This window comes from Bidens hawaiensis, unplaced genomic scaffold (assembly GCF_021521415.1).
Source record: "Bidens hawaiensis isolate Kalapana, Puna unplaced genomic scaffold, B.hawaiensis_p1.1 tig00062413_1, whole genome shotgun sequence".
NCBI lineage: Eukaryota > Viridiplantae > Streptophyta > Magnoliopsida > Asterales > Asteraceae > Bidens > Bidens hawaiensis.
This window is the reverse complement of record NW_027506510.1, coordinates 1-72,089: the sequence shown is the minus strand read 5'-3', so window position 1 is coordinate 72,089 and position 72,089 is coordinate 1. Positions and strand designations below refer to the sequence as shown.

The following is a 72,089-nucleotide window of genomic DNA, read 5'->3' as shown; positions in this document are numbered from 1 at the left end:
CGTTGGTGGGGCGACCGGAAGGCAGTTTAGTTTACTATTAGAAAACGAGAGTAGCTGTCTTTAGGGTGCTAGTTCCCTTTCAAACAAGTTGACCGAAATAGAGGCCCTCGCTTCTAGTCCCATTTGTAGCCAATTCGAGACTTCTTTCTCTCTTGCATGAATGCCAACCAACTTTTCTGACTCTGGTTAGTAGCTCTATACTTTCATCTGCATAAATACCTTATCTTGATGTAAGTGAATTAAGGTACTTAACTGGTCTCATTAGAGAAACGCAACGAAGTAGAAAGCGAAGCTGAAGCCTTAGTTTCCTTGTCAAAGGAAAGAAAAGGTTGAGCCAAGCTACTTGTTCACTCTGGGTCCCATCCGTCCTCGAACCACCAACTCAGTTCACTGCCTTCTCTCTAGAACTCCAGTTTGGCTTGGTTACTGGAACTCAAAAGCCCTAGCTTCTCTTACCTTCTAGAACTGTAAGGGAAATACGGTAGTGAGGAACTGTCCCTTATGTTCCCTGCATAAATTGAAAGAGTAGCTCAGGTCAGAACTCATAGCTCAAACTCAACATCCTAGCGTTGCTACATAACTATGATCTACGACCAACCTCTCTCAACCGAAGACATCGTAACATAACATATGTATCAACGATTACGAAAAAGGACAGTAAATTGGATCAATCCCTAGAGGCATAGGCATAGACGAAGAAAGCAGAAACATAGGGGTAGATGAAAGAAGGGATTGAATGAGGGATGAATCTTCTAAATTGCTTGAGAGCTTGAAGAATGGGATATCCCGACTTCCAATTCTTATACCTGCTTTTAAAGGTAAGATATCGATCTTTGATGGGGTCTCTCACAGGTCTACTCGCTAGTGTCTTCCTTCCACACAAGTTCTACCTATGCTTCTCGGTTATAAGATCTCATACGGAAGAAGAGCCTCAAAGATCATTCATCATCCTCAGCAGCTTGAGCAGGCTCCTCAATGGCTTGGATAGCCCTTGAAGTAATACCCTAACGTGTACTCAAGAACACAAGAAAAGAGCTTTTCAATGGCCTTCTGTTTTGATAAAAAAAAGTAGTGTTTTCCCGCCACAAACTAGAGAGTTATGTTAAAGGTAAGCCGGCTTAGAGGACTAGGAGCTTAGCTTGCTGGCAAGAATGGGTGAGTGTTCAGTACGCTCTTTAGCCTTTAAAAAGGGCTAAGCTGCTATGAATAGCATGCTGGCCTGTTGGGAGAGTGGAACGAAGTGATTCTCGTTAGAGAAGCACGAGTGGAAGGACTTTAGTGTCAATAGTTGCCATAATGAAGCGATTAAGCGTCAGGGGCTTTGTTAGCTTGCTGGCTAGCTCGTGCAACCAATAAAAAAGATTCGCGTCAGTAAGCTAGCTTTGTAAGCTAAGAAAGCCTGGTTCTCCGAGCACTACGGTAGGACGTGGATCCACCATGACGAGAATGAACTTCTCTATAATGTAATAGAAGAGTCACAACCCAGTTCCACGGGCTTTCTCCCTTATCAACCAGACGAAGGAGATACGAATTCCATTCAGGCGGGTAAGGGATTGGCTTGATCCTGTGTTCTCGGGTCGGAGGCGAAAACTGGCAAAGTTCAACAATCAGTGGTGGGGTGTTCTTAGAAAAGAGTGCGTCCCAACGAGTGGCAGATTTTGATGGGGAGATCTATAGACCTGGATAGAGTCCCCAGAATCATTCTACTTAGTGACTAGGAGCGGAGATACCTTTGCGCGTTCTTCTTGTTTGATCGGCCTATCTTCCTTCTTTCTATCAGCAAGCTCCCTCCGGCTGTCCAGGGGCTGGGCGGCTCTCGGTTCTTGAGGGGGATTAAGCGGCAGTTGAAAAAGCTGCTTGAAAGTTTGACGAAGATTCGAAAAAGGCCTATATATAATATTATATTTAGTACAAGGGATTTTTACTAGTCAAGTGGTAAGGTGGGGCGCTATTCGATGAAGAAAACAACTTTTAGGAAAGTAGCTCAGGTGGTTAGAGCAAAGGACTGAAAATCCTTGTGTCAGTGGTTTAAATCCACTTATAAGAGGGCCAAGGGTCCAAAGGCCAGATTTTCAAATTCAAGTGCAAGAGTAAGTCAATAAATGTGAGCGCTCCAACACTATACGGCTTTTTGCGTCGACCTATCTTGCGGGAGGCGTTTTCAAAATATTTATATATTTAAAATGAAATTCTAGAAAATATATCAAAAAAGAAAAAGAAAGAAAAATAAACTAAAGAAAATAAAAAATGTTTCTCAGGCTCTCGCGTCCCTGTGCCCAAAAGGAAGGGTGAGTTCGGTTTGAGTGTTCATCGATCGGGTGTAGGGATGAGCTTTTTTTTCCTAAATTACCCGCGACCGTACATATTCAGTGCCCGTACCTGTACCTGTACGTGTCTATTGGGTACGGGTATGGGTATACAAATTTATTGATTATAGGCACGGGTACTTTCGAGTACAGGTACGGGTACAAGTACGGATATTACGGGTATTGGTACCCATTTAGAATACGTAGGGGCTTTTATTAGGTTTCAAACACATATGACTTAACTTTCAAGCGGAATTTTCAAAAATAATATATATATATACATGTATATATATATATTAGTTGAATAAGTTCATTCTCAATTTGTATGTGTATATTCATATATTGTGTATTCTTATATTTTTATTTCATGTATAGTTGTGTATATAATAAATAACATGTGTTACCTTTTTCTCTTGTTTTTATGTAGAAATTGATGAAGCAATAAACTAAGAAAAGGAAAAGGGAATGGATTTTATATTATGACTTATTTGTTTCATTTTTAGTTTTGGTATTATGTTTTGGTTGCGGTATTACGGTTTTGGTATTATAGATAAATGATTGTCGGTATCGTACCGTTACCGATACCTAGTTTAGTGGAGATTTATTTTTTTAACAAAACAAAGAGGTACCAAAGCGAGTACCGTACCCAAAATACATGTACCCATACCATATAGTTCGGGTACGGGTATGAGTACCAAGATTTACTGATTTTAGGTACGGGTACTTTCGGGCACAAGTACAGGTATAGGTACGGGTACGGTTCCGATCTTATCCATAATCGGGTGGATCTATATGCTCCGGGGTGGTGAGACGAGGTTTATCGCAGTCTGGTCAGCGCATCTGTTTTGGGTACAGAGGGACATAGGTTCGAATAGTGTCACCTTGATGTGAGTCATTCTGTCAGCAAATACTCAAATATATACATCCATCGACTTTTACCACTTCCTCTTACTTGTGACTCGTATATGTAGCAAGCACATGAGACCTTTACTCAGCAACTTTGCTTAGTAATCTTTTTCCAGTTTCTTTTTCCCCAGCTCCCTTAGTTTTCTGATCAAATGATCAGTTATCCTTCCTACAATCCGGCGAAATTCGGGTATATAAGTGTATCCTTATGGTTATACAAGCACTAGAACAGGGAAGGACGACGTACTATGATACTTTCTGTTTTGTCGAGCATTGCTTTGGTCTCTGGTTTGATGCTTGTACGTGCTAAAAATTCAGTACATTCCGTTTTTTTCCCATCCTAGTCTTTCTCAACACTTCAAGTTTACTTCTTTTGTTAGGTCTCGAATTTTTTTCTCGATGATCATCCCAGTAGTTCATATAGGAGCATTAGCCGTTTCGTTCATATTCGTTGTTATGATGTTCCATATTCAAATAGCGGAGATTCACAAAGAAGAATTGCGCTATATACCAGTGAGTGGTATTATTGGATTGATCTTTTGGTGGGAAACGTTCTTCATTTTAGCCAATGAAAGCATTCCTTTACTACCAACCCAAAGAAATACGACCTCTATCAGATATATGGTTTTTGCCGGAAAGGTACGAAGTTGGACTAATTTGGAAACATCAAGCAATTTACTTTATACCTACTATTCCGTCTGGTTTTTGGTTCCTAATATAATTTTTTTAGTAGCCATGATTTGGGCTATAGTACTGACTATGCTTAGGACTACTAAGGTGAAAAGACAGGACGTATTCCGACGAAATACTATTGATTCTAGGAGGACTATAATGAGGGGGATGACAGATCTACTAAAGGAAAGTAGCTTGCTATTGGTTCGGATCCACTTCGTGAGATGGCCATCTTGGTCATATAGATGTCTTGACACCCTTCTTTTCTTTTCTTTGCTGATTCCTCTCAATGAAATTTTTCATGTTGCACTAAGTTACTTACGGATGTATGCATGCAGTCCAGGAACACTTTGAGGGTAAACACCCATCCAAACAACTCCAACAATAAAAGGTAAAAAGATGAAAACTTCTCAACCATTTAGATCGGAGAATTTATGGAGGAAATCCGATTTTAAATTCCCAGAAACCACACGATTATATAGCCAGGGAATACGCCGCGCTTAAAATCATCCTAATCGCCGCTAATGTGGCTACTAAGCTATTTCTTTGGAAAGCCCCTACTAAGATGATTAATTCCACGATAAAGCTGCTAGTACCATGTAAACTCATATTGGTCAAAAAGAAAAAGAAAAAAAAATGCTAGAGAAATTAGGCATGGCGCTAACTAATCCTCCATAATATCTAACAAGTCGAGTCTTATGTTGGTCATATAGAACACCAACACAAAGAAAAAGGGCTGACGAAACTAGTCCATGACTAAACATCAATAGAATGCTACCTCCAATTCCCTATATGTTCAGACTAAACATACCAATAGTCACCAGATTCATATGAGCTACTGAGGAGTAAGCAAGGATGTCCTTAAGATCAATCTGTCTTAAAGTCATCAAGGAAGTATATATTATAGAAATCGCGCTTAAAGTATAAATGAAAGGAGTGAAACAAAGTGTCGTTTCAGGAAACACAAGTATTGAAATTCTTAAAAAGCTGCAGGTTCCCCATTTTAAAAGAATTCTCACCAAGATGACGGATCCTACCGTAGGTGCCTCTACAAGAGCTTCGGGTAACCAAATATGAACTGGTTCCATAGGCACTTTGATGGCGAAAAAGGTGAAAAAAGCAATCCATAGAAAGATTTGGCGCGGCTCACTAAATTCTGTGGTTAATAAAATTTGTAAATCGGTGGTTCCTGTTTGGAAAAGAATCAACAGAATAGCTAGTAGCATAAAAACATATCCAAGTAAAGTATAAAAGAAAAGCTGATACGCTGCCTTGATCTTTTTTTGTCTTGAACCCCATACCCCTATAATAATGGTAGAGTAAGGGGTGGCCTCAAAGCGGAAATGACCGCTGGTGATTGGTCGAAGCTCCAGTAGGTCGCCACTCCCTTCTCAGGGAACCGTACGTGAGACTTCCGCATCATACGACTCTGTCCCGAGCTTCCGTCATCGGCCTTATCAACAGACCACTTCTATGCATGTATTTTCAGCCTGAGCTACATAATCTTTTGCTTCTCGGGGGTGGCGAACTATGCTGCTTGCGTTGCGGGGAATGCCCGCCCGTAGGGCCCGAACTGCTTCCCGCCCGAAACAACCACTCATTAGCTAGCTGGACTAGATACTGAAAACCTTGCTTTTCGAACGAAACACAACGCCCGTCTTCCAGATAAAAAGAAAAGGGGGGGGGGAGAAAGATGGAGTGCAGCCTGTAGAGCACATGTAACACACAGTCGGGTTGCTCACGTAGTGGATCTGTCTCTTTATCTATAGATATCTAAAAAAAGAGAGAGGTGTGAAAGTAATAGCTCTATGTTATGGCCGCACCCCGGCTTACGGCCTTTACGCTACTACTACTGTGATTTAAATTTGTTTGATCTTTACCGATCATCCTGACCGGAACTTGTACGCAACACTTGTACGGAGGTGCATATATAAATGGTTTGGAACTTTTTTATTTTCTGAATCTTTAGAATATGACCCTACCCTATTCTCGAACCCTTTTCCAAGCTACACCCTGCCCGCATTTTTTTGCATTTTTATTTTGCAATTTAGAAGGGCCAAAGAAATGTTTCCACCTGCTGCCTGTAGGAATCGATCTGCCCAAGACACATATTTGAGTTGATGTGGCTAGTATGTTATGATCCAAGTCGGGTCATACCCAATAACAAGCTAAACAAACACCATAATATTTATTGTAGATATGATCTAACAAATAAATATTAGCACTTATGTTATTTAGAAAATGAGTTTCTAAATATTTGCACTTGAGGAATCGATAAATTATATGGATAATTTATTTAGAGAGATTATCTTATGATATTAAAGTTGGTTAAATGATATATATATGAAAATGGTTGTGGTATGTTTCATGAAACTTATGGCATGTTAAAAGTGTTAAATGTCACAAAGTTTAAATAGACCTGTGACTAATACATGGAGTATTAGTCTTGTGAACTAATACATGGAGTATTAGTACTACGACTGGTATATGGAATATTAGTCCTGAGACTAGTACATGGGGTATTAGTCTGTTTCCAGGAAGAAAGAGAAATAATTTCTGGTAGGACCAGCCCACTTTTGGGGGGAAACCTCCCACCCATCTGTTTGAAATATTTTTCTCTTATTAATATCTATCTTGGGACAACACATTTGATACAACCAACCACATTACATGCAATATTGTAATCACTCTCTCTTCTCTCCAAAATTGTTTCAAGGAAGAAGAAAACAAGAGGGGTTTTCTTTCAAGTGAAAGAGTCATCAAATTCTAGCAAGCAAGGTGTTTGTTGAAGGCTTGGAGGGTATACAAGCTTGAGGCTCTTCTCCATTGAAGGCTAGCCATTCAAACCGTCATCTCTATCATCTTCTTTCCTCTTGAAAGGTTGTATTTCATAAACCCCCAATGGTTGATAGTTTTGGTATGCATGTAGTTCGTATATGGATCCGGGGCTTGGGTTTTACATATAAAACGGGTTTTATATTAATCGATATAACAAGATTTAAAACAAATTATTCCGCTGCGTTTTTCATATAAATGGGTTTATATGGCTTTGATAATCTTGTTAAAACCCAGCAATGGCATCAAGAGCCGCTTATACGGATACATGCATCAATAGATCTAAAAATATTTCGGGTGTTTCACCATATGGCCGAAATTTTGGGGCTTTTGGTTACCCCTTGGTTCTTCAAGATTATACTTTTCATGCATGTGATAATCTTGAAGAATTAAGTCTCTTGGATGTTTGGTTGTTTTGTTTGGACAAAACCCGAAACTTTCGGCTTTTCTTATCCTTGGCCGAAAGGTTGAGGTTCACAAGGGGAACCATTTAGAGATGTAATACTTGCATATTTGGATGCGCATTTGGATGTTCATAACCTAGCCATGACCTTGTGTGTATGTGTTATGATTTATTCAATATTCAATTTGGTTGTAATATTATTTTATTTGGGTTTGTAATCTATTTATTCATTTCATATTGGTTTGTAATAATAAGTAGATTAGTTGTATTTCTTTTACTAGAGAAAAATGTATTAGGATATATTTTGTAAAAGAAGATGCAACAAGGTTACGGTTTTGGTTTTGGGCCTTAATGGACCTTATAGTCCAAGATGGGATTTTAGCCCAAAGGCCAAAGCCCAAACGTGGAGGCCCAAGGAAGCAAGGAGCTGAAGTCGGAGCCCAATTGGAAGCCCAAATAAAGTAGAAAGGTCAAAACACAAGGTGGACACTTGAAGCATATGGATGCGGGATTAAGTGGGAGTTCACCGGCACATGCCTTGTGTCATTTCTCGTCCTTTAGGAGAGACCTTTTGGCACACTTGTTTCGGTCAACAAGTGTGGCGAAGATTAGGTGGCTAAGGTTATGAACTTGTGGTTGTTTATTTATGCTTGCATGGTTGATTTATATATTTTGTTTTATCTTATTTGGATAAGGATAATTAATAAATTTAATATAAAAAACTTGCATAAAATTGGTTCCTTAGAAATCATTAGGTAATAAAATTGGTTTTATTAAAGGATAATGATTTCACAATAAAATGGGTTTTAATAAAAGGAACTTTGAAAATGGATTTTCAAACAAAGTACCATACATTTGAATGCATGCAAATGCTAGGTACATAGATTTCCAATCTAGAATTTAGAAAACTTAAATCCCTTTTAAAACAAGTTTAACACCATCCTTTTATACAACACTCGAGTCACTTGTAGACTTGATGTAGGGTAAGGGTCACCTAACCACATTTAAGAAAACTTGTGATCTTGAGGTGGGTTTACAATACTTGTGGGATGAGGGTCACCTAACCACTTGTATATGTAAACTCACACGTGTGTGTAAGTAGGACGACTTGATTTGGAAACCATGGTTATAGGGTCACCGAAATATGGCTTACAAAGGTGTTGATGGGATTAAACGTGCCAACTAAACATATGATGTGTAACCGATCCCATAAAACTAGAAGTTGCAAAGGGTTGCAATGGTCAAACGTTGACTACCTTGTTAATTCAATAGTAGAATAAAGGTCACCTAACTACTATGTGAATGTAACGTTGGGTTCTAGATTTTAATCATTAATTGTCATAAAGACATAATGGGTATTAAAGATTAAAATTATTTTAATTGATATCGAAAATACTAAAATTGAGCTTTGTTAAATTGTGTAGATATCCGCAATCTACAATCCACCTAACGCAATTATCCCACCCGTGCATAACCTATCACTAAGAGCTATACTTGATAAGGATCGTCTTAACCATAATAATTTTATGGATTGGTATCTAAATTTGAGAATTGTTCTCAAACAAGAAAAAAGGGTCCTACATATTGGATGATCCTATTCCTGATGAACCAAACATTGACGATTTAGATGCCTATAAGGATTGGTTGAAGTACACCGACGATTCGGTGCAAGTTTCTTGTCTCATGTTGGGAACTATGATTCCCGAGTTCAAAAGGGTTTTGAAATTCATGGGGTATATGACATGATCACCCGACTAAGGAAATGTTCCTTACTCAATTTAGGGTGGAACACTTTGAAAGGGTTTAAGTGTTTCATGCATGTCATATGGAAGAAACACAATCGGTGAAGAGGCATCACCTGGAACCTAAAGCAAAGGTTTCTATAGGTAAGGGATACATCAAGGGTAAGGTCAAAGGGAAAGCTAAAACGGAACCACCCAAACCAAAGGAAAAGAAGCTAAATGTTAGCTTAAACGACCCGTGCTTTGGTTGTGGTGAGATAGGGCATCGGAAAGGGGATTTTACAACCTATCTCAAAGACTTGATAGACAAGAGGGATGCCGGGCAAACCTCGGGTACAACTTTCATGATTCATATTGATCTTAATGTTATTTCTTCTAACACATGGGTATTGGATACCGGATGTGGAACCCATATTTGCAACTTGTTGCAAGAGTTCAAAAGAAATAAACATTTCAAGAAAGAAGATACAAGTCTCTTCATTGGCAACAGAGCAAAGGTTGATGTTGAAGCCCAAGGAGACTATGTTTTGAAGCTTCCAAATGGTTTGGAAGTTGCTTTGAAAAACATTTTGTATGCTTCTAGTTTGACTAGGAACATTATCTCTGTTTCTCTTTTAAGACAATGTGGTTATGATTCAAAGTTTGTAGACAATGGTATTTGTGTTTTCATGAATGATGTCTTTTATTTAAATCAATGCCGTCTAATGGCATTTAAGAATTAGTTCATGATAACACATCCTTTGATAACATGTTGTACCAATCAAACACCAAGAAACTCAAAATGGATTTGAGTAAGACTTATCTTTGGCATTTTCGCCTTGGTCACATATACAAGGGTCGCATAAGTACACTTCAAAAGAATGGTCTTTTAGAATCAAATGATGATTCGTTTGATAAGTGTGAGTCTTGTTTAAAAGGAAAGATGGCCAAGGAACCCTTTAGTGGAACTAACGAAAGGGCAAAAGACTTATTAGGTATCATACATTCGGTTGTATGTGGTCCTTTTAAGACAATGACAAGGAATGGTGAAAGATACTTCATTACCTTTACCGACGATTATAGTCGCTATGGGTATGTGTTCTTGTTAAGACACAAAGATGAACCCCTTGAAATGTTCAAAGTCTTCCAAAATGAAGTAGAAAATCAACTCAACAAAATAATCAAAGTAATACGATCCGATAGAGGAGGTGAGTACCTCAATGATGCGTTTCTAGAACATCTTAGGAGTTGTGGGATTGTCTCACAACTTACTCCACCTGGAACACCACAACATAATGGTGTGTCTGAAAGGAGAAATCGAACTCTATTGGATATGGTTCGATCAATGATGGCTAGAAAGTGGAAAGGACACCTTTTGAAATATGGCATGGAAGGGTTCCATCGTTATCATATTTAAAGGTATGGGGTTGTGAGGCTTATGTTAAGAACCACACCCAAAACAAACTGGAATGCCGATCCAATATGTGTATGTTTGTAGGATATCCCAGAGATTCGATGGGATATTATTTCTAGCTGGTTAGAAGTAAGTGGGTTTTCAATAAGAAGACTGGCATGAATGGAAACTTGGATGCTTATAAAGCTAGACTCGTAGCAAAGGGTTTCACTCAAACTCAAGGGGTTGATTATGATGAAACTTTCTCGCCCGTGGCGATGCTAAAGTCTATTAGGATATTATTTTCCATAGCCGCATATTATGACTATGAGATTTGTCAAATGGATGTCAAAACCGCTTTTCTAAATGGACATCTTGAAGAAGATGTCTATATGGTTTAGCCCAAAGGTTTTGTTGATCCACAACATCCTAATAAAGTATGCAAGTTAAAGAAATCAATCTATGGATTGAAACAAGCATCTAGAAGTTGGAATCACCGTTTTGATGAAGATGTCAAGAAATTTGGATTCATCAAGAACGCTGATGAGGCTTGTGTGTATAAGAAAGCTAGTGGGAGCATCATTACTTTCCTAGTATTGTATGTAGATGACATACTATTGTTTGGGAATGACATTCCAACCATGGAAGGTGTAAAAGCCTAGCTTGGGAGTTGTTTTTCCATCAAAGATCTCGGTGAAGCCGCCTATATTTTGGGAATAAAGATCTATAGGGATAGATCAAGGCGGTTGATAGGTTTAAACCAAAGTGCATACATTGATAAAATCTTGAAGAGGTTCAAGATGGAGAACTCTAAGAAAGGTTTGGTACCTATTCAAAGAGGAATGATATTGAGTGCGTCTCAATGTCCAATCTCAAGGATGAGCAAGAGAATATGAAAGGAATACCATACGCTTCGGCTATAGGATCCATTATGTATGCCTTGATATGCACTAGACCGGATGTGTCATGCGCTTTGAGCATGACAAGTCGATACCAACAAAATCTGGGAAGTAGACATTGGATGGCGGTTAAGAGCATATTGAAATACCTTAAAAGGACTAAGGATATGTTTCTAATATATGGCTCTGGTGAGGAGGAACTCGTTGTAAAGGGTTACACGGACGCGAGTTTTCAAACTGATCGGAATGATTCTCGATCACAATCGGGATATGTTTTCGTTATGAAACGTGGAGCTGTCTCTTGGAAGAGCGCAAAACAAGATGTGGTAGCCTTGTCCACCACTGAATCAGAATACACTGCCGCCTCATTGGCAGCTCAAGAAGCTGCATGGATTAGAAAGTTCATGGCCAATCTAGGGGTAGTCTGTACCATTCAGGACCCTCTAGAATTCTTTTGTGACCACGAGGGTGCGATTGCTCAAATCAAGAAACCCCGTGCACATCAAAAGACTAGGCGCATTGAGCGGAGATTCAACTACATAAGGTATGAAGTTGAAAAGGGAAAGATATGTATTCACAAAGTTCACACTGATCAAAACATTGCGGATCCACTCACGAAGCTCCTTGAAAGGCCGAAGCATGAGGGTCATACTTGCGCCTTAGGACTTCGATATTCTAGTGATTGGATTTGATCTATTTTGTATTTGGTTATCAGAACAATTGTTATTTTGACTCATTCATATGATTATGGTTTATGATTATGACATTTGAGTTATGTTCCATTTTAGCATGTTTAAATCCGTGAATAATTTAATTATTCTAAATGCCCGTAGTTGTTCATATTTGTGGGAACAAGTATGAAGGTAAGACTATTATGAACTTGGATTGGTGGATATTCATAAGGTATGAATATAGATCAAGGGTTTGCTACCAAGGTTCATAGATATTTATGGGACATAAATATTGGACTGACCCGCCCTCAAATGTTACTGCATGGAATCCTTGTGATTTGTGGTCATAAGTAAATTTGAGTAAAGGCGAATATCATAGTATCTTCCGACCTGAGATACATAATGGGTCTTGATATTCACCAAATATTATGCTTTGACTTAGTTCTTCGCTGATCTGAAACATGACGGTACATAAGGCTAAGATTGGGTATGATACTAGGTGATTGTGAGAGACGTATGTAGTCAATAAGGGATTTGTCCCTCTTATTCGTTGAGAGTAGGATGTCTAAGGCCTGCTAAGTTAAATCAATAAAGAATGATCATTCTATGTCTTTGTATTTGACATGACATCCGTGGCAAAAGGATATATGATAGATTCACCTAAATCATTTCAAGTAAGGGACTTGAAGGGTATGATGTTATTAAATGGCACTTCGTCATACGTATTAGGGGTAGTAAACCGTTGTTAGGCGGTATTTGCTATTTGCATCAATCTTCTATGTATCTTGTGCAAGTGGGAGATTGTAGGAATCGGTCTGGCCAAGACACATATTAGAGTTGATGTGGCTAGTATGTTATGATCCAAGTCGGGTCATACCCAATAACAAGCTAGACAAACACCATAATATTTATTGTAGATATGATCTAACAAATATATATTAGCACTTATGTTATTTAGAAAATGGGTTTCTAAATATTTGCACTTGAGGAATCGATAAATTATATGGATAATTTATTTAGAGATTATCTTATGATATTATTTAAGTAGGTTAAATGATATATAAATGATAATGGTTGTGGTATGTTGCATGAAACTTATGGCATGTTAAAAGTGTTAAATGTCACAAAGTTTAAATAGACCTGTGACTAATACATGGAGTATTAGTCCTGTGAACTAATACATGGAGTATTAGTCATACGACTGGTATATGGAATATTAGTCCTGAGACTAGTACATGGGGTATTAGTCTGTTTCTAGGAAGAAAGAGAAAATAATTTTTGGTAGGACCAACCCACTTTTGGGGGGAAACTTCCCACCCATTTGTTTGAAATATTTTTCTCTTATTAATATCTATCTTAGGACAACACATTTGATACAACCAACCACATTACATATAATATTGTAATCACTCTCTCCCCTCTCTCTCTTCTCTCCAAAATCGCTTCAAGGAAGAAGAACACCAGAGGGTTTTTCTTTCAAGTGCAAGAGTCATCAAATCCTAGCAAACAAGGTGTTTGTTGAAGGCTTGGAGGGTATACAAGCTTGAGGCTCTTCTTCATTGAAGGCTAGCCATTCAAACCGTCATCTCCTTAATTTTCTTGCCTCTTGAAAGTTTGTATTATATAAACCCCCTATGGTTGATAGTTTTGGTATTGCATGCAGTTCGTATATGGATCCGGGGCTTGGGTTTTACATATAAAACGGGTTATATATTAATCTGATTTAAAACAAATTAATCCACTGCGTTTTTCATATAAATGGGTTTATATGGCTTTGATAATCTTGTTAAAACCCAACACTGCCAACAGTCTTTATTCAGAATTCTACTGAACGGGTCAATCCTCCTCCCTCGTTTGTTTTAGAAACTTTTCCTAAGGTCTCCTCGCCAAGAGCTCCCCTGAGAAGACAGAGAAAGCAACCTGCCTGCTACAACGGGGTGGCTTTTTTGTTTCACAAAAAGTCCTGGACGATTCTCCCTACCCTCGGTAGCTTACAATTTTACGTTCATCCCTGGTTGGGTACAACTTCCTTTTTCTTTCTTCCTCGTAGCCATTACCCGAATTGTGCAAGTGTGTCCACACACCCCAAACTAACTTGATGAGGAATCCATTCTCGCGAACAAACACAACCCCTACACACACTAGGAGAACCCCTTCCTTTATATCTATACGAGACCCAAGTAGGCGGGTCGGGTTCCTACGAGGTACCCACTACTCAGAGTACCCTCCCCAAAGGAAAAGATGTGTTTGTCAGGTTCGTTCATCTTAGTTGGGTTGGGCGGGTTCGACCAGAAATGCTATGCTTACACACAAGACTACCCCTCTTTTCGAAAGCTTTGCGGGGACTACTTTACACCGACAGACGACCGCCCGTAGGGGGTTTCCTGCACAAGGCCCTTTCAGAGGAAAATCTTTATCCCAGCAAATTTAAGATGCTCAGCTCCGCACAACATAGGGATTAGCACGCTTTCGGGAATAACATAGAATAGTAGAGGATCCAGCATGCGGAACACGATGATCATTAGAAATTCACGAATTAGAGATGCTGTAGTATAATCTCTCCCATAACTTCTCATACCAGACCAACCCACGAAAATGCAAATAGGGATAAGAAATGTGGTCAATATCACGACGAATAAAGAGATACCATCTATACCAAAATAAAAACGGGTTTTTTCATAAGGAAGCGATCGAAGGATTATTATAAGGATCGAATTGTATCTGAAGAACAGGGGAATACAAAAAGTAATAAGAGAGGCTCACAGACCAATCAATCATATCGGTCGTATTATTGAATTTGGAATGAAAAGAGGAGTAATGCTTCCTAGCACGGGACACAAAATAAGACCACTTAGATCAGAATATCATTCATAGAATTGCTCTAACATATAGTAGAATCTAACATTGAAGAGATTAGTTAACAACAGTCAAAAGATTCTTTTTATTTTGAATTACCAAAGGGGAATCTTTCTACAAAAAAAGATATATGGAAAACGCAATTCGTCGAGTTCAATCCAAGGTGAACCTTGCCTTTTTTCAGGTAGCTTTCTTACGTCTATTCAGCTAGGGGGCCTTGGTGTTATCTGCGTCAAGTTTGTCGGTTTAAAGAAAGAAGAGAGACAAATCAAATGTCAGCTCGGAAATAGAAAGAGTGGTGCCGAAAAAGTGGAATTCTTCTAAGATCTATTGCTCGATTTTTCTGCATGCGCTGCTTCCAAAATGCAAAGAGACTTGCGAGGACATCTCCGGGTTGGTTGGTCCGGAAAGTCATGGAAGAGGTAGGCTAAGTGAAATTATATACAGGGTTTACTTTAGAATCTTATGAATCAAGCACGACACACTTTCTTTCTCTCTTTCGTCAACAAGGTGAAGTGCTTAGCTTACAGCACATCGTGTTCGTCACCACACTGGCTGGCTGGTGCATTGCCCCTTTGAGTGAAGAAGAGAAGGGCTTTGGATAGACAGTCCCCTTTCGCCATGTTCATCGCCATATCCTAGATTTAACTTCATTTATTTGATTGGTTCTAGCTCAAAATAACATATACATGGAGCTATATCAACTTACGTACGTCTCATTGACTAAACGATCAGGTTATACCACACCAAGTATCATCCCCTCTTTCTTTCCGTAAAAGAGAGATAAATAAAAAAGAAAAGATATAGTGACCGTGTCGTAAGACCTTGTTCCTTTCTACTTATCTAAGTAATATTCCACTCATGCAGTGGGTGTAGGGGCTAGCCCATGGTGCGGTCAGCTATGATATACAGCATCTAGTGGTGCCCACGTGAGCACGTTCCTCTTAGGGTTGGTCTGGTCTAATTGAAGTCATTTCTTTCTCCGACATCTTACTGACTTCACCCGTCATCTTTTTGAAAAAAGACGCTCCATGGTGGTAAAGTCTCATTTTGTGTGTTGGCCGAAGATAATTGTTACATGGAACCCCCTAATATGTTCGAAGATCTCAAATTGATCTTCCATTTCCGGGGAGATTTCGTAAAACTCCATTTCCATCAAGAATTGAATGGACTTTCCACGTATTTCGACCGGAAAATGTAACAGAGACATTATCACGGAGATGTTTACCCAAAAATGAGACATTCCATGACCTCGGAGAGTGCTTTGCCGTGTTGGGTCACTAACATATCTTTTTTTCTTTATTTGACCCCATGAATGGGTTGGATCGAAACGAGTTTCCTATTGAACCCCTTTGTGTCTGTATTAATTTATGCCCGCATGGAATCTCCATAGCCATATTTCCATTTTTTATTATGAAATCAGAAGGTTCTTCCTTTGGTAGTACTCTTATTTTACACGATCTAGGAACTTCCATAATGTTGGCGTGATTCGGTTTGAGCAATGGATGCTGATGTGATACATCTCCGTAATGAAAATTGAGTGTAAACATTTTTTTGCTTTATGATTTTTTATTTATTTATGATTTTTCCCAGTATTGATAGAATGAGCACTGTGAACTATCTGCTTTAAAAAAGAGAATTGTAAAAAAAATTTAGAGCAATCTATCTAGTGTAGAACAGATTTGTAGTATTACGGACAACGATTTTTAGCGCTTTTCAAAAACATTTGCTTACCTTGAGTGGACTAGGTCAGACAGTACACCGATTAGGTAAAACTGTACGCCCGTTAGAGCCTTCATACTATTGGCAAAGTGAGAACGCTGGTTCCGCAATAACCAAGTCAATTCAATCCTCAAGGGGAGAGGGGCCAGTATCCTCGGACTTAACTTAAGGATTTAGGGATATCTCAAAAGAACGGGTTCAGGCTTAACCAAGTCTTCGTCCACCCTATCTCGAACCAGATCCATGCCTTGGGCTTGTTCCCAGCTTTGGTAGGAGTCCAAACAGCATTATCCATTTCTAATTCCAAATTCTCATCCATAGGTGGAAATTATTCTTTAACGGCATCAATTGGTTGTTTTGCTTATTCAACAACCCTTTCCCATTAGCCAATTTTAGCTTTGGCTAACAACCCTGATAGCTTAAAGTCTGATTAGTATTCTGCTCTCGCTTTTCTCAAAGTAGCGAAGTTACCTGAGGAAGAAGCTCTTCTTCCTCTTGTTGAATCGACTCTTGTAAAGAGTAAGTTATAGGATAAGTAAGGGCGAGAGGAAAGAGACAACAGCTATTTACTAGCAACCATTGAAACCAGATGCTAGAATGACTTTTTGAACTGAACGACGAAATAGATAAAGAAACTAATTGCCATCAAGACTGAACGAGATGAGGATTAAATAAAATCGAACTGTGATAACCTTGGTTTTTACCATAAAAGCCGAAAGCACCCAAAAGAAGCGAGTGACTCATAAAAGGCCATCGCTCTTCTTTCTTGACCTGAAACTTGGGGGAGTTCTGTGAGCGAGGAGAGAAGCCTTTCGGTAGCTGTTTAAAAGAATCAATCAATTCAATCAGCTCCAGAGCTAGGAGTTCTATGTCTTGGTTGAGGAGAGTCTGTTTAGTTAATCTAAGCTACTAATCCACTTATCCCCGCTCTAAAAGTAGCTATTGACTCGTCAAGTTGAGTCGACAGTGATTCTTCTTGTTCCACTGTGAATGTATCGTTATCGTATTCAGTAGTTTTCCCTGCTCGCTAAAACCCTTCTTCTAGTCTTTATCTTGAATATTTATTATTGTCTTTCCCTTTCAATTTGATATCAACTCTGACATTAACAAAGCATTGAGCGGGGAAGCTTTCAATATTATGATGAAAGAGACTATCGAAGAAGGTCCCACTCAGCTTGCGTTCGCTAGCTGACGACATGTGTAACGCATACTCCCGTTCCGCGGTTGGTGTTATATATAGAAGTTTTTGGTTGAGTGTATCAGGTCTTCAATCAGGGCTGATCTCCTCAACGCATCCGCTGTTCAATCATCTTCTGCTGAAGGTCTTGTTGTCGCAGACGGTCTTCTGTTGGCAATTGTATTAAATCTTACTGCTCGAGTAGACGGTCTTCTTGGTGAGTGAATCATCTTCATCCTATAATAAATAAGTAAATTTACACCACCTATTACAAGTCAGATCCTAATGCTATAGTTAATTCCCTTTGACTATTGACAGGAGATCCTTCTCTACTTTCACCGATAATCACATCCAACTTCATCCAGGAATCGCATCTGCTAGATGTGGTTTCGGGACCAAGAGTGTAACCCCGATAGCATGTGCCCTAGCCACCCAAGCCTATTTGTCGCTTCGGTAAAGAAGAAAGAGATTTCCCCTTTAAGACTATGAAAAGTTGGGTGTAAAATGCTAGATTTCCTTTATTAGTCGCTCCTTTGCAGAAGGTGTAAAATGCAAGATTTCCCCTAGCCACCCAACCCAAGCCAATTGTGCCCTCGATAGCATGTGCCCTAGATTCCAATAGTTTAAAGGAACGGGTCAAGTCTTGGGATCCGCTCAAGTTGAGTACGTGAATTCCCATGTAGAGTAATATTCGTAACAGTCTATGGGCTAAGGCGCAATTGCCTTCTTAAAGCCAGTAACGTCGTACTAAAAATTGGAGAAAAAAGATCGACAGAGGCATCTTCCATTCATCTCAATTTTGGTTTTTCTGCACCATATTTTGATCTCCCATTTATTCGATCCGGAATTCCCAACTAATCCTTGACTCCTCAAATACAATGGGATTTCAAACCTAGCGAATCTTTCACTCTACCTCCTCTTATTAAGACAATAGAATTTTCCTGAGAATTATGACCTTCGCCCGGAATGTTAGCAAATATATCATGGCGATTGCTCAACCGTACTTTGGCTATCTTACGTGGAGCTGAATTAGGTTTTTTTTGGTGTTCTCGTTGGTACACGCTTGCATACTATTTGCTTCTGGGGACATTGATCCAAAGCTCCAGTACGGTCCGTGCGCCGTTTTTCTTCTCTACCATGACGAATCAATTGACTTAATGTAGGCATCTCATTCTTGAGTTTGTCCTTCCCTCTGATTTTTTCCCTATCGCTAGTGGTTACTCCCTATCCGAAGCATCCCTCTTCCATTCATAGAGAGATCCAATCATCAAAGTCAATAAAAAGGCCATCATCGACCAAGATCCAAAGGGATCAATCTTGTTGGGAGGTACTGCCCAAGGAAAGGAAAAGGTGACTTCTGGATCTGGGATAATAAATAAAATAGACACAAGATAAAATTGTATATCAAAATAACTTCTGGCATCACCGAAAAGATCGAAACCACATTCGTAGGCCGACAATTTTTCTGGATAGGTCGAACTATTGGAAGAAATTGGAAAAGTGATGTACATATAAATATACATCTTTCGGAATCAAATAATCTCTAAAAACAGCAATTTTTATCCAATAACATAGCATAAAATACTACTTATCATAATAAAACATAATTTCAGGTGAAACCAAGCCTCAAACGAAGAAACAAGCAAAAAGACGAAGAAAAACACAAGAAAACAAAGAAACACGCCCCTATGCCTCAAGAAACATGCCCCCATGCTTCTGACACGAGAAAAGACAAAATCTAGAAGCAAAAGCACGGGGCCGTGCTCATCATGCATGGGGCCGTGGACGAGAACACAGAAAAGACAAAGAAGAATTGAGCACATGTCACTAAAAATCACGGGGCCGTGCCTACCAACCACGGGGCCGTGGCCACGTCACAGAAAAGACAAAACAAATCTGGCACATGTCATAAAAATGCACGGGGGCGTGCTCATCAAGCACGGGGCCGTGCCTCACAATCCAGAATACCTATAAATAGTGGCTCATGTTGCACTCATTTGGTGTGCCTTGAAAAGAATTCTCTCCGGTTTTCACTTATAAAAACACACATTAACAGTCACTTTGAAGATCTAGTGAAGAGTTTGAAGGTTTGGAGGTCATCACCACTAATCATCATCATCAACCATCATTACCATCATTTAGAAGAAGGATTCATCTACATTTGGTTAGATTGTTCCAAGTTTAATCATGTATTTGTTATTATCAATCATCTTAATGTTTATCACTATGCTCATTATGAGCTAAACTCCTTTTACCATCTAAAATCTATGAAGAATCTTTGTTTTACTTGATAATTAACCAAGACATGTGATGTAGTCTACTAAAGTACATGGTTATATTACAATTATCTGTTGATGAGAAATGTTTCACCATCTTAAATCACTAAATCAAAGTTGGTAGTTGTCAATATCATTGGCAATCATTCATGATCGATTCATGTTCTTGAAAGTTAGAAATACTTTGATACATTATCGAAACATGGATCCTTATATTGTACTTAGAAATGATGAGATATAAGTTATGGTGTATTTTTCTAAACCTTGGTAATCCGAAAATGGCTTTGCTTAGGATATCAAATTAGTTAAAGAAACCATATGTTAACGGAATGTGTAATTATAACCTACATAAATCAATCAAGGGGAGGTTGTGTGATGAACTACAACCACCCGAAGTTGTTAGAATTGGTATTTGAGAAATCGAAGTCAATCCTAATCTTTCTACTTTACGAAACTACTTGTCAACTCAAATCGACATCATTGAGATGGTATGACATTAGGAAAGGGTGGACTTTAAAATGCGCATACCATCTCCTTAGTGCCGAAGATGCTCACTTAAGGCTTAAGGAGCTATCTATCATATATTGTTACGAAAAGTTTATCACATGTCTACATATTAATTATCAATGCTAAAATGGGGTGGATTCTTGATCTTAGATGGTAACCTTCGCATAATTGAACAACTCGTTTAGAATCTCTTGTCTCGGTCACCTATATATCATATATATAAGTATTTATATTATATAAAAAGTTTAAAATATCAACCCCAAAAATGATTAAAACATCCGATTGAAGTAAAACAACGATTTATTATTAGAAACCTTTGTGTCCACGGATCGATACTTGGTTCTTACCAATACTATTCTACATATACGATAGGTACATTGCCTATTTTGTGTGTGTTAAGTCTTTGTATAAATCACTTTAATAAATTTAAAACACGATCTTGTGCAAAAAGCTAAATATCCAACCTTTCATATTTTATACCACTAGCACGCACACATCATCAAGTTTTTGGCGCCGTTTCCGGGGACACGGTATGTTTCTAAGAAAGATCCAAGTTTTAATTTAATCATTGTTTATAATTGTACAAATTTTTAACTTTTATTTTATCTTTAATTTTTACTAAATATTAAACTATATAATTTTACGGCTAGCCTAATTTTTAACCTTTATTTACCTTACGTTTGAAATAGTTTAACTAACTTAGACATTAATTTAGTTTAAAATAGCTTAAATTATAGTTCAACTTAGACTGACTTTAACTAACTTTTACTTTAGTGTAATTTTGAATTAACCTCATGTATGTCCTCTACTTTTGAGCGTGAGCTTGTTTTTCCAATTTCTGAACCGGAACGACTCTTTCGTCGACGAACTCGTAAACGGACTACAGAAACCGCAGAAGCAATCAAAGACGAATCAGTAGACGCCACCGCATCAGGAGAAAATCAAACCGAAGAAATGATGGCGGCCCAGAACAATGAGCCGAACATGAGCTAATATGCCAAGCCAACTCTCGAAGGCTACGGCAATGGAGTGGCTCCACCCGAAATTACCGAAAATTTCGAAATCAAATCAAGCACCATTTTTATGGTAGAAAATTCAGTTCAATTTCATGGTCTCCTTGACGAAGATCCTCTTTCTCAAATATCTCGATTTCTACGAATCTGCGGAACTTTTAAAATCCTAAACTGTCAGACGATCAAATCAAACTCAAACTCTTTCCTTTCTCTCTAAGGGGCCAAGCCCTAGAATGGATAGAATCTATTTCCTCTGGTTCCATCACCACTTTGGACCAGATGTTTGAACAGTTTCTCCTCAAATATTTTCCGCCTGACAAAACTGCCAAATACCGAGCCAGCATTACCAGATTCCGGACCGATGATGATGAATCGCTACACGCAACATGGAAAGATACAAAAGTCTTCTTAGAAGGTGCCCACATCATGGACTGAGCGTGTGGTTACAGGTCCAAACTTTCTTTGACGCATAATCCAGTCAAAACAAACAGGCCATCGACCAGATCGCTGGTGGAGACCTAGGATCCAAATCACCTAACGAAGCATTTGAAGTCCTGGAGAAAGCCGCGAAGAAAAGTTTCGCCTACAACCCACCAAGATCTATACCTACCCATAAAGGAATATACCACGTTGACTCCAACACTCTTGTCACAGCACAACTTGAAGCTCTTTCTAAAAAATTCGAACAACTTCAAGCCGAACTATCAAAAACCAGACTCACCTGTGATACTTGTGGAGGAAGTCATAAGACGAGTGACTGTAAACAAGTCATTATGGCCATGGAAGAAGTCGATTTCATCGCTCGACAGAACAACTCTTTTAGCAATAACTACAATCCAGGATGGAGAAACCACTCGAATTTCAGCTGGAAAGACGGAGGTAACACTCAACCTTTATCTGGATTCGAAAAGAGACCTACGAATCAACCCTTCCAACCTAAAGCTCAATTTCAAGATCAAAGTTCTAGTAGCCATCAAAACCCAAGCTACTCGAAGATCGAAGAAATGCTAACCCAATTGATGACCAAAACAAATGAAGTAGAAAAGAAAGCTGACTCAAGAGCTGTTGATATCAGCGGAGTATTATTAAAACATGAAGTCGATCTCAAAAGTCAACAAGCATCGCTTTAGAACCTAGAAACCCAAATCGGACAAATTCCCCGACAATTATCCGAAAGACCACCTGGCACTCTTCCAAGCACTACAATCACCAACCCGAATGCGACCGCTAACGCCGTTACACTCAGGAGTGGTTCAACCACTGTTGTTCCACCAACTTTGGAGAAAAAGTCTCCTGATGAAACGCAGGAAAGACTGACCTCAACAAGCCCAGTATAGCCTAAGGAACCAGTCCGAACCTATGTTCTGCCTATTCCATACCCTGGAAGACTGAAGCAGGAGCGATTGGTATCCCAGTATGGAAAGTTTCTAGAACTTTATAAGCAACTCCATATCAACATCCCTTTTGTCGAAGCTATTGCTCAAATACCAAAATACGCCAAGTTTCTCAAAGAAGTGCTGACACACAAAAGGAAGCTGGAGGAGCTCTCGCATGTCACCCTAAGTGAAGAATGTTCCGCTATCCTCCAAAGCAAGCTACCGACAAAGATGACCGATCTAGGGAGCTTTACTATCTATTGTCTCATAGGAAATTTATCTGTTAGCAATGCCCTGCCTGACCTAGGAGCTAGTATTAATTTGATGCCTTATGCGGTTTTTGCAAAACTAGGGATAGGAGAACCAAAGCCCACCCGCATGAGCATTCAGTTAGCTAACCGATCCGTTAAATATCCTCGGGGCATTGTTGAAAACATGCTTGTCAAAATTGACAAGTTCGTTTTCCCAGTAGATTTTGTGATTCTAGAAATGGAGGAAGACAAAAGTGTACCTCTAATTTTAGGAAGACCCTTTTTAGCCACCGCAAAGGCTATTATTGATGTTTGCACCGACAAAACTCACTCTTAGGGTCAATGACGAGGCAATCACTTTTGACATAGGAAAATCTATGCAATATCCGCAACAACACGATGACACCTTATATTGTGTTGATATCATAGACTCCATCGTAAGTTGCTATATGCGAGATTCCTCCATCAATACTCCCCTAGAAACATAAGTCTTAGACAAAACACTAAACAAACCCATTTTAGAAAATGAAAATTTCAACTACCATGAAGAATCAGAAATGATATACGAAATCATTGAAAACAATGAAAAATCAAAACCATCAATCGAAGAACCACCAGCCTTAGAGTTAAAAGAACTGGCCAAACATCTCGAATACGCTTTTCTAGAGAAAGATTCTCAACTCCCAGTAATTATTTCATCTTACCTTTTTAAAGAAGAGAAACACGAACTTCTTAAGGTTCTCAAAAACAATAAGATGGCTATCGCATTGAAGATCATGGATATCAAGGGCATCAGTCCTTCGTTTTGTACCCACAAGATCCTCATGGAGGAAGAATACAAACCCGTGGTCCAACATCAAAGACGTCTCAACCCCAACATGCAAGATGTGGTGAAGAAGGAAGTAATCAAACTGCTTGACGCCGGATTAATCTACCCGATCACGGATTCACCTTGGGTTAGTCCCGTTCAAGTAGTACCCAAGAAGGGAGGAATGACAGTCGTAATGAACGAGAAGGACGAACTAATACCAATGAGGACCATCACAGGCTGGCGAGTTTGCATCGATTACCGGAAGCTTAATGATGCCACAAGAAAAGATCATTTTCCACTTCCTTTCATATATCAAATGCTCGAACGATTATCTGGAAAAATGTTCTACTGTTTTCTTGATGGATTTTCTGGATACTTTCAGATTCCCATTGCTCCTGAAGATCAGGAGAAAACTACTTTTACATGTCCATATGGAACCTTCGCTTACCGAAGAATGCCATTTGGATTATGTAATGCTCCAGCCACCTTCCAACGATGCATAGTGGCCATCTTTCATTAAATGATCGAAAACTCTATGGAAGTTTTCATGGACGACTTCTCAGTCTTTGGAGATTCCTTCGATCATTGTCTGAAAAACTTAGACAAAATGCTAGCTAGGTGTGAAGAAGTAAATCTAGTGCTCAACTGGGAAAAATGCCACTTTATGGTAAAGGAAGGCATTATTCTAGGTCACAAGATTTCTCAAAACGGACTAGAAGTTGATAGGGCCAAAATAGAAACCATATCCAAACTCCAACCACCAACTTCAGTCAAAACCCGTTAGAAGTTTTCTAGGTCACGCCGGTTTTTACCGCCGCTTCATAAAAGACGCACCATTCGTCTTCTCTGAGGAATGTGTTGAGTCATTTAATACACTGAAAGACAAACTTGTCAACGCACCAATCATGACCACACCCGGCTGGACCCTTCCATTCGAAATCATGTGCGATGCAAGTGACTTTGCAGTTGGAGCCGTACTCGGACAACGCAAAGAAAAACACTTTCACCCAATTTACTATGCCAGTAAAACTCTTAACGATGCACAGGAGAATTATACGACAACTGAAAAAGAGTTACTAGCAGTAGTATTTGCCTTTAAAAAATTTAGATCATACCTAGTTCTTTCCAAAACCATAGTTTACACCGACCATGTCGCAATACGATACCTATTCAACAAACAAGATGCCAAACCTAGACTCATCCGATGGATCCTACTACTCCAAGAATTTGACATCAAAGTTAAAGACAAAAAGGGAGCAGAAAATGTAGCCGCATACCATCTTTCAAAAAGAAATTATTAATGATAATTTCCCACATGAGGTTCTCATGCACATTCAAGGAGTGATAGAAGAAAAGGACGAAAGTCCTTGGTATGCTGACTTCGCCAATTACTTAGCTTATAGGATCCTCAGAAAAGGACTTACTCATCAACAGCGGAAAAAATTCTTCTCCGATCTTAAGTTTTACTTCTGGTAAGATCCTTACGTGTTTAGGATAGGTGCGGATCAAGTCATTCTTAGGTGCGTAGCAGGAAAAGAGGCCTTAGACATTCTCAAACATTGCCATGAAGGACCAACAGGCGGACACCACGGTACCGCCACCACGGTCAGGAAAGTGTTTGATGAAGGATTTTTCTGGCCCACTTTATACAAAGATACACATACTTTGATCCAAGCATGCGATGCTTGTCAAAGAGCCGGGAACATCTCATCAAAAAATGACCTGGCTCAAAAAGGCATTCAAATTTGTGAAATCTTTGATGTATGGGGGATAGATTTCATGGGGCCATTTCCTAACTAATTCGGAAATAAATACATCCTTGTAGCATAAGCTCTTCCCACCAACGATGCTCGAGTAGTTGTACGATTTCTGAAAAAGTTATTCTCAAGATTCGGTACTCCAAAATCCCTCATCAGCGACAGAGGTACTCACTTCTGTAACACCCTAATGAACAAGGTTTTAGCACGATATGGAGTTCACCACCGACTAGGAACACCATATCACCCGCAGACCAGTGGGCAGGTGGAGGTCTCAAACCAAGGAATTAAGAGGATTTTAGAAAGAAGTGTGGGGATGAATCGCAAAAATTGGGCAAAAAAGTTAGATGACGCATTGTGGGCCCTCAGGACGGCCTACAAAACTCCCATAGGAACGACACCCTTCAAGCTCGTTTACGGGAAGGCATGTCATCTACCAGTAGAATTAAAACACAAAGCTTATTGGGCTCTCAGAGCAGTGAATTTTGATTTAACATCCGCCGGAGCAAACCGGGAAGATCAATTTCGTGAGCTCGAGAAACTGAGAACATGGCCTATGAAAATTCCTGATCCTACAAGGAAAAGACTAAACGAATACACGACGCTCATTTAAAAGGAAATAAGAAATTTCAAGCCGGCGATCGTGTACTGTTATACAACGCTCATTTACGTCTTTTCCCAGGAAAACTGAAATGCCGATGGACAGGTCCATACGTAGTTGAAACTGTTTTTGACTATGGAACCATCGAAATTTCAAGTTCAAACGGCCAAAAGTTCAAAGTCAATGGACATCGATAAAAAACATACATCGACGGTCCACTTAAAGAAGTTTTGGAGGTACTAACCCTCCAAACTTTTTAAATAAGACATTAAGGAAACAAGGTCTGGCCAAGACCTTCACAAAAGTAGGCCTTGTAAATATTGTTTTACTTAAAAAAAAATTCAGAAAACCAAGGGGGCGTGCTCCTTAAAGCACGGTCCCGTGCCTAAAAATGTGGGCTGGTATCTATGCTGCAAAAAAATCTCAGTCAGACTGGTTTATAACAGAATTGTCAGAGTAAAAACACGGGGGCGTTCTTCCAAAAGCACGGTACCGTGCTCGGTATCCTGTTTGGTTATAAAAGGCACCTTGTGTCATTGCATTCCTTTCACAAACCAAAACCAAAACCAAAAACCTCTGATAATTCAGCATGCCAACTGAGATGAATGAAGCAATTTCCGTTTCCCGACTTCCGAGAAACGATGCTCGCCATGTTTCCAAAACCGAGCTTCTCTTGAAACTTCAAGAACTCGTGAGAGAACTCACCGAAATGAATGTCCTCGCGGAGATGCGTCTTGTGCAACTCACCGAATCAGTGGAAAACATGAAAATGGAAATCCGAGACATCAACGAGCAACTCCAGTTTCAAGTTCTCGGTTTCACGTATTTTCCACCACCAGGACCGTTCGGAGGAGGAGAGCCTTTAGGAGAGCTCTAGGAAACTTAATTTTATGTTTTTATTTGTTAAAAAGTGCATTAAGCACAATGTATTAGGACTTCGGGCTTAACCCGATTATTTTCTTTTCTTAGGAAACCCGGGTTTATCCCGTAACTGTTCTAGGATCTTTATTTAATGAAAAGTAATCTTTAGATGACCAAACTTCCAAATTATTACAATAAACGTCATTCTAAAAATTCCGGATCGTGAATCATGTTGAAAACTAAAAAAGAAATACACTGTGACAAAAAGCACGGCCCGTGCTTTCCTAAGCACGAGGCCGTGGTCACCCTAGAATCTTCAGCATGATACACGCTGACTCCGTAAAAATCTCTGACTCAGAAACATTTATTCTTCTAGCAGCACGGGGCCGTGCTCCAATAAACACGGTGTCATGTTCAACTTTCCAGTCTCTATATAATGCATGCATAAATTCGCTATTCCATTAACACCAAACAAAAACTACCTAAATGGAAGGAAAATGGGTTGAATTGAAGCCAGTGAAGGAGGGGAAACAACATGAATCTTCCTTCCTTGAGGAACAAATCATGAGACTCCAATGCATTGTAAGAGACCAAGTTGAGAGCAACATGCAAACCGAGGCTCGATTAGTCGAGTTGATTAACAAAGTTGACCTGCTTAGGTTCGAGAACTTCCATGTTGTGGATGGCCACCACAAAGATATGACTTCCAAACTTAACTTTCTCAACCGAGAACTCGTCACGCTCAACAAAAAGCTTGACGAACTTTTGGAAGCCAAACGAGCACCACCACACATCTAGGACTTGTTCGGGGGTGGTGGCCGTTGAAGTTCTGACTTTGTTTCGTGTTGAAGTTGTTCCCGCTAGTACTATGTCTTAGGATCCGAGAGTTTTTGTTGTACTTTTCATTTTATCTATCTTTAAATTATGTCTTTAATTTTATGTTTTAATGAAATTTAGGATTTTTAATTACCATATCAATAACCAGAAAATAAAAACCAGTTAAAAGCAAACCAGCTCGACAAAATAAACAAAACAGTACTAGCTGCATAAAGCAGCACGGTACCGTGCTCCAAAAGCACGGGGCCGTGTTTTTTGTGTCAGGGCAGTTACGAGTTTTAACTTTGATAAAATAACTTTCTAACACATCCAACCCTAATTTCATTACATTTTAAACCGAGAACCGCCGACCTTCAACCATTTTGCAAATTTCTTCATCTAATGTTCAATCCTAAACCTAAGGTATGTTAATTTAACAAGTGCATTACTCAGATTCGTCATTCTAGGTTTAGATTAACCCTAAAGTTGTTCACATCGACCAAATCGGGTCAAAACCCGAAAAGGGTACGAGTTATTATGCCTGATTATGATGAATAGATTGTTGAATGTTTGATGGTTAGGGTTAATTGAAAGAAAAAATTCGGGTTTTGGGTGTTAGAATAAATACCCGACAAACCATTAAACCCAATTGATATAACCGGTTAGAAACGAGTGTTCGAGTCTAAGTAAGTTAGAAATCGGTATTAAAAACACGAGCCGTGCACAAAACAACACGAGCCGTGGTCAACCAAAAGTCAAAAATCAAAGGAATTGAACCAGAAGCAGCAGCATGGTACCGTGCTACTGAAAGCACGCCGCCGTGTTTTTCCTTTTGTTTCAGCAAATTGAAAAATTTTCATAAGTTCTGACTAATTTAGGTTTAAATTGCAGATGGCCGAGTATGGGGAAGAAGTTCATGCATTTTTAGTCTTCACCGGACATGATGCAAGAGATAGGCATGCCAATGCAAGACTAAGCCACTTGAACAAGCGAATCCATGAACCAAATTTCTGTGCTTGCCAAGACACCCTACGCCAAGTTAATCAATGGAACCGATACAACATGTTTGTAACGGGGCCGTGGAAGAGGGTTTTTGAGAAAACAGGAGAAGCCATAACGGAACTAACAAAGGAATTCTTAGCATCCTTTAATATAAAGAAGAATTCAGATATGTGGGATAAAGATGCAATTGAGTTCAAGTGTGGAGGTGTGTGGCGCAGAACGTCTTTCACCCAACTCGGGATTGATATGGGAATTTACACAAAAGAAGAAACAGAACAAGTATTCTGGACCACGCAAGGTTAGCATTTGAAAAGGAAGACAATAACTGATGAAATATATTCACCGGCTGCTAAGCAAGACGCTAACAGCAGGTTGCAAAAATAAAGGATCTGTGGGCACTTTACTGCATAAGAAATGAAATTGATTGCAACATTACTTTTCTCTTTTGTCAACTTTTCAGAACTAATGCAACAGCTGAATGTCCAAGAACTCCACTCTTCGGTGGCGCATGGATCTACAAGCTTTACGAAGCTTATGATGTAGACATGGAAGGGACCGAAAATCCGAAACCTATTGCTCTTAACCTCAACCTCTGTTACAAGTTGCAGATAGCTCGAATCCTTAGTGCAAGACCAGAAATTTGGAGGTTCGTGAACAGCCGCGCGACCACATTTGGGATCCTAAAAGCCAGTTGAAAATGATGATGGAAGACGAACGGAGAAAAAGAATAGAAGCTGAGTACAAACGAACAAGGATCTGTTTGACCTGGACACAGGTAACTGATGACTGACGGCACAGGTAGTGGGCATGGGCACGGGCAAGGGTTGGCGTTATTTTATGAACTTATTATTATGTGTGTTTTTAATAATTTACTTTTCATCGTACTTGTTTATTTGTGTTTATGATGGTTTGGATACTATTATGGCCATGAGTGCCAAAGACATTATGCTAGGTACTAATTTAGCCCGACAGGGCAAAGGGATGGATGATTCCATACCCAATTTTTAGCATTTTATGCTTGGTTGTTTGCGGATGTTTGCAGTTTTATTTTACACAGGTACAAAAACAGGAAAACGGACGAAAAACAGGGGACGCTCTGTCGAAATTTCGTTAACCGGTAGGGAAGTAACTCTCCATTTTTACCCATAAATTAGAATTTTTATATTTTCATGAATCTTGTCACATTAAGGACAATGTGAGATTCAAGTGTGGGGAGGGGAATTACTTGACCAATTGTTTGTCCAACTAACTATAAAAATTCTCTAAAACAAATATTTTTGCAGCAGACAAAGATTATTCTAAACCTAAAAAGAAATCCAAGAAATTTTTTTGCAAATAACTAATCATTTAAAAGTGAAAAAGTAAGAAAAAGTTGTGTAATATTGAGAATAAATTTATGCAAAATATGGCGCTAATACCCAATTCCTTTGTTACTGTGAGATAAACCTCATGCTGTATAAATATTTTTTCGGAAGCTTTGAGTGAATCATATGTTTCTTGTGATTTAGAACTTGTCGCAATTATTCATTTCAAGACCGAACGAAGAGTTGTATAAGGAAGTAGGTAATATTTACACAATTCCATCAAAACCATTACCAAAATTACAAAATCCAAAAAACCGATCACTTTATCCATTTTCACCGGTAAAATACAACACTGGTCTTTTACCGGCAGACCCTAAAGAACTAGAATGCATTCTTTCGATTTCAATTTCCTTTGCTGCATACACTTCACATAACCTAGGTTGCCTCCAGAACTTAGGGAGAGAATCTTTCTCTTTAGCAATGAGGTGAGGAAAAAGTGGCGCCAAAATGAACAAAGGCCACCATTCTGTGGAATTTCCAAAAAAGCAATGAAGAGAAGAGCAAAAAGATATGAACGATGTTTAGGTTGCGGAAACTGGTCCCACGAAGGAAGATGTAGAAAAAGTCAAACTCAGTCTCAGCATTAATATACCGAACTAATGAGGATGGGGGCTATTAGGTTCAAAGCCGAACGATCCATTAGAGTTGGAAGTTATATTCAGAACAGGATTGAGGAAGAATTGATCCACATCCTCGATAAAACTGGTCTTGATGATCTGACCTTAAAAGAGTCATTAGGTATTAAAAAAAAAACTCTCGGAGAAAAAGGAGCTAACCATCAAAGGCATCTCAAAACTCCCAACAAACAGTGGAAGTTGTATTTACCATTAACCCTTGAACCACCACAAAATACCAATTCCGACTCACACTAAACCAAAACCCCTTGAACTTGTTACAAGCTTATTTATCACAGGTTGCATTTTGGCTAAGAGTGTTCACATACTTACATCACAGGTATGATTAGATATAAAACCGAGTGTTAGTGAACATTGTGAGAACGTGACTTGCATAAACGGAAACTCATAAAAATAAAAGTTCTCTCTTTTATCACTAACATAAAGATTGGTTATTTTGTTTCGTCTTCTTGAAGCTCACTTAAGGGATAGCTATGATCTAAATTTGCTGTTTTTTAGAGGATATTTATAAGAGGATTGCTTGAGGACAAGAAATATTCAAGTGTGTGGATGTTTGATGTACATATAAATATACATCTTTTCAGCATCAAATAATCTCTAAAAACTGCAATTTTTTTCCAATAACATAGCATAAAAGACTACTTATCATAATAAAACATAATTTCAGGTAAAACCAAGCCTCAAACGAAGAAACAAGCAAAAAGACGAAGAAAAACAGAAGAAAACACAAGAAAACAAAGAAACACCCCCCATGCCTCAAAAAACACGCCCCATGCTTCTGACACAAGAAAAGACAAAATCTGGAAGCAAAAGCACGGGGCCGTGCTCATCATACACGGGGCCATGGACGAGAACACAGAAAAGACAAATAAGAATTGAGCACATGTCACTAAAAATCACGGGGCCGTGCCTACCAACCACGGGGCCGTGGCCACGTCACAGAAAAGAAAAAACAAATCTGGCACATGTCATAAAAATGCACGGGGGCGTGCTCATCAAGCACGAGGCCGTACCTCACCATCCAGAATACCTATAAATAGTGGCTCATGTTCCACTCATTTGGTGTGCCTTGAAAAGAATTCTCTCTAGTTTTCACTTATAAAACACACAGACTAACACTCACTTTGAAGATCTAGTGAAGAGTTTGAAGGTTTGGAGGTCATCACCACTAATCATCATCATCAACCGTCATTACCATCATTAAGAAGAAGGATTCATCTACATTTGGTTAGATTGTTCCAAGTTTAAGCATGTATTTGTTATTATCAATCATCTTAATGTTTATCACTATGCTCATTATGAGCTAAACTCCTTTAACATCTAAAATCTATGATGAAGCTTTGTTTTACTTGATAATTAACCAAGACATGTGATGTAGTCTAGTAAAGTACATGGTTATATTACAATTATCTTTTGACGAGAAATGTTTCACCATCTTAATCACTAAATCAAAGTTGGTGGTTGTCAACATCATTGGTAATCGTTCATGATCGATTCATACTTTGATACATTATCGAAACATGGATCCTTATATTGTACTTAGAAATGATGAGATATAAGTTATGGTGTATTTTTCTAAACCTTGGTAATCCGAAAATGGCTTTGCTTAGGATATCAAATTAGTTAAAGAAACCATATGTTAACGGAATATGTAATTATAGCCTATATAAATCAACTAAGGGGAGGTTTTGAGATGAACTACAACCACCCGAAGTTGTTAGAATTGGTATTTGAGAAATCGAAGTCAATCCTAATCTTTCTACTTTACGAAACTACTTGTCAACTCAAATCAACATCATTGAGATGGTATGACATTAGGAAATGGTGGACTTTAAAATGCGCATACCATCTCCTTAGTGCCGAAGATGCTCACTTAAGGCTTAAGGAGCTATCTATTATATATTGCTACGGCAAGTTTATCACATGTCTACATATTAATTGTCAATGCTAAAATGGAGTGGATTCTTGATCTTAGATGGTAACCTTCGCATAATTGAACAACTCGTTTAGAATCTCTTGCTCGGTCATCTATATATTATATATATAAGTATTTATATTTTATAAAAAGTTTAAAAAATCAACCCCAAAAATGATTAAAACATCCGATTTAAGTAAAACAACGATTTATTATTAGAAACCTTTGTGTCCACGGATCGATACTTGGTTCTTACCAATACTATTCTACATATACGATAGGTACATTTGCCTATTTTGTGTGTGTTTAGTCTTTGTAGAAATAACTTTTATAAATTTAAAACACGATCTTGTGCAAAAGCTAAATATCCAACCTTTCATATTTTATACCACTAGCACGCACACATCAAAAGGGAACACCGAGTGGGATCAAAGAAAATAGCAGACTGATCACTAAATAGATACAAATAGGCACAAATTCTGACACCACCATAGCCCACTTTGTTTTCTCGCTCCTTGCTCGCTGAGCGGCATACCGAAAAAAAATAGGATTTGAATCCATGACTTAAGCCATTGCGCTATTCCCCCTATCGCATCATAGATAGCACTCAAAGTCAGTACGCTTTATATTCTCTTTATATTTTATATGAAAATAGATAAGAAAGGAGGGTTGCCGATGCCCGGAACTTTTCTGAGAGGTTCCTTTGGATACTCTGCGCAGATAAGCGATATCGAACACCACTTATTGTCATTTCTCAATTGATGATACTGCATTTAGCTACTTAATAAGATAAGAAGATCCAAAAAAAGATAAAATAACAGAAGGCGGAAGTTCGATTAGGAAAGGAGCTTTCAAATCAAATAATTCATTGATTGCGAAGCCTTCTTTCAGATAACTTGTTTATAAAAAAACTCCTTAAGTCATTAATTCAAGATCGGTAAAGGCCTTACTCTGTTCCTTGTCAGGAATAGCGCCCTTAGGGCTTCTACTAATATCGGCTATCTAACTCTCGGGAAATCTGGGGTTTTATCGGGGAATTGGTGTCGTGGTGGTGCTACGAGATGGCGATTTATTGTATTGACGAATGGATCCGCTAACCTTTTGATTGACCATAGATGCGAACCGACCGACCGCTACCTATGAGAAGATAAGTAGTTCTTCAATCGTTCAAGGGCAAGGGGAGAACAGGTAGCGGCTTGCCTAGACCTCGTATTTCCCACGTAGTCCATCGAAAAAACCAACGATTCTCCTCTCAAAGTAATAGAGAGTTCCTTTTCTTTTTCTGGTATGTAGCTCCGCAAAAAGGAGCGCATCATCAGAGCAGGGCGAAAACGAACATAGGATCATGGCCCTTTTCTTCTTTTTTTTGCTGTTGATCTCACATCAAGAGCAGCCCCTTAGTGTTCCAGGATGATCAGATGAGAGATATTACTCCGACTCTGATTAATTGGTCAAGCGGGAGGCTACCCTCGACTTACCTCTCTCTAAAAAACCCCCTCCCCGGAGGAGTGCAAAGCTCCAGGATGAGTATGCCCTGGATTACCGGATTCATTCTCGTCCTAATCCATCATGAAATTATTTTTGAAATAAAAATGATAGGAGAGGGCTCGTAATGATTTTTAAGAAGATCGCAAGGTGCTAACCTGGATGGGGTCTATAGGTTTTTGTGAAAGGGATGGTATGTAGGTTTTTGTGAAAGGGATGGTCTTCTCATGTTATTGCTGAAAAGAAAAAGTGAATTCCTCTATTAGATGTCGATTCACCCGCACTTCCATTCGTTGTAAAGGGAGACTAACTGGTTGCTGGCTGGGAGCTGTATGAGCGGTAACGTCCACGTAGGGTTCTGTGAGAAGGACGGTGGACAGAAATGGCCTTGTTGTACCTCACTCTTGTCTTCAATGGGGTCTGCTCTTTCTTTTTTGGGAGGGTATGCCAATATGATCTTAATGAGGTGCGGGGCTTTGCATCTAACATTCGCTGGGCTTCCCTTTTCGGGAACATGCGTCCCGGCGTTTTTCCTCAATAAAACCCTCCGGCCGAAGACTAGTGGTAGGTGGCCCGCTGAGCTTTAGGAAAAGGGTAGCCTAGTGTCTAATCACAACCATGAACCGTGGCGAACCCCTAGATGAACTATCTAAGATTAGGGGGGAGATCCTCATTAGTGATGACCCTTTCACTCTTCCATACTCTATACATGTACTGAATGCTGATACGGGAAAGTTGACTCCTGTGTCTGGAACCAGGGGGTGCTCCGATAAATCCTTTCTTTCTCGTCCACTCAGGGGGTGCGGAAACACATGCGCAGAATACAAGTGACAGTGGTGGGGAAGTTAACAGTACCCGATGACATTCAGGGATGGATGTAGACCAATCTGTCAGGGATAATCATTCCGGTCTTGGGAGAGGTGGCGACCATTCTCAAGAACCAAAAAGACTGAGATGAGGGGAAGCCCTATGACTCACTGAAACAACGGAAGGAGGGCCCTTGATCTATCAATTATGGGAGAAAAAAGGGGCTTTGCACCCCTTTACAATATAATATGAAGAAAGAAATAAGGGTGGAAGTTTAGATCGCTCATAGCAGTTCTAACTATAGAAAGGATCATGAAAGAGGCGATCACAATACTACTCGAATTCATTTACGATCCAGAGTTTCCAGACAAATCGCACTTCCGCTCGGGTCGAGGCTGCCACTCGGCCCTAAGACGGATAAAAGAAGAGCGGGGAACCTCTCACTGGATTTTGGAATTCGACATCAGGAAGTGTTTTCACACCATTGACCGACATCAACTCATCCCCATCTTTAAGGAAGAGATCGGCGACCCCAAGTTCTTTTACTCCATTCAGAACGTCTTTTCTGCCGGATGACTTGTAGAGGTGGATAAGGGCCTTTACTACGTCCCACACAGTGTATTACTATCGGCCCTACCAGACGACATCTACCTACACAAGCTCGACCAGGAGATAGGGAGGATCCAACAGAGTACGAAATTCCTATTGTTTAGAGAATAAGATCGGTTATATTAAGGACAAGTCGTATTGATGACCGAGAAGACTCCAGAGAAGAAGCAGGCTTCAAATCTCCCCAAGATAACAAGTCCATCATTGTGGGGAGGGTAAAGAGCATCCAACACAAAGCGGCCTTTCATTCCACTATTTCGTCGTGGCACACCCCTCCCTTAAGCACCCCCGGCTTAGGGGACCAGAAAAGGTCTTTTGTTTTCCCCCTTCGTCGGCCTTGCCACCTTCCTTAACAAGCCCTCGAGCCTCCTTTGCGCCGCCTTCCTAGTTCGTTTCCTATCATTGTTATTTCAAAAATAATTTCATGATGGGTTAGGACGAGAATGAATTCGGTAATCCAGGGCATACTCATCCTGGAGCTTTGCTCTCCTCTCCTCTGGGGATGGGGGTTTTTTAGAGAGAGGTAAGTCAAGGGTAGCCTCCCACTTGACCAATTAATCGGAGTCGGAGGAAGATCTCTCACCTGATCATCCTGGAACATGAAGGGGCTTCTCTTGATGTTAGATCAGCAACAAAAGAAAGAAGAAAAGGGCCATGATCCTATGTTCGTTTTCGCCCTGCTCTGATGATGCGCTCCTTTTTGTGGAGCTACATACCAGAAAAAGGAAAGGATCTCTCTATTACCTTTAGAGGAGAATCATTGGTTTTTTCGATAGACTACGTGGGATATAGGAGATCTAGTCAAGCCGCTACCTGTTCTCCCCTTGACCATGAACGATAGAAGAACTACTTATCTTCTCATAGGTAGCGGTTGGTCGGTTCGCATCTATGGTCAATCAAAAGGTCTGCAGATCCATTCGTCAATACGATAAATCGCCATCTCGTAGCACCACCACTACACCAATTCCCTGACAAAACTCCCGATTTCCCGAGAGTTAGATAGCTGATAGTAGTAGAAGCTCTAAGGGAGCTATTCCTGACAAGGAATAGAGTAAGGCCTTTACCGATCTTGAGTTAATGACTTAAGGAGTTTTTTTTATAAACAACTTATCTGAAAGAAGGCTTCGCAATCAACGAATTCTTTGATTTGAAAGCTCCTTTCCTAATCGAACTTCCGCCTTCCGTTATTTTATATTTTTTTGGATCTTCTTATCTTATTAAGTAGCTAAATGCAATATCATCAATTGAGAAATGACAATAAGTGGTGTTCGATATCGCTTATGTGCGCAGAGTATCGCAAGGAACCTCTCAGAGAAGTTCCGGGCCTCGGCAGCCCTCCTTTCTTATCTATTTTCATATAAAATATAAAGAGAATATAAAGCGTACTGACTTTGAGTGCTATCTATGATGCGATAGGGGGAATAGCGCAAGGGCTTAAGTCATGGATTCAAATCCTATCTTTTTTCGGTATGTCGCTCAGTGAGCAAGGAGCGAGAAAACAAAGTGGGCTATGGTGGTGTCAGAATTTGTGCCTATTTGCATCTATTTAGTGATTAGTCTGCTAGTTTCTTTGATCCCACTCAGTGTTCCTCTTCCATTTGCTTCCAATAGTTCGACCTATCTAGAAAAATTGTCGGCCTACGAATGTGGTTTCGATCTTTTCTGTGTTGCCAGAAGTCATTTTTATAAACAATTTTATCTTGTGTCTTTTTTATTTATTATCCCAGATCCAGAAGTCACCTTTTCCTTTCCTTGGGCAGTACCTCCCAACAAGATTGATCCCTTTGGATCTTGGTCCATGATGGTCTTTTTATTGACTTTGATGATTGGATCTCTCTATGAATGGAAAAGGGATGCTTCGGATTGGGATAACCACTAGCGATAGGGTAAAAATCGGGGGGAAGGACAAAGTCAAGAGTGAGATGCCTACATTAAGTCAATTGATTCGTCATATTAGAGAAGAAAAACGGCGCACGGACCGTACTGGAGCTTCGGATATATTTGCTAACATTCCGGTCGAAGGTCATAATATTCAGGAAAATTCTATTGTCTTAATAAGAGGAGGTAGAGTGAAAATTCGCTAGGTGTGAAATCCCATTGTATTTGAAGAGTCAAGGATTTGTTAGGAATTCCGGATCAAAGAAATGGGAGATCAAAATATGGTGTAGAAAAACTAAAACTGAGATGAATGGAAGATGCCTCTATCGATCTTTTTTCTCCAATTTTCAGTACGTCGTTACTGGCTTTAAGAAGGCAATTGCGCCTTAGCCCGTAGACTGTTACGAAGATTACTCTACATGGGAATTCACGTACTTGACTAGAGCAGATCCCGAGACTTGACCCTGTTCCTTTAAACTGTTGGAATCTAGGGCACATGTTATCGAGGGCACAATAGGCTTGGGTTGGGTGGCTAGGGGAAATCTAGCATTTTACACCTTCTGTAAAGGAGCGACTAATAAGGGAAATCCAACATTTTACACCCAACTTTTCATAGTCTTAAAAGGGAAATCTCTTTCTTCTTTACCTAAGCGACTAATAGGCCTCGGTGGCCATGACACATGCTATCGGGGTTACACGCTTGGTCCCGAAACCACATCTGGCATATGCGATTCCTGGATGAAGTTGGAGGTGATTATCGGTGAAACTATAGAAGGATCTCCTGTCAATAGTCAAAGGGAATTAACTATAACATTAGGATCTGACTTGTAATAAGTGGTGTAAATTTCCTTATTTATTATAAGATGAAGATGATTCACTCACCAAGAAGACCGTCTACTCGAGCAGTAAGAGTTGATACAATTGCCAACAGAAGACCGTCTGCGACAACAAGACCGTCAGCAGCAGATGATTGAACAGCGGATGCGTTGAGGAGATCAGCCCTGATTGAAGACCTGATACACTCAACCAAGAACTTCTATATATAACACCAACCGCGGAATGGGAGCATGCGTTACACATTTCGTCAGCTAGCGAACGCAAGCAGAGTGGGACCTTCTTCGATAGTCTCTTTCATCATAATATTGAAAGTTTCCCCGCCCGATGCTTTGTTAATGTCAAAGTTGATATCAAAATGAAAGGGAAAGAAAATAAGAAATATTCAAGATAAAGACTAGACGAAGGGTTTTAGCGAGCAGGGAAAACTACTGAATACGATAATGATACATTCACAGCGGAACAAGAAGAATCACTGTCGACTCAACTTGACGAGTCAATAGCTAGTTTTAGAGCTGGGATAAGTAGGGTAGCAGCTTAGATTAACTAAAACGACTCTCCTCAACCTAGACATAGAAATCCTAGCTCTTGAGCTGATTGAATTGATTGATTCTTTTAAACAGCTACCGAAAGGCTTCGCTCCTCACTCACAGAACTCACCCAAGTTTCAGGTCAAGAGAGAAGAGCTCGCCTTTTATGAGTCACCCACTTCTTTTGGGCACTTTCAGCTTTTATGGTAAAAACCAAGGTTATCACAGTTCGATTTTATTTAATCCTCATCTAGTTCAGTCTTGATGGCAATTAGTTTCATTATTTATTTCGTCGTTCAGCTCAAAAAGTCATTCTGGCATCTGGTTTCAATGCTTGCTAGTAAAAAACTGTTGTCTCTTTCCTCTCGCCCTTGCTTATCCTATAACGTACTCTTTACAAGAGTCGATTCAATAAGAGGAAGAAGAGCTTCTCCCTCAGGTAACTTCACTACTTTGAGAACAGCGAGAGCAGAATCCTAATTAGACTTTAAGCTATCAGGGTTGTTAGCCAAAGCTAAAATTGGCTAATGGGAAAGGGTTGTTGAATAAGCAAAACAACCAATTGATGTCGTTATAGAATAATTTCCACCTATGGATGAGAATTCGGAATTAGAAATGGATAATGTTGTTTGGACTCCTACCGAAGCTGGGAACAAGCCCAAGGCTTGGATCTGGTTCGAGATAGAGTGGAGAAGACTTGGTTGAGCCTGAACCCGGTCTTTTGAGAGATCCCTAAATCCTTAAGTTAAGTCCGAGGATACGGGCCCCTCTCCCCTTGAGGATTGAATTGACTTGGTTATTGCGGAACAAGCTTTCTCACTTTGCCAACTTTGAAAAGATAGATATATGATCCCCATAATGGAAAGATAAGAAATAGATAATGTCTATGAGCCCTACGACCTTTCACTCCCGGAATGTGCTTTAATGCAAGGAAGCACTTCCCGGATATCTATATATCTTGTTTGAAACCAGATATCCTTCTTTTTTCTATTCGGGAACTTCATTCTATTAAAAATAGGCGCCATTAGGTTTGAGCAACATAGCTATTCTAATCATTGCTAGTAGCGCAACCGTTGACAAATCCGCTTTAGCTTCTGCTAGTTGATACTTTCATGGGGAGCATGATCATCATTTCCACTAAAGTCATGAAAACGGATTCCATCTAAAAAAAGATGATTAGTTTCATCTATATAAATGGATTATTCTTAAATGGCCGAACGAAAATGACCTAATAAACCCAACTACGGCACAGAAGTCTTTATTCTGGGTGTAGGAATGAAAGGTTACCCGGCCAGAAACTTCAATCAATCCTATGGCATTGTGAAATCTCTAATCGGAGGCATTAGCAGTTCAACTATAGGGACAACGCCAAGCGGATGAGTTGGTTTCAACAACAACCCCTAGATGAAGGTCTGCAATAAGACTTTGTAACTCTAAATTCATAGAAAGAATAAATTAGAGTATCAAGTCTTGCTTACTTTCTACTAGGCTAAGTGAGAGAGGATTGCAGGCTAGATTCAAGCCTTATACCTCTACCACTTCCTTGATCAATTAGTGGGGAATTCTAAACCTTCGTCTTAAATCAATGGGGCACATGTCCAACTTATTCATCTACTGGTACTACACCTGAGCTAGTGTGACTGGATCCCTACATTCAGTATTCTGGATATGATCCCGAAGAAGGAAATGAACCTGCCCTAACAATCTCTTCAGCTCCTTCTTTGTTGTTTGTTGGGGCTTGAGCTTCCTGTATAGCTCTAGCTCGATTTTGACGGATTTTAATTCCATTCCGATGAACTAGAAAGCCGAGTCTATTTTCAGGGTTAGCCTTCAAACACACTTCCTGAAATCGATGTAGATTCGCTTGCCACAACGACCAGATATGATAAGAGATCGCCCAACCTTCCAATTTCTTTTTCTGAAGCAGCTATAACAGATGGGCAACTTCCCTACCCACTGGGTATTTTTTTTCTCGCTCCAACTTCGGATTCTTGGAAAGAATCCCTGGTTTTATGGTTTAAGGTTAGGAGTTTCGTTCTTAGCAAGATCCAGCTATTAAATCTGTTGTTGTCGGCGGGCTACTTCTTCTTTTTTCGAAATGAGAAGAACAGTGTAGTTAAAGTAGGCCAAGTTGGTAGCCTTTTCCAAAACTCTTCGGAGAAGGGATGTAGGATTAGAAAAGGGCCTAATTGTTGTTGAAGGAATTGAGGTTGTTTCGGCTCTTGGAGTAAGGGGAGAAGGGCTGAGTGCCAGTGAAATGCTTTTTGAGACTTACCCCACTCAATGGAAATAGATTTAGGCAAGATCCCATGTCCAAGAGTCTGATTCTGATTCTGATTCTGCTTTCACTCTTTTCAAGGAATGAGGCCACCAAACCAAAGGGGAGGTCTTTGCTTTCTTTCCTGTTAGAGATGCTAGTCTTTTTGTAATAACTGCTCTGAAGATGTTTTCAGGAATAAGAAAAGACGGTGCTCTTTCATCAGCTCTTTGTCTATATGCTTGCGATAAAGAAAAAGTGAATTGATCCGAAATAGTTCGGCTAAGGCGTAAAGAAAGAGTTAGAGCCTCTTTGAGATGAAATGCGCAATGTCTTAATCAATCCAGGCGCAAGGTCAATGATTTCACTTAAGGCTCAAGGCATAAAGGCTCTTATTCCTTTTGCATTGGTCTCGGAGGGCCCTCACTCTAAAAGGGTTGATGGCAGCTATCTTGCTCTGTCAGAGATAATTGGAATGGAATTAGTGTGGTTCGTTAGCTCTTTCTTTTGAGACGAATGAATTCCAAATAAAGGAAGGCGGTCGTGATAGGAAAATTTCCTTATTACCAAGAAAGAGAAAATGTGCCAAATCGCCTGCTAGAGAAGAAGCTCTTAGGGAATTGATTTAGACTAGATGAGATGTTTGTGCCATTAAACTAGCTGCCAGAACGAGTTCAAGAGATGAGGATCCAAGTAGTGAAGTCAGCCTCGGGGGAAGAACCATTCCATTCACTTGTGAAACTGCTAAGAAGAATAGCTTTTGTCTGAATCCACCACTCACTCTCTTTCGGATAGGTTTAACAAGAAAGGAAAAGCAATCTCCTCAACCTAGAAAGAGAACTCCAGGAACTTCTTTTTCTTCTTAAGAACCCAAAGGCGAACTAATCCTTCTTAGTGCAGCTCCTAGTCCTGATCAATTGGCTACTGGGTGTTCACTCATTAAAAAAAGAAAAATGGAATCTAGAGTCCAGATCTTCGTCTCCTTCCCGCTTTAGTTTCACTCTTATCTCGGTTGCTACCGGTGCGGGAGATGAAGCCAAGTCCATTCCCTTCACTAAACGCCACACTTTCTAGTTTTATTCAACTGCTACTAACCCATATTCTTAAAATCATTTTCTAAAAACATCTCATTTGAGGTGGGATAGAGCTAATTCTGGGATCGATTGTCTCTCATTGTGGTTTTGATTTTAAACTAGCACAATCAAAGATTCTGGTATGAACTTGGTAGTTATCTTGATCTCTTCTCTCTTTATTTTGATTTGATTTTGATCTCGTTGACCTTCATTAACCTAGGAATACCTATTGGGTTGGTTTGAACGCTTTGGGCAGTTGGTAGGTGTCATCCGTCATTTGCGCTAGAGCGCTTCTTCTTTGGGTCCATATGGCTGGTAGGGGTAGCATTGACTTTTGGAGTGAGCCAATCCTTTCTTTAGTTGTTTATAGCTGATAATAAGTATAAACTGTGGTGGTATGAGTGCATGATTCTTTAACCCACAAGCTTAGAGAAAGAGACCGAAGGAGGATATGAAAAATCCACTTATTCCCTAAAGCTAGAGCTACTACTTCCTTTGAACTACTCCGAGATGGTTTCTAAGAAAAGTTCACTAGCAAAAATAGGGTTTTGAAGAAGCCTACATTGAATTGACTACCTAAATTGCCAGCCTTTCTTTCAAGATCAACACAGCACTACTACTCCTCTGATTTCATTACTGGGAAAGGAAGTTAAACTCTCAAACTCTGGTATCAACCACATTGTTTATAAAGAAATTCAACAAGCTTAATTTACATCATAGTACATTGTTTGGTACTAAGTTTACAAACTAGGCAAAAACACATAACCAGTTCTCGTGGATGCTTATTATTTAATATATATACTTATATCTATTCACATCAACTCAACTTCAGTTCTTAACACCAAGCACATAAGAAATTATTCCATCTTTGGCTCACCTGAAAAGCATGTTAAAACGGGTCAATTACGTCTAGTTGGTGAGTTTCAAGTTTCACGAGTACGAACAAAATCAGTATATGAGTTCATAAAGTTAACAGTATGTATGTATGTATGTATGTATGTATGTATGTGTATGATGTTTTTATACTAAGCCACAAGTGAAACCAAAATAAGCTAAAACACATGGCCACCCTTGCCCATGTACTCCTGTTGGCATTTAATAGCCACTTTGCCCCAAGTATGTACTATGTCTAACACCACATAGCATAATGTAATAAGATTAAATGACAATGTGCAACTGGGTTAACATGTTCCAGCATACCTCTCCGGCCATGTCAGTTGTGTTTGTCAAATCGATAGTACTATCCACACCTCACCGACGCGAAGTTAATCACTTGTGTTTATGGGGACTTCCTGTTGGGTCAAGAGTTTGACCCAAATGAGGAGATTTGACCTAAACGAAGAATATGGAAGATTGGAATCTTCTCAACCTCCTCAGAAACTGCTAAGTATTGAATCCGAGCACACCTTGGACCTTCGAGTAAGCTTTTACTTAGCCGAGTACGAGATTTTGCCTTCCGAGCAAGATTTACTTCAAATAGTCTTCTTAAGTGGATATCCGAGCAAGGTATGTCTTTTAGTGATTTCCTGAGTAAGGATCATTGATTTGGCATATCCGAGCAAGGTTCACTTTGTCAAGCAGGGTTGTTCTTCAAGACCAAGTATTTTACTCTTCCAAGTAAGGTATGGTCAACCAAATCCAAGAAGCCAAGTAATTGGAAGACCGGGCAAGGTATTCTTTAATAATTATGGTCCGAGTATACTTGATGAGTTAATAGAATATCTCTAAGTTATTTCGAGTAAGGTTCTGCTCAAGTAAGGTATGTACTTCCAAGTACGCCTTATCAATAAGTTGTTCAACTGACAATGAGCTGAACAGGACCATAGAAGAACAAGGTTGCTCGTAAGGATTGTCGGGCAAAGTTTGATAAGTCCAAGAAGATTGAAGTCTACTCGGTGAATATTTTACTAGGTAAAATATTCTTTAAGTAAAGTCTACCCGGAAACTGATTCCGAGTACACTTCTATGCTTACCTAGTCTGAAGGAAGGCCGAGTACACTGCGTACTCGGAGACTAAAGATTAATGAAAAGCCTACCCGGAAGACTTGTTTTACACTTAGTTTTATTTTTGAATATGTAACTTGAATATGTACTATCGGATAGGGTTTCTAGAAGGAATGACAGCTGTCCTAGGTTGGCAGGCCTATAAATAGAATATTTAGGGCACGCCGCCAGAGATACGAAAATACACGGGACACGACACATTAATTGAGAATATTTTGTGTGTGACGGCTGTCCTAGGATTCCTTATAAACCCTAAATCGATTACTCCTTTTGTATGATTAACATTATATAAATGAAAATCTTTTGAGTGAATCCTGTGTGTGTCTTCGATCTTTGAATATTCATTGGAGACTAATTCCTTCGGGCTAATGAAGAGACTACTCCAGTCTTCCCATTCATTCCCATCCTTCTTCTCCCTAAGAATTGAACGAACCAAGTTCACCTATTCGTGGTGTCACACCCGGCCCTGAACGGCGGAAACAGCCGGGCGCGCGCGAGTGGGGATTGATAATTAAGCACGGGCCATTGCAAACATTCAAAGTAAGATTTTCATTGCGCATGAAATGTTTAATACAAATACATTACATTGTTTAAAAATTACATAAAAACATCCAAGTATAAAACTGTTGAAGATTTCCACGCCATATCCCCTTGCGCGGCGGGAACAACCACGCGCATCGAAGGGATAGAACTAAAATCTTCCAAAAAGCTAGTTTTAGATGTTCAGCGTGAGGTGCTCTAAGTGTGACTCCATGCGCTACCTAGTTATCTCCTGAAAGACACGTAAAACATTTGAATCAGTATAAACTGAGTGAGTTCACAAGTTTTAGTAACTTGATAAATCGCGTTGCCTCATAGTCTTGATAAAAATCATATTGAAACACATTTCTGATTTCATGTCTAAACATATGCTTGATAATCCGTATGAAAACATAGATCTGACAACATATTTCTGATAGATCCGTTCCGCGGGTTACGCGCGAACGTTTCTGGAAAACGTGCTCGTCCATGCAAAGTGGCGCTGCCACTACGAGCTAAAATAATGTAATACCGTCCCGCGGGTTACGCGTGGACATTTCTGAAAACCGTGCTCGTCTGTGTAAGTGGCGCTGCCACTACGAGCGAATAATACCGTCCCGCGGGTTACGCGCGGACGTTGTGCCGGAAAACAAGGCGCTCGTCCATGCAAAGAGGTGCGACCCCTACGAGCGGGCTCAAACCCATAGTCCTGCCCCATGACCATACTAGGCACTCGTCCATGCAAAGAGGTGCGACCCCTACGAGTGGGTTGATCAAACCAGCAATCCCTACCCTTAGAGTTCCAATGGTTCAGTGATCACTTACTCGAATTCTGGCGCACATACATCGTAAACCATAGATAACCGTTTGCATTGCTCATCATGAAACATAATTTAAACACAGTCGTTTACATATCTTGTAAGTATACCATGATAAATTGTAATTTAAGTACGTGTCCCTCGCCCCGAAAATAGTTTAAAAACGGTGAAAATAGTGAAAATAGGGGCTGTGAGACTCACCTGTGGTTCTTGTTAAGGGATTAATCGAGATTCGGGTTTTCTTGGTGTTGGCCTCGAAATTGAAGGTCTAGTAACAGGATCGGAAATGAAAACAACGGATGCTTGGGAGATGATTAGTGCAAGTTTGCAGTTCTTAAGAGAGAAGTTTGAAGTGTGTTTTGGGTGATAATTTAGGTTACATATTTATAGGCAAACTCAAGGGAACACAATCCCTTGCTTTAGGGGATTGTAATCTTTTCATATCTAGGTGTAATGATGATAAAGTATGGAAATTATTATTATTTATTTAAAAGTGGAGGAGTGGATAAAAGATTTTGATTTGATTTGGACAGGACATGCAGGTCTGTGGTTGGTGAGAGTAGGGTGGCTGACAGTTGACTTTTCATGCTACAGTATGCTTTTTCAGGTGCTTTTGTTAGTGTACAGTTAAAAAGTAGAAATTTCTGAAACACGCAACTGTTTCCTTTTGGGCGGGAATAATCTCCTTACATCTGGAGAATAGACTAAGTGTTCTGCGCGTATAACTTTATGCGCATAGCTTTCTGCGTGAAGGACATTTCTTTGCTGCGGGTAGGTACGTAACCTTCTCGCAGTCAGGGACATTGAGTTTCATTTGTAGATTCTCCAAGTGGTCTTGGTATTTCAACATAGTGATCAGTCATGTTGAAGTCAATTCCATCTTGGAGCTTCAGACAAACTAGCTCTCAATGTTCCCGCCATGCGGGGAGGTTAGTTCCCCTTCCGCACGCGCATAATCGATGTGGGATGCACCCGCCTTAGCATCATGCGGGACGGTCAACCCATTAGACTATATAAAGTTATGGAAACATAAAACCAAAACACTCGCTCATGGCGCATATAACATATGCCCACGCTGGTTCTTAACATGGCGCGCTCGCGCAGGGTGCACATAACAAATACCCGCGCTGATTCTAACATAGCGCGCTCGCGCAGGGCGCACATAACATGCCCGCGCTGACTAACATAGCGCGCTCGCGCAGGGCGCACATAACATGCCCGCGCTGATTCTAATTTAGCGCGCATAATATTCACAATCATCTAATTATTAGGTTGATTACTTGGTTTAAGGGGTTGGGAAATTACCGGGTGTCACACGTGGTCTCAGTGGTCAAAGAAAATGTACTAGTGTGCTGTCTTAACATGCAGAAATTATATTAGACTGCTAGCTTTACTAGCGGTAGGAGAGTTAAAAGACGGTACATGAGAGAAGTAGGATCCTCTTTTTTTGTAGCCCATCGACGATATTCTTTGGTTTTGGTACATAACAATTTGCATAAGCAAAGTCGAATATTTGTTACAAATCTAGATCCTCCCGCACTCTCATCTCTAGTCTCTAGCTATCATCTTAGTATATTAGTCAATCGTATGTTTGTTATTGATTCCGTCTTTAACAAACGGTCATCTTTCTAAATATAGCAACCCGTCATTAACTCCCTTGTCAACACGATTAATTTTGTGTGAGTTATGACATGATTGATTAAGATCCGAGCCGAATCGACCATCAAAATAGGGACCTGACAAGTGGTATCAGAGCTGGTTACTGCTATTTTTAGAAATATTGTTGCTGATTGAAGAATTGAAGAAGAATGACGTAAGCAGAGCACTGTTCGATTGATTTGTGACGTCAGCAGCCCTGTTTTTTTTCATTTTTCTTCCAGATCTACAATTTTTGGTGTTTTCTCTTGTTTCATTTAAAGTTTTAGTCTTTATATCTAAATATTGTTCTAATCACATCAGACACATCAGATCTGAGCATTCTGGTTTCAGATCTGATTATTTTGAAAAACTTTTTTATAAGAAACTGATTTTTGTTTTCTCAAAATGTCTGGATATGAAGAACAAAAGCTGTCTACTAACAAGATACCTAGGTTGTATAGACAGGAAAACTTTATCAAATGGAAGGTACTCTTTGAAGCAGCCGTATGCTACAATGACATTGACATATGGAACTCCATCAATAATGGTCCACAAACTACTGTTGAAGAAGGTGCAAATGCTACTGCAACTGCTGCTATAAGAGAAAAGATGAGAAAGGTGGATGACAAAGCCTTGGCTATGATTAATCTAGGTTTGTCTTGGGAGATTCTGACCAAGGTGGCTCATCACACAACTGTCAAACAAATGTATGATGCCATCCTTGAGATGTATGAAGGGAACACTGAATTGAAGAACATTAAGAAGCAAAGACTGAAGCAACTGTTGGAAAGATTCAAGTATAGAGATGGAGAAAGGTTGAAGTCAATACTAGAACGTTTTCTGAGTATTGTGAATGAGTTGAGAACCACTGATTATGTAATGACTGACTTTGATTTGAATACAAAGTTGCTCAACTCAATGCCAAAAGAATGGTATACTGCTTTCAAATTCATCCTTCAAAAGCAGAATTTCAATGAATTGAAATTGGATGATGTGGTATGTTTTCTTCAAGCTGCTGAACTTGAAATGATTGAGAATGAGATGATCAAGGAAGATAGACCAAGTTTCCATGTTTCAAATGCTTTGATTGCACCAATGGGAAATCTGTCCATCAAGAACCAACAGCAAATTCCCATAATAGAAGAACCAGCTTAACATAATGTTGTGACTCCAAAATCTTTCATTGGGGGTAGCACAAGCACTCAAGGAAATCAGCAAAGGTTCAATGTGCAACTGATTGATGATTCTGACTCTGCTTCTGTGTCTAATGGAAATGTTCCTAATCCTGGAACAGGACATGTTCAAAGCAATGAGACACAAACTTTGTTGTCTATGTTTACTGAGTCATATAATGCATTTGTTGCAAAGAACATGATTCACACAAGTGTGGTTCAAGATGATTTAGAACAAATTGATGCAGATGACTTAGAAGACATGGATTTGAAATGGCAAGCTGCCATGTTGGGTTTGAGAAGCAAGAGACTATACAATAGAACTGGTAGATCACTTGTTTCTGGTCCAAATGAGAGAATAGGATTTGACAAGTCCAAGGCTATCTGTTACAACTGTCAACAGCCTAGACACTTTGCAAGAGAGTGCAATATGCCAAGGAACTTTCAAGTCAATCAGTTCCAAAAGCCAAGAAACCAACAACAATACCAGCAGAATGTGCAGAGAAACAACAACTAGGAGAACTTCAACAATAACCATGGCTTCAATCCCAACAACAACAACTTCCATCCAAACAACAACTTCAATCCCAATTTTAACAACCACTATCAGCCTCAGATGAACAACCAGCAGGGTATGCATCAGAATCAAGTGTATCCAATGAACAACACTCAGAATCAAGCTGTTCAAAACCCTGCAACTAACAACATTCCAGCAAACCAAAATCAACCAAGAAATCAAGGAAATGTGGCTGTGACTACACAACATGAAGGAAGCTTTGATTGGAGCAGTCATGAAGAGGATATTGCTGATGATATCAGGAAGGCAAATGTGGCATTTATGGCCATAATTGAGAAAGAAAAGGGAACCTCCTCTCAGGTACACTCTGCTCCTAAGTTGATTTGAATGAACTTATTAGTGAACTAAAAACAAAAGTAGGCAAGCTGGAAGGTGAGTGTTTCAGAAAACAAAGTATCATAAATGAGTATGAGGGAAGTGAGATGATAAGTGATGAAAAGATTAAGAGCCTTGAAGATGATTGCATGATCATTTATAGATCTCAAACAAGATACATCACTGAGATTGATGGTTTAAAAAAGATGTTGATTGAAGAAAAGGTGCAAAACACAAGACTAAAGGTTGAAACTGAATTTCTTAAGAATTTGGTCTCAACTGGCAACATTTGTGGAATACTAAATCAAGTGAAAGACCAAGACAAATACAAAACAGTTCCACCTCCATTCAACAACAACTTTATGCCAAAGGTTGACAAAGAGAAAAGGGATGCATACTTACAACAATTCAAAGATGTCTTTCAAGACAGGGAAGAAATTGTTGATTTACACAGAAAGGTAGAAGTGAATGAAGATGGGGAGTTTGTGATTAAGAAAGAAGTGAAAATGGAAAAGTCAATTGGAGTTCAAGTCTCTGAGGATGACTTTGATTCAAATGAGTTGGATCAAGATGATCTGAGTGATTTGAGTGATCAAATTACTGAAAAGGAAATTCAAGCTGCTGAAAAAGGGGGAAAGTATAAAAAACCTGAATCTGTTGACAAGCTTCCAAAGTATCCACCAGTCCCACCAATATCAAAGAAGCAAAAGGACAACATTAAAAGGGAACATGTCTCTTTTGACATCTGTGAAAGGAGGAAGATAAACTACAATGCAGTTAGATCTCCAAGCAAGACTGCATTGAATAGGATAAAGCATAACAACAAGAAGAAGAAGGAGAATGAAAACATAGATATAGAAAACTTTATCCCAGTTTATCCAATCTTTTCTAGTCATGAAGTGTTGGATGTTGGAGAAGTGGAGACAATGGAAGAATATGAGAAAAGACAGTCAAGGGTTAGAGAAAGCAGTGATGAAGAACCTATGATTATGAAGAAGATTGTCTTTGTCAAAAGCAATGTTGAAAGACAAGACATCAAGATTGAGGAATTTGTTCCTTTTTCAATTGACTTTGATGGTTTGAAAAATCTGAAGACTCTAGGAGTCAATTCACCTAAGCCAAGTGAAAGATTCAAGAAACCAAAAGAACATGAAGTCTTCAAAGGCAAGGTTTGGTGCAAAAGGTGTGATGAATATGGTCACCACACAGATTCATGCCATGAGAGATTCAAACTCAAACCATTTCATGTACCAGATGGAAAAAAGTATGGTCAAGACTTTGTTCTGTACAAAGAGAAGTATGAAATGTATTTGGGAAAAGAAAATCTGTGTGGAAAGAAGACAAGTAATGAAGAAAATGCTGAAATCAAAGGAAAGAAACAAGTGACTGAGTATGTAAGAAGAAGTATGTCACCACAGAAGCACAAGAAGATGACAAAGAAGAAAAATCAGTCATTGAAGATTAATCAAGACATTCAATCAGTTAAGTCTGATGACTCTCAAGGGTCATCAGACAGTGAAAAGACAAGAAGAAAAGATACTTATAAGAGAATGAAATCAAATAAACTGACTGGTGATGAGAAGTTCTTGATGAAACATGGATATGAACCACAAGGTTTCACTTGGAAACCTAAAGCAAAAACTAAAATTGAAGCTGTGGATGATGTAAGAGACTACTCATAAATAAAGGACTATGTCTTGAAAGATAATGTCACTAACTCAGTTGAGCCTCAATGTTCAGTTTCACTTGTTAAAACAGCAAGAGAATGTGGATATGAAACTGACAATTCTGATAATCTGGAGATCACTCATGCAGATCCTAAACCTACAACACTCACTTCCCAAGCTGCCATTAAAATTGATACTGTTAAGTTGCAAGTTGATGAAACTTGCACCTCATCACTTAACTAATCAAATTTCTCGTTGTGCTGGAACAGGCCACTCCATTGAATGATATATGGTATATGGATAGTGGTTGTTCTAGGCATATGACTTGTGACAAGAGGTCACTTGTAAACTATGAAGAGAAATATGAAGGTCCTGTTGCCTTTGGGAGTGATGAAAATGGTGGAAAGATTGTGGGAAAAGGAATCTTGACAAATGGAAAGGTGTCATTTGATAATGTGTTTCATGTTGAGGGACTTCAATACAATCTTCTGAGCATATCACAGATGTGTGATAAAGGTTACAAAGTTGGTTTTGATGATTCTCATTGCTTCATCTTAAAAACTGAATTTGTAATTCCACCTGAGATGATCATGATGATGGCACCCAGAAATGGCAACTTATATGAGTTAAATATGAAGGAAGCCATTTCAAGAGGTGGTGCATGTTTTGTTTCCAAAGCCACTGAAAATGAATCAAAATTGTGGCATAGGAAATTGTGTCATGTAAACTAAAAGAACATGAATAGACTGGTCAAGGGTGAACATGTGATTGGCTTACCTACAAGAGAATTTAAGCTTGATGATCACTGTGATTCATGTAAAGAGGGAAAGCAACACAAGTCTACTCATAAGACAAAGCTCATCAATTCAATTGATCAACCACTTGAGTTACTTCACATGGATCTTTTTGGTCCTGTGAGTGTGCCAAGTATTGGAAAGAAAAGACATTGTTTGGTGATCATTGATGACTATTCTAGATATAATTGGGTCTATTTCCTAAGTACCAAGGATGAGTCTGCTGAGTTGATTATGGGTTGTGTAACAATGATTGAGAACAAGCTGAATAAGAAAGTCAAAATGATGAGAAGTGACAATGGTACAGAGTTCAAAAATGGAGTTATGGAAGAATTCTGCACAAAGAAAGGAATATTTCAACAATTCTCAACTCCTAGAACTCCTGAACAAAATGGTGTGGCAGAAAGAAGAAACAGAACTTTGATAGAAGCTGCCAGAACCATGATGGCTGATGCAAATCTGCCTGTCACTTTTTGGGCTGAAGCAATCAATACAACATGTTATGTTCAGAACAGGGTACTTGTAAACAAAAGGCATAACATGACTCCATATGAAATCTTCAATAACAGAAAGCCTTACATCAAGTTTTTCAAGTCCTTTGGTTGCAAATGTTTTCTATTGAACACTAGAGATTATTTGAACAAGTTTCAAACTAAGTCACTAGATTGTTTCTTTGTTGGATATTCTACTCACTCAAAGGCATACAGAGTTTAAGTGAAAGATCACATGAGTGTGATAGAGTCATCTGACATCATTTTTAATGAAAATCAATTCAATACAGTCAGTGGTGCAACATGGCTGTTTGATCATGAAAAGTTAATCAAGTCATTCAAGATTTATTCTAATGACTTTGATGATTCATTCTACAAGACCAGTACACATGTTGAAGAGAACAAGAAGAAAGAACTGGACTTGGAAGAATTGTGGAAAAAGGTTGCAAGAAAAGAAAAGGAATATACTTTTGTGAAACGCTCCTCAAGCAATGCCACTGAACAAGATGAGGAAGTAAACAATCAGGACATTTCAAATGTAGAAAATGATCATGTTCAGCATGGGAGTGACACATGCAACCAATCAAATGAAGATGAGAATGCTTCCACAGCAAGATTTCAAGACTTGTTTCAAAGCTTGAATCTGGGAAACAATGGTGCATCTACTTCAGGACAAACCAATGATAAAGCACCAGAGTTTCATGATGCAGAAGCTGATTTGGTCATTGAAGAAACTGAACTTAATGAATCACATCTTGACGTAAATCTGTCTACAAATATGATAATACAAACTTCTACTGTTGAAAAGAATCATCCTGCTGAAAATATCATTGGTGACTTGCATGAAAGAGTAACAAGGAGTCATTCTGAGATAGCAAACATCTGTCTTTACTCTTGCTTTCTATCCCAATTAGAACCAAAGAATATTGCTCAAGCCTTAAAGGACAATAGTTGGGTAGAGGCTATGCAAGAGGAATTGGCCCAGTTTAGAGATTTACATGTGTGGGATCTTGTAGACAAGCCACATGACAGATATGCAATTGGAACCAAGTGGGTTTTCAGAAACAAAAGGGATGAAAGGGGTTTGGTGATTAAGAACAAAGCAAGACTTGTAGCACTGGGATGTCTTCAAGAAGAAGGAATAGACTTTGAGGAAGTGTTTGCACCAGTTGCAAGACTGGAAGCCATAAGAATTTTCCTTGCATATGCTGCCTCAAAGAACATAAGAGTATTCCAGCTTGATGTTAAATCTGCATTCCTAAATGGAAAGATTGATGAAGAAGTGTATGTGGCTCAACCACCAGGTTTTGAGGATCCCATGTATCCAAACAGGGTGTATAAATTAAACAAAGCCCTTTATGGATTGCATCAGGCTCCTAGAGCATGGTATGATGAGCTATCAACTCATTTACTTGAAAATGGTTTCACAAGGGGAGCCATTGACAAGACACTCTTCTACAGAAGAAAAGGGTCAGATTTGCTGCTTTTACAAGTCTATGTTGATGATATCATCTTTGGATCTACAAATGAAAATATGTGTTTGGAGTTTGAAGAGGTGATGAAGTCCAAGTACAGCATGAGTTCCATGGGTGAAATGAACTTCTTTTTGGGACTGCAAGTTCAACAAAAGGCTGAAGGGATCTTCATTCACCATACTAAGTATGTGCAGGACATTTTGAATAAGTTCAACTGTCATGATTACAAGACTGCTTCAACTCCAATGGACACCAAAGAAAAGATGATGGCTGATGAAAAAGTGGAGTCAGTTGATGAGCATGAATACAGAGCCAAGATTGGATCCCTGATGTATCTGACTGCAACAAGACTAGATATCATGTTTGCTGTGTGTGTGTGTGCTAGGTTCCAGTCAAATCCAAAAGTCTCCCACATGAATGATGTTAAAAGAATATTCAGATACTTGAAGGGAAGACCAGACTTAGGGATTTGGTATCCAAAGAACCAATCCTTTGATCTGATTGCATATACAGACAGTGATTATGATGGATGCAATATGAGTAAAAAGTCAACATCAGGGGGATGCCAGTTTTAGGGAGAAAGACTCGTGTCAGGGCAATGCAAGAAACAGACTACAGTATCAATCTCCACTGCAGAAGCTGAATATGTTGCTGCATCTGCCTGCTGTGCACAAGTTCTTTGGATTCAAAATCAGATGCTTGACTATGGTTTGAATTTTCTAAACACCCCTATTCTGATTGATAATACTGCTGCATATTTTACTGTTAAGAATCCTGTGCAACATTCTAAAACTAAGCACATTGAAATCAGACATCACTTCATCAGAGATTGCAGTGAAAAAGTTTTGATTGAAATGCAAATAGTTTATACAAGTGATAATTTGGCAGACTTATTCACCAAACCACTTGATAGAACCAGGTTCAACTTTCTTTTGAAAGCCCTGGGGATGATCAACTTTGATGAAATCTGATTAAGGATGTGTGCTTGGTTGGGTACCTCTATGTGCTACTTGAATATTTTATTAGAGGTTACACTTGCTGAATATGTTGCTGAGTATGTTGCTGAGTATGTTACTGAGTATGTTACTGAATTTGTTACTGAATATGTGAAATGTTATGTGACTTAACTGTTTCTATGTGTGTCTCTCTGTGATAACTGATTATTTTATTAGAGATAACACATATTGATTATGTTTCAACTAAATGTTGATTGAATATGTTTTGATTATGTCACTGTTTTGATGTTAACTGATAGGTGCTTAAGTAACTATCTGTGCAATTTGCTTGTAATTGATGGTAATTCTTGACTATCATGTTAACTGATCTGATGTTATGATAAGTAGTTTGATCTGTTTAGGTGAAACTGAATGCTTATATGATGTCATGAGTAATCAATGTTTATGGTTACTTGAATATGTTCTTAATCTGATCTTCTGAAGCTGTTAAGATAGGATAGACATTGAATGAGAGTACAGTCTGTTTTTCTTGATAAGGTTAAGAATGATTAAGATTTGAGTGTGTGATGCAACTGTTTGTGTCAAAATGTGTTTTATGTCAAAATTAAGTGATTCAATGAATTTTATAATGAATTTTGCATAAATACTATATTTTGGTCAAAAAATGAGCAAGTTGATTAATGGTGTAGAGATATGATAAGATTATTCAGTTCAAGCTTTTAAGAAGCTTTTAAGAAGGATTTTTTTTAAAAGGGAAAAGTAGTTATTTTTGCTGAAAATTATGTCATTTGCCCAGTTGGAAGGACATGCACTTGTGTATGTTTGGCCCTTAAATCTCTATAGATTCAAAGGATAGCCATTGATTTGAAAACTGAATGCATTTGGGGCAATTATGACTTGTTTCTTATTTCTTCACTTAAAACTATGTCAATAACTCTGACTTTGACAGGACATATATTCACATGTATGTTTGGTCCTGTTGACCACTTTTGGTCAAAACAGGATAGCCATTAACCTGATAAGAAAGAGATATTGGGTTGATTGAATATTAAACTGTATTTAATGGGAAATGATAGTACATTGACTACTTAGCTGATCATATGGAATTAATAGGCTAAAAGGACCTTAGTATAGCCATTAACATGTATGGTTACTTTCCCATGATGATGTAAAATCTAAGGTGATATAAACATAATGAATATGCTAATCTTTATGTGGAGATGCATAGTTGTTTTGCATGTCTCAAGATAGATCTCTCCGAATGATACGACAGAAAAGTGATTTCCCAGTCATACACGAGCCTGTTGTTATTTGGTCAACCAAAATGAAACATTTTTAAATATGAAAAAGAACATGCTTTAAGAAAATTTGAGAAAATATCAAAAACAAGGGGAAGAATGAATAAATCAACCAAAAGTTGATAAGTGTTTTAAATATTTTATCAAACAAGAGGGTTACAACAAGAACTACAAAGATGTTGGCAAAATCTGTCTCATCTTGAATGAAAAGCATGTTGCTAACTGTAAGTCTAACGTTCAACCTCTATATATGTTTGAGTATATAAATACAAAAATACAACAAGTTCTGTCATACAAAAACTATTTTTGACCAAATACAGGAGGTTGGAGTCAAATTGGGGTGATCTGGGGAAAGCCAAATAAGCTTTGAGAAGAGATATGAGGCATCATAGCACAATGTTGACCATTATTGCATTATGCTCAAATTGAACTTTAATCATATCACCAAAGAGATGAAAATCATGCTAAGTTTATACCTGCTGTTAACCTATCTAAGTTGTCATAATAATGCTGAGAGTGAAGTAATGAGATAGCTACTTAGTCAATATGATCCCATTCCTGAGATCTTTTCAATTTAATAAAGATATTGTTTTGAAATGAATTATAACTGAAATTTGATCTCTAAATGCACCATTTGCTCTTAAACTATGTTCTGAAATGATACATAACTTAGAAATGTCTTTGAAAAGTTGTTTAAGTCAAAAAGTGTTGCATTTTGCCTAAAATAGGTTGAATATGTAAGTTTGAGTAAGGTTTGATACTTTATGACCTTCTCGAGCACAAACTGTTTGAATATGTACTTTCGGGTAAGGCTAATGATTTAAAACTTTTCCGAGTACAAAACAGTTGATTATGTGTGAATATGTTGTTTCAGGTAAGGTTGATAATTTTCAATCTTTCCGAGTAAGCTTAGTCATTTCTGACTAACTTTATGATTTTCGGGCATACTTCGAAGTGTTTACACTTTTCGGGTAAAGTACACTGTTGCACTCATTTTCCCGAGTAAGCTTGAAGTCTTGAGATGATTATGTGTTGAAATAGCTATCTTTTAACAAGAAATTCTTGTTTCGAGCAAGCTATGCATGTTATATGCTAGTTTCGAGTAAGCTATGCAAGTTATATGCTGATTGTGTTCCAAGCAAACTTTGTGAACTTAAGTAAGTACACCGAGTAAGCTTTGTGTGAATATGTTGTTAGGAAAGACTTGTTAATCTTTCAGGGCACGCTTAGATGTTACTGTTTAAGTTTGTCATTTTTCGGGTATGGTTTGATATGTTGAGTTTCCTCGAACAAGGGAATACCTGATAATTGAATGTGTTTATCATAGCAAGCTTAGTGCTAACTTAGGATTTTCGAGCAAGCTCTATGAAATTTTAGACTGTAGCACACTTAAATGTTTATGTGTTTAATTTCATTCCGAGCATGCTCTGTGATATGTGTGTGTATGATTTTTTTTTAAATTACAAGTGTTTTCGGGCAAACTTTGTTTTCCGAACACACTTTATATTTCGGGTACACTTGTGTTCCTTCAATATACTTGGTAATTTCAAACTTTAACTTTCCGAGTACACTATCTGCTAGAATTTCTTTTCGAGCACACTTTGTACTATATGAAAGTTATTCGGGTATACTTTGCATAAGATTGTTGTCCGAGCACACTTTACATTTGAAAGAGTGCTCGAGCACACTATGTATACAAGCATACTTGAATGAATGCGTTGATTGAATATGTAAGATGGTATGATGAAATTGTTTAGATTCATACTTGAATGAATGCGTTGATTGAATATGTTAGTTAGTATGATAAAATTTATTATGATTCTTATTAGGGTTCATGCTAGATAAGTTTCAATTTGAATTTGAGAAATCTGTGTGAGGATCTTAATTGATTCTTAGTAAGAAGGTTTATTTGATAACTGTGCTTGATTATTAGTCTTGTGATTTATTTCTCAAGAAATCAAGTATTTCGGGTAAGCTTTCTTCATTATGTCTTAAATTCAAATTAATTTACTTGATCGAGCAAGGTTTGAAATAAAAGAATTCGGGCAAACCTTGTATATTCCAAATTGAAAATTATTCCGAGTAAAGTTTGACCGAGTAAGGTTTGTAAGTGGAAGTAGACCGAGTAGACTTTGGATATATTAATCTTTCGAGTAAGGTCTTATAAACTTAAATGAAATTAAATGTTTTTAATATATCAACTGGATAATGTTACTGGTTGACAGCTAATAATTCACAAAAAGACAAAAAGCATTTAAAACCCACTTTCAAAATACGTATAAAAGAGGGACTTAGGCAAATTTTTTCAACATTATTTCCCTCTCTCTCTCCTTCCACTGCAAATCCTTCCTCACTAAGAAACATAACCGACTTATCGAATTCAACATTAATCCAAACCCTAATTTTTATCAGCCTTCTAATTCCGACTCGGTATGCATTAAATATTATGTTTTCCGATCATGATTAGATTGTAATGCGACTTGATTATGTATTCGAGTACTAACACTCTGTTTATGTGTTTAGGTTATAAATTTGTCGAAGAGCAGGTTCTTGAAGATTTCTCCCTATCTTCTTCATTTTTATACACTGAAATTGTCTAAAGTATTAAACTTTATGTCTAATTTCACTTTTAATGTGTTTGTTTATGTATTACAGATATGGCAGACAACGAGCCAAAGTATGTTTTTGAGCCAAATCACAACATGTGCGCGTTACTACAAGTGACAACAGAGAATGAACCTATGACTCGAATGATATTATGGATGGCGCGGTCAAACATCAGCTTTGCTCTCACTGAAAGCCCAATTATTTACAGAAATCACTCCTTGGATTTCTGGAGATCAGCAGAGCTCGTTGAAGATGTGAATGGAAAACGAATAGAAGCAACCGTGGCCAGACAGGAGATTCAGATCACTGAAAGGATGATCAGAAGGTGTTTGAGACTAAATGACGATGATCACAATCACATCAACTTCAATACAAAGCACTTATTGAAGATTTTTAAAGAAACGATGGGGTATCAAGGAAATGTCCATGAAGGACAGTTTCAGAAGGGTCTGTTTTCGATGCTATACAGATTCCTTATTCATCATATTATTCATGGATTTGCTCCGAGAAAGGGATCATGGACTCTGATGAGTCTTGATCTTGCAAATGCCACAGTTGGAACAATCTTTGATCTGCCATTTAATTTTTCAAAGATGATTTTTGAGGGGTTAGTGGGGAATCTGAAGAAACCAGAAAGAAAAAGATTTTTACAGTACCCAAGATTCCTACAGGTCATATTCAACAGCACATTACAAGATTTACCAACAGTTGGAGTCACTCATAAACTGCAAGATCCTGATGCTTACAAGAGAATAAAAAATCCTGGCGTCTCAAATAACTTTAATGCAAATGTTCCGTTTGAGATCTTACCTTGGTTATTAAATCATGATTTGGCTATAATGCCTGTGCCTGAGCTGAGCTCAGAGGAGGAAGAAGGGGGAGATGATGAGAGTGATGAAGGAGATTCTGATGATGATGTTGATGGTAATGAAGGTGGAGATGGTTTGGAGATGGGGATTATGGCACCTGTACAGGGGGAGCAAAGAGAAGAACTTGAACAACCAATTCCAACACTACCACACTCACCACCACCAACCTCACCACATCAAACACCACCTCAAACCCTTACCCTAGACCAACCAGAAACATCCACACATCAATACACACATCAATCACCAACACCACAAACATCTACCACCAACCAACCTGACTTTGAACCATTTACTACATCAAACCCTACAAGTCCACATGTTGATATGTTCCAAAGAAATGCAGAGTTGATGTTTGAAAATGATGAATTGAAAAGACAAGTTGAGGAGGTTAGGGATGAGAATGTTGATTTGAGAAGAAAAAATGAAGAGCTAACTAGTGAAAATGAAATGTTATTGAGAAAGTTAGCTGATGCTGAACTGATGATTCAAACCCTGGTGCAGGAGGTTGAGAAGACCTCAGCTGCCCCAAAACAGAGGGAGAATATAGATGATAATGATGTGTTTATGACTGATGCTGTAAGTGTTGAAAATATTGATGGTTTGAAGATGATCATGAATGATTATGATGAAAGTGATGAAAATGAAATAGAAGTGAGTGGAGAGGAAATCAATGATAATGAAAATGAAAAGTCAAATGATGATGAGAATGTGTTAATAGAAGAATTGACTGAGATTGTGGATGAGGAAATGAGTGTGGAGAATGCAAATGTGAATGCTGCTACTGAGGAACTGGTAACCACTGAACCTGAAGATGATCAAGAAGTTAGTTCCAAGAGGGTAGGACATGATTCTGAACTATAGCAACTGTTCAAAGAGATTGATGATTATGAAACTTCTGATGAAGAAGAAGATGAAGGGCAGGTGAGAAAAAGGAAGGAAAAGGGAAAAGGTTTAGCAACTGATGATGAACCTATTGTGTATGTTGAGAAGAATGTATCCTTTGTAGATACTGCTGCAGCTGCTGCTCTTGCTGAGAAAGAAAGATTTATTAAAGAATCAATGGAAAGGGAAGCAATTGCCCATTCCTTGACAGAAGAAGAGTTAGCACAGCATGACCTATTGATCAAAGAAGCCAATGTAGCAAAAGAGATATTTCAAGATGTGGTAGATCAAGAGGTGATTGAAATTTTGGTAAATATGAACAAAAATCAAGAGTTTGATGACTCTTTGGGAAGGGTGGTCAGCAAGTTTCAGGAGCAACAATCTGAGATTGCTGAACCATCAACCAATCTATATACTGACATGATTATACCTGAGGAGATTGGTGAAGCCATGGATGTACTGGCTTCAAGAAAGTGGAATGAGCAAGTCAAAGTTGATCAGAAAACAAACCCACAAGAAAGTTGGTCTCAAAAGGTTCAACCTGCTGAAACACAAGAACCAGAAAAGGCTGCAGAACAAGAAGAAGCTGCTCAAGCTGAAGAAACAGAAACTATCCATGACAAGCAAGAAAGACTATCCAAGATGCATGAAGAGTTTGCTGTAAAAGCAGAAAGATTTGCACAGTTTTATCAAAGAAGGAAGAGATCTGCTGAGCAGGCCGAAGCTGAAAGAGCTGATAGGAGGGGTATATGGGATGAAAAGAATAAATGTTATGTGGAGACCCCAAAGGATGATGAACCAATCAGGGCAATCCCCTTACAAACACTGAAACCAGGAGAAAAATTACCAGGGGTCCCTGATGTTAATGTTTCTGATAAAGATGAAAATGAAAATAATGATGAACCAGATCATCCTGCCTCTGATGAACCAAAAATAGATGCCATGAATGATCTATCTGAGGAGGAGGATGGATCTGAGGAGTCTGATGATGACAATAATGATAATCCTGATCAAGGAGGAGAGAAAGTTGGTACAAGCTCCACTGCTGAGACCCCTCAAGCTGAAAAGACTTATATTCAAAGGGGCAACATTGAAATCAATGCAGAGGAAGTCTTAAAGAAGGTTGAGAAGAGAAAGGAAAATGCTGAGCATTATAAAAATTATTTGAAAGTTAGAGGTTATCCTGAAGCTGCCTTGGAAAAATACACTGTTGACCAAATTCAAGATATTTACAACAGTGAGAAAGAGATAGTTTCAGAAAAGTTTGTAAAACAGGATGATAAAGTTGAGTTGGAAGAGTTAAAGAAGAAATATGATGGTATGTGTGGATACCTGCTTGAGAAAGGCATGAAGCTTGAGGTTGTAAGAAATCTGAGTAAAGATGCAGTATTTGACCTGTATTCCAAAAGGAAACAGAAAGAATTAAAAAGGGTCTATGCTGAGAGCTCAATCTTAAAAGAAACATCTATTGAGCCACCAAGGAAGAAAAGAAGAATTCAGACAATAAGGGAAAAAGGAAAGGAAAAAGTCAAACAAGTTGAAATCCCTATTGTTCAAGAAGATATAAAACCTGAACCAGAAAATGAACCATTCATGCCTTGGGAGAATGAGGAAATGATAAACATCCTGAGGAACATAATGATAAACAAGAGAGTGATGACTGAAGAAGACTTTAATGTGTTAGAAAAAGAGGATTTGAAGACTCTCTTCTATCTTCAAAAGGATGAATGGGAAAAGGCATTGAGGGAAGGAGAAAATCCCAGATATTATGCTGATGGCAGATTTGTACCTGCTGGACTGGCAAGAACTCCAGGAATGATAAAAATGTTAATTGAACTGGAGGCTGCAGGACATGACATGGTGGAGATAGCCAACCTTCCTACTGAGATGGTGGAAGCTATGTATGTGAAGACCTTTAACTTGGGACCTCAAAAGCCCAAGAAATCAGTTCCATTCAGACCTTCGTTTCATCAAAGATTTCCTAGAGGAAGAGGTCAATGTGGAAGAGGTGAATCAAGCAGCTCAGTACAACACAGAACAAGACCACAGTCTGATGTGGATCTACCCAGAGAGCTGTATTATGATTCAGTCACTGATTCACTTAAAGTGATTATGGAAAGCAGGTTATTAAAAGAGATTGTGGTCAGAAGTGACTTCCGTGAGTATAATGAAGATCAATTAAGAAGAATGGCCACACTTCACTTGTATGACTACAGGACCAGGGACAGATCAGCAGGAAGACAGATGAATGACTTATCAAAGTATTTACATGAAGAAGCTGATAAGGGATTCAAGTTTTTAAAAGAAAAAAGAAGTTGGAGAATGATTCAACTTCACAGACCAAAAAGGTCAGAAAAGCTGAAGAAAATGGACAGAGCTGAACTGAACTACCAGATAAGTGTCCGAGATCAGAATCCACTGTCCAACATGGATACGTGTGTAAGATTGGGAAGAAGAATGAGAAGGCCAAACTATACAGTGCAGAAGAACGGTGTCATTGCTGAAGTGGAATACAAAGAAGACACTGGTTATTATGTGCTAAGAAACTCTGATGGAAAAGCTTTGGCGACAATCAAAAAGGATGCAGATCTGACATGCTTACACAATGATGATCTTACAGATATAAGAGACTTGGTGATACCAGAAGGACACACTCACTACCAAGTGCTCAATATCTTCAGAGAAAGAGCAGCATCTGTAATCCAGCTGAGAAGACAAGCAGCCTACAATGAAAGAAGAAGACAAAATAGATAGAATAGGCTTTGCTATGTAATGTCTTCGGACAGCTTTTGCTTATGTAATTTTTGCTTATGTAATTTAATTATGAAATTTAACATTTAATTTGATGTGTATTTTGCTAAGTGTATGTAACCATAGAGTGTTTTGGGTCAGCTGAGGTGTTCTAATCTAGGGGGAGATTGTTGGGTCAAGAGTTTGACCCAAATGAAGAGATTTTACCTAAACGAAGAATATGGAAGATTGGAATCTTTTCAACCTCCTCAGAAACTGCTAAGTATTGAATCCGAGCACACCTTGGACCTTCGAGTAAGCTTTTACTTAGCCGAGTACGAGATTTTTCCTTCCGAGCAAGGTTTACTTCAAATAGTCTTCTTAAGTGGATATCCGAGCAAGGTATGTCTTTTAGTGATTTCCCGAGTAAGGATCATTGATTTGGCATATCCGAGCAAGGTTCACTTTGTCAAGCAGGGTTGTTCTTCAAGACCAAGTATTTTACTCTTCCGAGTAAGGTATGGTCAACCAAGTCCAAGAAGCCAAGTAATTGGAAGACCGGGCAAGGTATTCTTTAATAATTATGGTCCGAGTATACTTGATGAGTTAATAGAATATCTCTAAGTTATTTCGAGTAAGGTTCTGCTCAAGTAAGGTATGTACTTCCGAGTACGCCTTATCAATAAGTTGTTCAACTGACAATGAGCCGAACAGGACCATAGAAGAACAAGGTTGCTCGTAAGGATTTGTCGGGCAAAGTTTGATAAGTCCAAGAAGATTGAAGTCTACTCGGTGAATATTTTACTTGGTAAAATATTCTTTAAGTAAAGTCTACCCGGAAACTGATTCCAAGTACACTTCTATGTTTACAAAGTCTGAAGGAAGGCCGAGTACACTGTGTACTCGGAGACTGAAGATTAATGAAAAGCCTACCCGGAAGACTTGTTTTACATTTAGTTTTATTTTTGAATATGTAATTTGAATATGTACTATCGAATAGGGTTTCTAGAAGGAATGACAGATGTCCTAGGTTGGCAGGCCTATAAATAGAATATTTAGGGCACGCCGCCAGAGACACGAAAATACACGGGACACGACACATTAATTGAGAATATTTTGTGTGTGACGGCTGTCCTAGAATTCCTTATAAACCCTAAATCGATTACTCCTTTTGTATGATTAACATTATATAAATGGAAATCTTTTGAGTGAATCCTGTGTGTGTCTTCGATCTTTGAATATTCATTGCAACCGTATGTTTGTTATTGATTCCGCCTTTAACAAACGGTCATCTTTCTAAATATAGCAACCCGTCATTAACTCTCTTGTCGACACGATTAATTTTGTGTGAGTTATGACATGATTGATTAAGATCCGAGCCGAATCGACCATCAAAATAGGGACCTGACACTTCCAAGTGTTAGTACTTAGATAATTCACATCATCACAAGTTTCAAGTATATACGTATATTTAAACACTCTTTTCACCCAAAAAGTTCGTAAAATAGTTTAGAATCTGGGGTCATGAAACTCACCTTATCCTAGTACTGATTGGTTACAGTTGTACTATGTATAATGCCTCGACTATAGCTCGTATCCTATAATTGGTATAGTACGGTTAGCACTAGTACAGTCCTTAAACTAAATCAGACTGTATAACTAGTCCAGGTATAGCTGTTATGCCCAGAACATGCTAGTAGTCTTAGATTGTGACGTTGTACGTTATGAAATGTATAAAACCAGATTTGGCCCAATTGCATCATTTTTTGTGCCTAGCCAAGTTGATCGTTTATGTGTTTTGGAAATAGGTATGATCACACAAACTTAAATAAACATATTGTTTGATAAAATGATTTGATATTATCTGGATTGATCGCAGGGTTCGTTTCCTCGTTTTATGGGTTAGAGAATGTTGTAATAATATTTCTATGGTAGAGAATGTTGTAATAATAATCGGGCTATGAGAGACTTTTTTAAGTATTGCAAAAGAAAGAGCATGCTGATAGAGCTGGGCAGGGATGCGATACTGGTTATCGGGTCAGAGAGAGGCCTGGCCTGTAGGCTGGCCCCCTTGAAAATCCATTACCTAATAAGGATTTTGTACGCGCGATATGCCAATTATTTACTTCTGGGAATCGTCGGTGCCGTAGAGCTTCTAATAGAAATAAAAAAACTTCTCGCCCACTTCCTACAATCCGGCCAGAACCTTTGGCTAGGCTCTACAGAATCAAAAACAATAGCTGCACAGATTATGGTGGAATTCCTTGGTACGGTCATTCTTGAAGTCCCTTCGAGGACAACTCCCGTACAATTCTTGCGAGAGCTGGAGAAGCGTCTATGAGTAAAGCAACGTATACATATAATTGGTTTGCACCTACGCTCCGCCATCCATTCCAAGTTTAGGAACCTAGGTAATATAATCCCGATCAAAGAGCTGACGAAGGGGATGAGCGTAACAGGGAGTCTACTAGACGCGGTTTAACTAGCAGACACTATTGGAACAACTGGAGTAAGAAGTCCCCAAGTGAGTGTATTATGGGGGACCGTTAAGCACATCCGGAAAGGATCAAGGGCGCTCTCATTGTAGCATAGCTCAGGTCAGAATAAAGTGCCATCGGACATCCACCAGGCAGTCTCACGATCGGGCATGAGTGTCCAGAAGTTTTCATTGTAAACTCCCGCGGGTCGGAAGGCGGCGGGGGAAGGAGACGGAGACTGGGCGGGATCTATTAGAAGCGAATTCCCCTTACAAGTAGAGGCACCTATTAAAAATATACTCCGAATGCTTCGGGATCGAGGTCTCATTAGCCGAAGAAGACCTTGGCCAATCCACGTGGCCTGCATGACGAACGTCAGCGACAGAAACATCGTAAATTGGTTCGCGGACATTGTGATAAGTCCTCTGTCCTACTACAAGTGCCGTGACAACCGTTACCAAGTCAGAACGATTGTCGACCACCAGATCCGCTGGTCTGCAATATTCACCCCGGGCCACAAGCACAAATCCTCGGCGCTGAATATAATCCCAAAGCACTCCAAAGACTCAAATATAGTAAACAAAGAAGGTGGTATGACCCTTGCGGAGTTCCCCGACAGCATAGAGCTTGGGAAGCTCGGACCCGGTCAGGATCCGAACAACAAGGAGCACTCAACCACTTGTTTAGTCTAGTAGTCGTTTTTTTCTGTTAGTTGCGATGAAAACGTGGCTTTACTTAATTTATGAGATTAGTTGAGTAGGCTTGCCTTAGCTTCCTGCTATAAGATAGCTAGTTTTGGGGCTTTCGACATAAAAAGCCTATCCAGGTTGGCTTCGCTATTGCTCATGACTTGTATTGCCGTCGGCCCGGAATGCCCCTATACTCTTTCTAATGCTAATGTCTTATTCCTTAATTTATTTTTTCTATGAGTTGCGGTAGCTTCCGTGCTAGGAATATAGGGCTCAGCCAAAGCAACACTAAGCGAGAAATGCCTTGACTATCTTCTTAGTCATAGTCAAGCAAGTTTTCGACTTTCTTGAGGTAAACTTATTAATAAAGTGGAAACAAGCACCTTCTTTCTCCAATTAAACTTTCTCCCTTCTTGCTTTAGTTTTCAATAAGGCTCGTGCGGGGGCGCTTAACTTTTTTGGCTCCATCCTGGCCTGGAAGTTCGCTTCTGACGACTAGCTTATACCGCTAGCGCTTGGACTTGGTAGCAAGATAAATCTACCTTGAATCAAATCAATCAATGAATGAAAAACAAAACCGCTTACAGAGAAATATTAAGGAAGGACAAGTTGGTTTGAGGACCCGTTGGCCAAAGGAATTGGGTCCTGATTCTGGGATGGAGCCGTATGATGCGAGAGTCTCTCGTACGGTTCCTTTGAGAAGTGTGTGATACCACCACCTATCAGACTCGTCGTGCGGTCCACGGAGCTGCATCCCTACTCACTTGGTCCATGCACATCGCTCTCTCTAGGAGGTTGGCCGCCTATCCTAGATCTTCCAATTTAAAATAAGATCTCGGGGTTGATCCGGTTTAGTATCAAGGTGATTCTTTTTCTATTCCTATATTTATGGGTTCGTACAGCACTTCCACGACATTGTTATGATCAATTAATGGGACTTGGGCGGAAAGTGTTCTTGCCTCTATCATTAGCTCGGGTTGCCCCCGTTTCTGGTGTTTTAATCACCTTGATCATTCCTAGGTCTTTTATACCATTATTTTGGATCTCCATATTATCTCTGTGACATTCATGACAAAACGAGGTATACCGTATTCCTTACGTAGCGAGTAAACGATTAATCGATTAATTCGTAGCGATTAAACGAGTAATCGACTGATACTGATTATGACCCGTATATATACCGAGGGGTCGTATATGAGTTATATAGATATTATAGTGGCTAACTTATAAATAATTAGGCACAGTACGTTTAAAACCATTTAAACGAAAAAGGTTTCGTTTAACAATATTCTATGACTTTAAACGCAATCGTTCACATCAAAACGAGAATTATAGCATCCATCAAGTCGAAAAAGACTTATGTAACACTTATGTAAGATGTTTTAAGAAATGCCGAAAAATATTTTGGATTTTTACAACGAGTCAATACGTTTTTCTTATTTTACAAAAATGTGCTGAAAAATACTTGTTTTCCGCGGTGTTTTTCGCATCCGAACAAGTTTTCTTGCGAAGAACCGAACCCGAATTAAATTTTGGACCAAGATTTACATGTGACACAAAAATCGAGACCTTAATGGGCCAAAATAGAGGCCCAATGGGCCCCCCCGTTGGGCCGGCCGTAAATATGGGGTGGGGACCCCTTTGGATAACTTGTTAAATAAGCTACATCACTTGGATCTTTTCACACAAATAAAAAACTAGATCAAATCTCAACTGAATTCTTCATCTTGCAGCAAAAACCTTAGAGGTAACTTCAATTTTTTCATGATTTCCAAACTTGATTAACATGCTTTAAACATAGAAAGTTAGGTTTTTATTAGTGTTAAATACGTTTAACCATCCAGAAACCTTAAAAATCACCTAAAATCATGTTTTGATGTTAAACTTGTTTGCAAGTCAGAACCATATGGATTTTTGACCAAAAACACGGATAAGAACGTTAATATAACGTTTTTACGGTTCAAAAACTTGATTTGAAACCCTAACCGAAACCCTAATTAACAAAGCTGGTCTATGGATGTTTTATGCTCAGTTTTGTGCTATATGATATTTTGATACACTAATTATGTGAACCAAGACCCGGAGAGTCGATAAAACCACTAAAAACTATCAAAAACCGACAAGGTAATTACCGTAATACTCGTTTAGGGGTTGTTTAGTATTAGGTTGTGACGTGCTTGTTGTTAGTTTGTAAAACATTGCAGGAACATTAGAGATCATGTAAACGAGTTCCTGTTCAAATTTGGTAAACTTTAGATAAACGGAGAATACTTGGCGAATTTATTACTGTTTATTATAGTTTATTTGGGAAAAATAGTTAAACCTCATGAAAATTATTAAATTTTTTTGAGATTCTGAAATGTTATGGTAAAATCACTAGAAAAATTTGGGATCATTTAGAGATGTCTAAGTGCAGTTTGTGCATTTTCGTTTTTATCGAGTTTTAACAGCCGAAAAAAGCACAAAAGGGTATTTTTACAAAGAATTAGGTTTTGGGAATTTTACAAGGGTTGTGTTATGATATTATGACCACATAGAAAAATTATCGGATTTTTTGGAATCGTTGGACATAACGGGGTATTTATAGATTAATTATAACACATAAAATGAATTTTTATAAATAAATAGTTAAGTACAAAAATTCTGAAAAATATTTTTATAAAAATCTATAGATTTTACTTTATGTTTACAAAAATTCTCATAATTTATGTATAATTACATAAATAGTTACGATTATTTGAAGATTTAAACTATATATGTATTAACGCAACCAGCAGTTTTGTGTTTAAACGAACTGACTGGTATGTCAAAACATCAAAAGTGGTCAAATCTCATAGTTTTGGATGAATTTGATAAAAAAGAACCCTTTCCGATATATTCGGACATTTAGGGTGAATTGTACACGTTTTGTACAATGAAACCCGTATGAAAACGGAAACGAACCCTGCGATCAATCCAGATACCGAAACTTTTAACTTCTATTACAAATAAAATCATTTTATCAAACAATATGTTTACTTAAGTTTTTGTGATCATACCTATTTCCGAAACACATAAACGATCAACTTGGCTAGGCACGAATAACGATGCAATTGAGCCAAATCTGGTTTTAACATTTCATAACGTACAACGTCACAATCTAAGACTACTAGCATGTTCTGGGCGTAACAGCTATACCCGGACTAGTTATACAGTCTGATTTAGTTTAAAGACTGTACTAGTGCTAACCGTACTATACCGATTATAGGATAAGGTGAGTTTCATGAACCCACTTTCTAAACTGTTTTACGAACTTTTTGGGTGAAAAGAGTGTTTACATATACGTATATACTTGAAAATTATGATGATGTGAATTATCTAAGTACTAACACTTGGAAGACCTCACAAACACAAATGATTAACTTCGCGTCGGTGACGGGTGTATAGTACTATCGATTTGACAAACACAACTGACATGGCCGGATGGGTATGCCAGAACATGTTAACCCAGTTGCACATTGTCATTTAATATTATTACATTATGCTATGTGGTGTTAGACATTGTACATACTTGGGGCAAAGTGGCTGTTAAATGCCAACAGGAGTACATGGGCAAGGGTGGCCATATGTTTTAGCTTGTTTCGGTTTCACTTGTGGCTTAGTATAAAAACATCATACACATACATACATACATACATACATACATACATACATACATACATACATAGTTGACCTGTTTTAACATGTTTTAGCTCGTTTCGGTTTCACTTGTGAACTTTATGAACTCGTATACTGATTTTTGTTCGTACTCGTGAAACTTGAAACTCACCAACTAGACGTAGTTGACCCGTTTTAACATGCTTTTCAGGTGAGCCAAAGATGGAATAATTTCTTATGTGCTTGGTGTTAAGAACTGAAGTTGAATCGTTGTGAATAGATACAAGTATATATATTAAATAATAAGCATCCACGAGAACTGGTTATGTGTTTTCGCCTAGTTTGTAAACTTAGTACCAAACAATGTACTATGATGTAAATTTAGCTTGTTGAATTTCTTTATAAACAATGTGGTTGATACCAGAGTTATATGTTACATTCCCGTATTACGCTTCTGCAACTACCTAGTCGGGGTGTGACAATCTCACTCACTGAGTTCTGTAGCGCCTTAGAGTAATCGGGATTACTCCTTTTTTATATCCCTGTCACAGAGTTTGGTCAGTCATGCTTTTAGCCTATCATGAGATCATTAGTTAATGCACGTGGTGGAGCGGGCAGTCTTATGCCCAGGTAATCAAAGTAATGAGGATAACGGCCAAAAGGAAGAGAGGCTTTTATAAGTCCATTATGACGATTCAGGAGGCTAGAACCGTTGACTTTGAGGATGAAGCATAGTGCTTGCTTAGGGAGGAGTTCACATATCTTTTGCCGTAGGAGTTGACGGCTGGTCTAAACCCTTGGACACAGGTATTTCATAAGTCTGACTACTAATCTGGCCAACGAAAAACAAAGCCCTTTCTTACCTGCAGCAAAGGAGGTGGTGACCAAGTGAAGACCTTCATGCCCTTACTACCATGGTATCTCAGGAACATATTTAGCTATCCTCTCTAGGAGGCTTTAGGTAATGTAAACGGACTCCGTCAGGCCTATTCTTTACATTTTTTTTCATTTCCGAGTTTGAGAGTTTAACTTCCTTTCCCAGTAATGAAATTAGAGGAGTAGTAGTACTGTTTTGATCTTGAAAGAAAGGTTGGAAATTTAGGTAGTCAATTCAATGTAGGCTTCTTCAAAACCCTATTTCTGCTAGTGAGCTTCTCTTAGAAACCATCTCAGAGTAGTTCAAAGGAAGTAGTAGCTCTAGCTTTAGGGAATCAGTGGATTTTTCATATCCTCCTTCGGTCTCTTTCTCTAAGCTTGTGGGTTAAAGAATCATGCACTCATACCACCACAGTTTATACTTATTATCTGCTATAAACAACTAAAGAAGATAAAAACACATTAAATGACTTTCTCTGTACAACACTTGTTTCACAACCCATAGAGCACTAACAAAAGACAAATGCATCCCTCTCATACCGATTGTTATCGATAGGGATACCCTCTCCTGGGCATCCCTCACTTGCTGGTTGTGTTGACTTGATTTGCTTAACATAGACCGGGGAGCCTCAAGCACCCCCTTAGTAGTTGCTCTTTCTTTCGTCAGTCAAGCTTCATGCCCTGAATCTGATAGTGGAACATGGATTACCTTCTCTATCCACTGGTACTACTCCTTTAGTAGTCTTGAGCTTAAGATTGAATTCTTCCTTCAAAAGGTCAGCTTTCAGTACCTATTCGATCCTGGTTTCACCATCTGTTCTTTCTTCCTCTTACCCTATAGTCTGTTGTCAATATAGAGTAAAATGTTTCCACAAATTATTACCTATATCTATATGACTCCTACTCTTATTGATAAATGTTGGGTGTTGATACCTCTTCCAGACATCTTTTTCATGCCCACCAGGCCAAAGAAAAGTCAAATGAACGAGGAAGGTTATAGCAAAGCACACGAAATAGAATCTGTATGAGCAGGTGTTCATTCTTTCAGCGGGGGTTGCTAATGCTAATACCATAGGAGAGTAGTTCACCAGCGACGATAGGTGATATCTGTGAGCAACCCCGGTCTCGGATCACATTCTTCACCCGCTCCCATCCTTGAAAGTAAGAGACGTTATCCTTATCCAATTCCCTTGGGGTGCTATAAAGTATCTCCAACACTTGGGAATGGATGCAAGAATCCTTCGGAATGATTGGCTTTCGCCCTTTCCTCTAAGACTCAAAATATGACCTTCGAATAAAACCTAAATTTCCTGTCTTGCAGCAGAGGTAGAAGAGTTCGCGGATCACCTATTTAATAAAGATAAAAATACCTTCCCG

At 38.8% G+C, this 72,089-nt stretch overlaps 4 pseudogenes; all 4 read left to right on the top strand.

Moving 5' to 3' along the window:
• The first annotated feature begins 34,091 nt into the window (after positions 1-34,091).
• Positions 34,092-34,388, top strand: LOC143618042 (putative mitochondrial protein AtMg00530 pseudogene; annotated as a pseudogene).
• Positions 34,389-34,644: 256 nt separating this feature from the next.
• Positions 34,645-66,203, top strand: LOC143618039 (uncharacterized; annotated as a pseudogene).
• LOC143618043 (NADH-ubiquinone oxidoreductase chain 3 pseudogene) lies at positions 36,478-37,526 on the top strand (annotated as a pseudogene).
• LOC143618041 (small ribosomal subunit protein uS12m pseudogene) lies at positions 37,570-37,835 on the top strand (annotated as a pseudogene).
• Positions 66,204-72,089: the final 5,886 nt, after the last annotated feature.